This window comes from Anabrus simplex, chromosome 2 (genome assembly GCF_040414725.1).
Source record: "Anabrus simplex isolate iqAnaSimp1 chromosome 2, ASM4041472v1, whole genome shotgun sequence".
NCBI lineage: Eukaryota > Metazoa > Arthropoda > Insecta > Orthoptera > Tettigoniidae > Anabrus > Anabrus simplex.
The window spans coordinates 345,107,251-345,179,339 of NC_090266.1; the positions used below are offsets into that span (position 1 = coordinate 345,107,251).

The 72,089-nt window shown below is 39.5% G+C and overlaps 1 protein-coding gene across 2 annotated transcripts; it reads right to left on the reverse strand.

The window, feature by feature from the left end:
* Window positions 1-15,709: 15,709 nt before the first annotated feature.
* Window positions 15,710-53,050, reverse strand: LOC136864132 (COMM domain-containing protein 3). 2 transcript variants are annotated; one of them, XR_011017816.1, is made up of 4 exons: window positions 52,829-53,050; window positions 44,837-45,111; window positions 43,439-43,947; window positions 15,945-16,078 (listed from the first exon to the last, which is right to left on the reverse strand). XR_011017816.1 is itself a non-coding variant. In XM_068226176.1 (3 exons), exons 1-3 carry the CDS (start codon window positions 52,956-52,958, stop codon window positions 15,887-15,889), a joined length of 597 nt encoding a protein of 198 aa, XP_068082277.1. In that variant the 5' UTR covers window positions 52,959-53,050; the 3' UTR covers window positions 15,710-15,886. The 2 variants fall into 2 exon arrangements, 1 of the variants encoding a protein (XP_068082277.1); XM_068226176.1 differs by lacking the exon at window positions 43,439-43,947 and having other exon boundaries at window positions 15,710-16,078.
* Window positions 53,051-72,089: the final 19,039 nt, after the last annotated feature.

A 72,089-nucleotide genomic window follows, 5' to 3' on the forward strand; every position in this document is an offset into this window, starting at 1 on the left:
AGGAATGGGAAGGAAGCGGCTGTGGCCTTAATTAAGGTACAGCCCCAGTATTTGCCTGGTATGAAAATGGGAAACCACGGAAAACCATCTTCAGGGCTGCCGACAGTGGGAGTTCGAACCCAATATCTCCTGATTACTGGCCGCACTTAAGCGACTGCAGGTATCAAGCTTGGTGTTTAGATTACTCTCTGAGACTTTCCAAAAAAGAGAGAATGTTTATTCAAGTTTCTGTATGATGAGCTGAAGAATCTTGGCTACTATATCATTTGTAGGTTTGCAAGACTGGTGTATTATGGAGGCTGAATACAGCATGGATTAAGGAGGAGATATTTCAGTTATGCAACCTTCTTTAATACTAAGTAGTATTTGTTACTACTTTGTGAAAGACTTGCCAGAAAAAGAAGCCCTTTTTTCTTCTGAAATGTGTACAGGAACACTATATCACCAGTTGCAAACATTTTGTGGGAGAGAATCTACTTCTGCATATTTTCTAATACATACCTGTTTTTTACAACCTAAGGAGAAAAATTCACATCACTTCTGTGTAGATATGGTGAAGGTTGCAAAGGTTCTTCCCATTGATATTTCGACTTAGATTCTTCACAATAATAATATTTCCATTTCCATTTATTTAGGAACAACGTCCTGTATTTAAGCCTGCCACTAAGGACAAGGTAAAACATATCAAATTTCTGTACAGATCTATTAATTGAAGAAAACTCTAAATTATAAAGGAACAGTATAATTAGTGTGGCATTCCAGAGCCGTAGCTGTAGAGGTGGTGTCTCAGGATTTTGATGGAGCCTCTGAGGACGAGGGTCGTAATTTCAGGGATGAGCTTCATTGGAAGTTGGAAGCGCTTCCATGTGGCGACGAAATGACGAGGTACGGTACCGCGAACTCGACCATTGTTTCTATTTCCTGAAGGTGGTATTTAGATTTGTAGTAAGGGATAGTGGATTTGTATTTGTTAATCTTTTCAAGATTAACCTCCTCTGGCTGACCGCTATGGTGCTCGAATCTGACAGTTGGATCTAATATGAATCCTTGAGAGCTGCTGTCTTTAAAGGCTATGATGTCAATTCTCTGCGAACTACTGTTTATGGCCAGTCCGTGTATCTCCTCATGTAAATTGAATCCCTTCTTTCTTAGTTCTTCGGCAATGAGGGATCTGATCTGGTGGTGCCGCGTGTTTCTTAGGAGCTCCCCGCGTGTGCAGAATCCCAGGACATAACCAAGAGTTTCTTTCTCTCCGTGGCAATGCCGACAGAGGTTGTTGTCCAGGGATCTGCCTGGCACCGAGCGCACCGCAGAAACATTAGCAGTCATCTTTATAGCCTCTCTCCACTCGTTACAAGACAGTCCGGTATGATCTCGCAACCCAAGAGTTTGCTGGTGTGTACTCTTTGTACAGTTGTACTCAGAGTCCTTTTTGCGGCAGTGAACACCAGGAGGTGAATTCACGTTCTCGTAGCTCTTGCTGGATCTTCTTAGTATCGTACAAGCCGTTCTGGGCGCTTATTTTATGGATATCAGCGTTTGTTCGTTTTAGGCGTTCTACGCATTCCCGACTCTCCGCACGAGAATCCCTTGAAGCGACGCCGAGTGGGTGTTTAGTCTTAAGCAAGATGTTACAGGCGTTAATACGTTGAAGGTAAACTTCCCACGAGGTTTTAAAAAGAGCGAGTCCTTTGTATTTATTTTCGGTGTACAGCACGCCATCTGGAGTATCCGTCGGTAACTGCAATATCTCCTTTGTTGCACTTTTAATCATTTTATCAAAATCGGATAAGAATTTCTGTGCGATTTTCTTGTAACTGCATGTCAGGAAAGGGTACATCAGGGTGGGATAGATTGAGGAATTCAGTACTATGAGTTTTTGGTCTTCCTTAAGCAGTGGCGACGATGTTAGAAGTTGGAGCTTATTGTGAAGGTTTTTCATTACAGCAGTCTCGTTGAACACTAGAGTAGGCCTATCCCTTAATGTAGTTCCAAGATAACGAATTTGTTCGCCGTCTCCAATTAAGTCAATCCTACAGTCTTCCTCCATGGATAGTATTATCCTTCAAGATGAATGGAAGATATTTAAGTTTGAGAAAGTTAAGGCAAATTAAAAATCGGTAAGTTAAGAAAACCAGAAACCCCATATCAGTCTAAAACTTCCATGTGGGAAAGTGAAATATCCTGAAGTAGCAGTTACAATTAAGATATGTTTCACTCTATCCTGTAGGAGTGCAGATGGAGAGAGCTTTCTCTCAGATGAGATTTGACCAATGACAAAGCATCACCCATGTCACAGGAATATTAAATACAAGAATAAATATTCAGGATGCTTTTAAAAATTACTGCAGTAAAACCAACCACAATTGATCTGGTCACAACGAAGCAACTGACAATGACAATATCTGCTCACTCTTGCTACACTGCTCATCCAGAAAGGACAGAATGGGCACCAATGAACTTGATGGAGAGGAAGAAAAGTGAATCAAAATTGGAAAAGTAAATGAGAAATGCAACTTAAATACTGAAGAATTTGAAGATTTCAAGAAACTTAAGAAATAAAAGTGAAGAAATGGCAACTAGTGACAAGCTTTTTGAAGAAGTAAAATTGAAGTTAGCTGTGTAATAAATGGTCTTGGCAATATAAAGGTTGCTCAGGGAATGAATTTCATGGAATAATAACTTTAAAACAAGAGAAAGCTTGTATATAAAGAAGTAGAATGCATGCAGAAGAAAGATGGATGTCTTATCTATTAACAAACAATTTTTCAGAAAAAATAACCATTTAATGGTTCATAGTAAACCTTTTTAGTTATTGATCTAATATTCATATTATAGTACTTCTTTTTTATTGTATTTTGGTAGTATTCTGACAAAAATTAGAAATTAAGGGCAAATGACAGATTGCTGTAAGAGGTGATGTAAAGATTGTTTTGTGAAGAAGATATGCAATGTGTTTCTTTTTGTTTTATTTTCAGAAAAAAATAGTATATCAATATTGAGTGGCAGCCTTGAGTTTTGTACAGATTATTCACGCACTTCCAGACACAGGTCCGACAGTGAGCTGCTGATAAGTTTTTCCTTCCTCTGCCAAGTATGACTGCTGTTGTTTATTAAGTGACTTTAAGTGTTCTGTCGCCTGAATTTCCTCCATCATTTTCCTTGTATGATTCTTTCAACAAATGTAAACATCACTTATATTTTTCTTAACTAGCATACCTATTCTAAATTACTTAGGTATTCATAATAGGATATATTGCAGTTGATTTTGATGAGAAAGACTTTGGTAGAGGAAGGTGGTACAGTACTGTACTACAGCACCCTGAAGATAATCTCTTGCTCTAAACAGACAGTGGTACAGCCCACGAGTCTATTGTAAAAGGTCCAATCACATTACATTTTCAAATGTAATATCTTATGTATGCCCTCTCTTAAGTAGATCTCACAAAAAAGCTTCACCTCTTTTTCAACTCGCAACCTTCTGCCCTATGAAAGGTCAACTATAAAGCAAGTAAGTTAAAAATAATTATACCCACCAAGTTATGCACCACCTCCATCATAATGTCTAGTGATCCTTCAGAACAGTACTTCTGAGGATTTCAATTCAGGAAGAAATAAATAGTAGTTTGAATATGCCTAAATGTGTTTATTCATGATTAAATAAAGGACCTCAAATCTGTATCACATGTTCCTTTTTCTTCTTTCTTTTCTTTTTTTTTTGTGTGTGTGTGTGTGTGTAGTCCATATAGGATTAATTATCAATGTTACAAACAAAACTTCCTACTTTTTGCATTAAAATCCTGAAAACAGTGATTGGTTAATTCTGTGTATTATTTACCTACATACTGACTATATATTTCAAAACATTCTAAACCCTTTTCTTTACAACAGGCCACAAACACATATCTCATCTAACACTGATATCACAACATTTGGGGCTGATGACCTAGATGTTAGGGCCCTTTAAACAAGCATCATCATCATCATATCACAACATTCCAAACTACTCATTACTAACTCAAATAACAACTGCTTTTGATCTGAAACACTCAAAGCACAATGTTCATAGTCACTTTAAATCAAATGTTGCATGATACTATACACTCACTGACATAGCTACTAGGTGTGCAAGACCACCCCTATTTAATTCACAAAAATCTAAATATTGTTGCATTAACGTTCTCAGAAATTTATAAACATTAAATTTTCCTTTTTTTTTCCTTCCCATTTACTTTGGTCTGTCAACATGCCATGAGCAAAATAATCTCATGGTTGCAGGTCCCATGACTGCATTCCAAGCGTTGTAGAAGGCTTCTGCCAAATCGGACGTGAAGACCTTTGGGGATACACAACCAACCTCATTTTTATGTAGGTGAAAAATAGAGACAATATTTCCTGGTCACTTCTATTGGAAATCAGAAAAGCACAAAAGCCCTGTCTCAAGTCATCCAGAACTAAAAGCATTATTAACTCAAACCCGTAGCTATTAAGCCCATGTGTTCCATCAGTGCATATACAGTCACTACCATATTTCTTTAATATTTCACTCTGAGCACTGTTCATAATTAAAATTTAAGTCATCACTTCTGAGGTTTGGATGCTTTTCACTGGTGGTCCCCTGAGGTTTATAGAATAATACACAGGAACTGTCACCTGAATTAACTTCATTGACCCAGGCCTCAACACTTGTACCATCCTCCTGATGTCTGAAAGATTTAGAGCTCAAGTTAAAACTACGCTCAATATTATACAAATCCTGTTTTGTGATTAAATGGATTCTTTCAAGCTTTGAGTCTGTCACAGTTTCGCGAATTTTGTCCAGAATAGCTTGAAAGGGAATCTGGTTGGCAATATCTGTTGCTAATGTTTTCCTCTCTACATCTGTGAGGGCAAGATGGCTTAGATCATTTTGATGACCTCTGTGAGTGGGAACATATTTTACTTCACACATTCCATGTTCGTGTTCAATTAGTCGAATACTTGCTGGACAGATCTCATCAACTTTGTTGCTTCCCTGGAGCTTCAAGTGCCTGATGCCTTTACTTTCAGACACAGAAAAGCCTGATCGATGACACGCATAGTAATGTCTCTTCGTATTATCTGTTGCAGTGTAAGAACCCCTCTTCTTTACATACTATGCACATGTTTAGCTTTCAATGTGCTGTTTCCACTCTAGGAAGCTTGAGAAAGAAGGAAAATGTTTATCCTCTGTCTCCAGTCCTCCATTTAAGTTTGTGTGGCACTGACGCTCGTGCCGTTTTAAATTATAACTGTGCGTGAATTGTTTGTCGCAAAATTTAGACTGGTGCGGAAGAGATATCTTGTTCTTTAAACAATGCGCAATTTCATCTAATTTCTCTGGATGGGCTTTAGAAACATGTTGCCTAAGATTTTTATTATACTCATAGCTTTTATCACATTCAGGGGCTGCCTGGCCGAGGCGGTAAAGGCGTGCTCGGTTCGCCCGGAAGGACGTGGGTTCGAATCTCCGTCAGGAAGTCGTAAAATTTAAGAAACGAGATTTCCACTTCCGGAGGTGCATATGGCCCTGAGGTTCACTCAGCCTACACCAAAAATGAGTACCAGGTTAATTCCTGGGGGCAAAGGCGGCCGGGCGTAGAGCTAACCACTCTACCCCATTACGTGCCGAGGTTACAATGGTGGAAGTCTTTACCTTCCACTCCTCCAAGGGCCTTCATGGCCTGTACGGAGGTGACTTTGCTTTGCTTTTTATCACATTCAGAACACGGGTATTGCTTAACATTGCTCATTATAACGCTACGTAAGTAGGCCTACCTAAACTGAAGAAAAACTAAATAAACACGCGACACGTACCGTAACTAAATACACACTATAGCTGGGCACACCAAACGAAATACACTAATCGCACAGGTACAGTAACGAACACTATGCACAAGTAGATATTCGAAAATATACACACGTAATTTTCTTCTCAAACCACTCGTACAATAAATACAATTTCCTGCTGTCAATCGTCACTGCCCGGTTCTCTTCTTATGTATTCGTAGTGTACCTCATAAATACTACTATAGTTCGTTCGTTCGTTCAGCAGATCTCCTACAGTTCGTTCTTTTGCATTGTCAACTCAAAGCCAGTGCGCCGTTCGGAAATCTTCGGCGTGTTCCGTAAGGGTTCGGCCGTGGTATCCAGGTGGAGCCCGAGTACGTCCCGTCAGGGGCTAACGTCGAGTTACCCCATCATGTGCCGAGGTTAACAATGGTGGAAGCCTTTACCTTCCACTCCTCCAAGGGCCTTCATGGCCTGTATGGAGGTGACTTTGCTTGCTTTGCTATGTCTTATACATTGTTACCGTACTGCATATAATCAGATATATTCATGAATTTGGATTTTTGTTACTAAGTCCATATCAGCGCCGAATTTAGTGAACATCGGTATGTAAAGTCTGAGAATAAGGAACTACAGTCTACGATATAAAGAATTTTGTAGGACACCCTAATATCACAGAGTCGAAAGAAAACTAATGTGAAGGCCTGCAATATAGAAAGCTCATAAACTTTATCAACAATAACATTACATTGACCATTGTTTGTTGTGATGTGCTTTTTGTCTTCTGTTTCCTCTCATCCCCGATAGATAGGATTACTGCAGCGTACCGAGGTTTTTTAAATTTGTTTGACGTCGCACCGACACAGGTAGGTCTTATGGCGACGATGGGATAGGAAATGAATAGTGGTGTGAAGGAATTGGCCTTGGCTTTAAGGTACAGCCTGGTGTGACTGGTTTGAAAATGGGAAACCACGGAATACCATCTTCAGGGTTGCCGGCATTGGGGTTCGAATCCACTATCTCCCGGATGCAAGCTCACAGCTGCGCGCCCCTAACCACACGGGCAACTCGCCTGGTCGTACCGACTGTAACAGCCTGCCTGTATATTGGCAGGAAGTAGCTGGGGAGTAAAATAACTTTCTTCTTTAGCCTGCCATTCCTCTGGTTCATACATTTCCTGATATATCTGGTACATAATACACTGGTTCATCATAGTATTCGAACTATTCAATCCCAACACTGAGGCACTGATTGGAATGAGTAGTGTGCATATTTAACGGAATAATGCCAGAGGAGTGTTAACGGCAGTCTGCGACCTGGTTATTCCATCTCTGGAACTTTGGACTATTAGATCGGCACCGTAGTACAGTTTGTTGAAAGTGAGAAAGTGTGCGGTTTTTCATTTGATCGAGTATTTTATATAATAACATTGCTTTCAATCGCTACATTCCTACTGACGTTTTTGTAATGACCTATGTTGAATTCAGTTAGGAAAACCACCAAGTCAGTCTCTCTGAGAATCACGTAGCGAAGCACGGGTACATCAGCTAGTTATAAATAAATTTGAAATTACTGGCTCAGTGCTCAATAAAGAACATGCACACACACAAACAGTTTTAACAGAGGAAAAGCTAGATGACATAGTTGCGAATCTTGAACAGTCACCGAATAAATCACTCACAAAATTAGCATAGTAGGGGTTTTGGGTTTTTATGCACACAGAGCTACAAAGCTGTTACATATCAAACCATACAGGTTTACAAGTGGTCCATTGTTTAAAATCTGCTGATGCAGCCATGAGAGTGAGATATTGTGAGTGGTTAGTTTGCATCACTGAATGATCGTTTATGCAATCCAAAGCTTGTGTTCTTTTCGGAGGAGGCCTGGTTTCATCTTAATGGTTGTGTGAACAGTCATAACTCTCGCTATTGGTGTGCAGAAAATTCTAATGGTGTATATGAAGTCCCTAGTTATGAAGGATGACACTTCCAGTATCTTTTATAAGGTAAGATTTCATATAAGATTGTATACACGCTTGAAGCAGGGTGGCCGCGTGCAACATAAGTTGGACTGAGGCAGCTGTTGTAGCGCAGAGTACAAACACCATGCGCTCAGTCTGGGTTTATAAGAAAGACCCTGTATATGAAGAGTAAGCCCAGAAATGATTTGCCAGAATGTCGGAACACCATACATACCTACGGTACCAGGTCATTTTATCATCTCGATATGACATGGTGTTGATTAAAAAAATTCAAACATGTCATATGGTCTCAATATAATAAATTAGGTCAAGAATTCTATCTGCTCCCTTTGAACATTTTCAAATGATGTCTTTATAAATGGTTGTTGGTAAATCCAGGGTATTCCATTGCCGAGTACACTGAGCGGTACATTAACTTGGAGTGTTAATTCCTAGCTTTCTGTATCTTCAGAAGGGGTAACATCTTCCACTGTATTTGCTAAAATTATCTAGTTATTTAAATGCACTACTGGTATGTATAACTGGATTCATCGACAATACCTTTAACAATTTTTCTTGTTGTTGTTGTTATGGTTCTGATTTCATTTGAACGGCCACCATGCACTGAACTGAACTGGATAAGAGTCCTCCGCCACATGTTACCAGGATTCAAAGATGAGATGGACTGACTAAGAGCATGGATGGACAACAGCATCACAGCACTGCCAATGGACTTTTCTTTTACAATATTATAATTAATTTCTTGTTACTCGCCTATCTGCCAATTTACTTGAATACAACTGTGTATTTTTTACAGAGCATAAATTTATACTGATACAGAAGTGTATCCATTCGCATGCAAGGTATTTTGAGGTGTATACAGTTTTATTACTATAGTAAGCTCATTTAGTTTATATCAAGAGTCTCTATATGTATTAAGGTATTATGACAAAAGCTACTGCACTTGTTTAATGCCATGTAAATGATTAAATGATTCAAAAGTGTGCATTCGTATATCTTCTCATGGGCCAAGATTTCTCTATGCAAACTTCAATTTTGTTTTTTGTTTGCTGCTTTCATTCCTTCATTGTGTCTCGAACAGATCTCATTACTAGACTGATGATTTCCATAAAATGGAACGTTTGGTCTAAGGTTGGTGAATCATATACCACAGTTTATTTGTCTGCATTTTGTTGTTAAGTACTTTCTATAATAGGCCCTACCATTTCAACTTTGAAGTTATTTGAAGAAATTTCATTACCTTCATCCTTAAGGCCTACATAGGTATTATAGAACCAGTTGCTGTATAATCAATACTATATTTTTACAACAATACTGACATGACATGCCTTAGGAGCATACAATGTATACACCCACAGAGCTGCCCTCCGTGGACATGGCAGACTCTTACCCAGACATATTAGCATAACTGGTGATGGAGAATTTTACGATAGCGGAGCAATGTGGTGCATGAGTAGACAATTCTCCACTTGAAAATCATGAACATTAACGAGCGTTTGAATGGCCTCAACAGATTAACAAGCAGTTACACCGAAAACTACGTTATATACAATATGTAGATCAGTTTTATTTTTGTACCCAATCTCTGAAATTCATACACTCCATTCACTCATACAGGATGGGCAGAAGAATGATTAAAATGAGATATGGTGCAAAAGTGCCAGAATCAGAGTGTCACTGTTTTAGATTAAATCATTTTGTATGGCCTACCAGGAATGTTTTATGGTTGACAGTTGTATTATGAAATTGGCTTGAATAACTGTAATGCCAGCTATTATTACTGTGATTAGAATAGAGACCTACGAGACCTATTGGCACTACAATTATTGGAATCCTGAGAGAAAATTCCTATGATGAACTACAGCTGAAGAAGCATTTTACTGACACAAACGATCTCCACCTTACCAACATTTAAATCTCTAAAATATTTTGAAATTATTTTTTTATAGAACTTTCTTTATGTTGCACCAACATAGATAGGTTTTATGGCGACAATGGGTTAGGAAAGGCCTAGGAGTGGGAAGGAAGCGGCTGTGGCCTTAACTAAGGTACAGCCCCAGCATTTGCCTGGTGTGAAAATGAGAAACCACAGAAAACCATCTTCAAGGCTGCTGACAGTGGAGTTCGAACCCACTGTCTCCCAGATACAAGCTCACAGCTGCGCATCCCTAACCGCACAGCCAACTCACCCGGTAATATCTACAACAGGTATATCTGCTAGTAAATAAACAATGCCAGTACTTACTTCTAATGTATGCAAGAAACACTCATTTAATTAAGACAAATTACTATATTTTGTATATGACCGAGCAGAGTGGCCGCATACCTTTAACACCCTATGGCTATGGAGCCAAGCTCTGCATTTAGAAAAAGTTGTTTCCCACTTTCACTTCCATGCAAATACTGGGACAATTCTTATTCATAGGCCACAACCAATTTGTTACACCTCCTTACCCAATTTCAATCACTATCATTCACCTTCATTAGCTCCTCAACTGAAGCTGGCATCAGGAAGTGCATCTGGCCGTAAAAACATGCCATGTAATTTCATCTCATCTCATTTCTGACTCTGTATCAGGGAACAGAAATAAAGGGTAGACATACAGTACAAATATACAATATTTTGTATATGACCTTTTAAGCCATTCCAAATTCTGTACATAATGTCAGCATTGAAATAAGATTATAAATGGGCACAAATGATTTGATTTATTATGCTTCAAGATCACCAGCTACATACAAAAAAGTCCTCAATGCCTGTTTGCGAATCAATGAATGTTTGTAGTGTTTCTGATATGATAAATGCTTCAGAAGTAGATATTAGTTCTTCTGCTTTCATGCAAATATGCTAGAGTCCCGTTAATCCGAAGGTCCGGTTAATCTGTACTGAAATATTCAATTATTTAAAAATATTTCCTTATTGAAAGGAAAGAACATAAATTATAGAATGAAGAGATACTTGCATTTTTATCAGTCATATTTTATTACAATAACTTAATGTAAAAATAATTACACATCACGGCAAGTTCTAAGGCGACCGCGGCATATGAACGTGACACTAGTTGTTCAGTGTGGTCTTCTTCGTCGTCACTCTGTTCCTCATCAACTCCAGATTCTTTCTCCACCATAGCTACTTTGGTAATTGATGACAGTCAGCTTACATCCACTCGCTAATGTCATTTTCATTGTCGTTTTCTCCTCTATGGGTTCTTAACTACCCTACTGTAATTTTATACCGTATTTTACTAATGTAACTGGTAAAGAATGGACATTTCAAATTACAGTATGTACTTTACTGTATTGTAGAAACTATTTTCCTCAGACTGTTGCGGCGCTGGCCTTCTGACCCCAACTTGGCAGGTTCGATCCTGGCTCAGTCCGGTGGTATTTGAAGGTGCTCAAATACGTCAGCCTTGAATAAGTAGATTTACTGGCATGTAAAGAACTCCTGCAGGAGAAAATCCCGCCACCTAGGTGTCTCTGGAAACCGTAAAAGTAATTAGCGTGACGTAAGACAACAACATTCTTATTAGAAAACATTTTCCGGTTAATCCGAAAATTTCATAATCCTAACAGACTCCAGTCCCAATTAGTTTGGATTAACGAGACTCTACTGTAGTGTCTTCTGGAAGATAACATTTTTTCTCCATTTCTCTGAGAATAGCCACATCTCCCAGCATTCCACGCATGGCAACACTGCAGTTCAAACTGACTACTAATTCTCCTGATCTCCCAAGAACTGCAGACTGTTCAGTTGCAATATCCAGTTTGATTTCATGTGTGGTTTACCTTCCTAATAATATTATTTGGTTTTACAACACACCATCAGCCCCACGGTCTAGGGATAGCGTGCCTGCTTCTCACCCAGAGGCCTCAGGTTCGATTCCCAGCCAAGTCAGGGATTCTTATCTGGAGCTGAGGGTTGGTTCAAGGTCCACTCAGCATACACGATTACAATTGAGGAGTTATCTGATTATGAGATGGTGACCACGATCTAGACAACCAAGAATAACGGGTGAGAGGATCTGTCGCACTGACCATGTGTCACCTCAATCTGCAGGCCTTCAGGCTGAGTAGCAGTCGCTTGGTAGGCCAAGACCCGTCCAGGCTGTAGTCCATGAGGTGTGGTTTGGTTTTTTATGTCCCACCAATTACTTTTATGGTTTTTGGAGATATCGAGGTGCTGATATTTTGTCTCACAAGAGTGTAAATGCCAGTAAATCTACCAACACAAGGCCAAAACATTTCAGCACCTTCAAATACCACCAAACCGAGTCGGGATCATACCTGCTAACTATAGCTCAGAAGTTCAGATCGTAAATTGGCATCACTGCTGTTACCTGTTATTGTCCTTGCTTTTTATTTTCTTGTGTCCTTGATTTCAAGCTGTCTAACATGAGAAAGCTTCGCCGTAAATATAATAAGAAAGAAATTTAGTAATCAAGAATAAAGTATGTATCTGAATTCCTATTACACACTTTGAGGGCTTCTAGAGGGGACCAAGTATATACCATTTCGAATAAGACAATATGCCCAGAAACTTACCTGTTTTCCCAATAAAAGCAATGGAAAATTCTAAATTCCCATGGAGGGAATTAGATATTTTTCACCAATAGAGCATGTCAAAAAAGTCCAAAACATATCAGATGTAGGGCTTTTCAGGCGTTTGCTCTATTAACCAGCGTTTCGTCTTAGGTCTGACACTAGACTCATCAGAGTGGGATGTGTCAGATCCTACCCACTAATGCTGGGGTGTATGCAGGTGAACTTATCAGAAGCCCTTATAAGAGGCACAGTCTAATAGATTGTTAACATATTCTGTACAATTTGTAAGAAATTCAGGATTTTATCGATGTACTTTTTTTTTTTGCTAGTTGCTTTACGTCGCACCGACACGGATAGGTCTTATGGCAACGATGGGACAGGGAATAGCCAGGAGTTAGAAGGAAGCGGCCGTGGCCTTAAGGTACAGCCCCAGCATTTGCCTGGTGTGAAAATGGGAAACCACGGAAAACCATCTTCAGGGCTGCCGACAGTGGGGTTCGAACCTACTATCTCCCGAATACTGGATACTGGTCGCACTTAAGCGACTGCAGCTATCGAGCTCGGTGGAAGTACTCTTTCCACCTATTCTTTATCTCCTCTGGGTCTGTTATTACATTTCCATTCTCTTCCATCAATTGTTTTGTATAGATTTCTTCTTTTCTCTCATTTTATTATCAACCCATACAACATTCTTTTTCCAACATTGACATCCTTTTCCAACTCTTGTGTGAAACTCTCCCAATATTTTCTTCTTTTTTCTAACCACTTTCTTACGCTTTTAATTTCCTGATATTTAATCTCACTTTGTTCTTTCCTATCTCTATTCCATTCTTGCCATGCTTTCTCTTTTTAACCTCCTCCTTCACCTTTGCAGTCCATCAAATCGTCTCCTTTTCCTTCACTTTTGCTGAAATTCTGCCACAAATCATCTCTTTACAGCTTACAAATATGTTTTATTGGTCCATTCTTCTTCTACATTTTTCATTTCTGATATGTCCGGCTCTATGGCTAAATAGTGTGCTGGCCTTTGGTCACAGGCGTCCTGGGTTCAATTCCCAGCACGGCCGGGAATTTTAACCATAATTGGTTAATTCCCCTCCCACAGGGACTGGGTGTATGTGTTGTCTTCATCATTATTTCACCCTCATCCTCATCACGACGCGCAGGTCGCCTACGGGAGTCAAATCAAAAGACCTGCATCTGGCGAGCCTAAGTCCTCTGACACCTCCCAGCACTAAATGCCATACGCCATTTCATTTTATTTCTGATATACGTATATGCTGTTTTAATTCCTCCTAAAATTTCTCCCGAGTTCCTTCATCTTTTAATTTCCATACTTTTTTTTCCATCTGTCTTATTTATTTCTTTTACTCTCACAATTTTGCTACCACTACGCTGTGGTCTCCATTGAACGCCTCACCTGGTATTGCTGTTCAACTTATCTCCCTCGTTTCTTTTTCCATATCCAAAAGGAACAATCATTTCTTACCAAATACTGTCATTTCCAGCCTGTGCATTGAGGTCTTCCAAACTATCATTTCGGTATCGGTGAGTACTTCCTCGAGTGTCTCCAAGAATTCCTGTATATTTTCCTCACTGTTTCCAGTTTGGGGTGCTTAAACTTGGATAAGATCTTCCACTCCTTCCATCCTCAGTCATACTCTGATTATTCTGTCACTAACATAATCTACCTTATCCACATTTTCATCGAGGGTTTTGTTAACAATCATTCCTACTCCATTCCTTGCCTTACTTTATCCACTCCAGTATAGGCTGTATCCTCTACTCAACTTCTTCACTCCCTTTCCCTTCCATTTGACCACACAGTCTCATTATTGCAACATTCTCTTTCCCCATAAAGTCAATTAATTCTTCTGACTCTCCTGTCAAGGATTATAACATTGAATCTTTGAATTATTCTGATACATCCTTCAAAAATTAAAATTATCTTTTAATATTGATTTAAATAGGAATTTAGAAGATATTAAACTTTTGTTCAAATTATTCCATAATTTAACAATTACTGAATACTATTATAATTATTTCTTTAGGAAGATAGGCCAGACTGAAAATCTAATGCAGATGTGCCAACTTCCTACTGGTTAGATATATTGTGCCTAAATTCTGGAACATGGTCTAGGGAACACAGCAGCATAATAGTAAAGTCTAACACAGCACCTGACAATACAGTAATGAAAAATGTGTATTCAATGTCCCTTTAACTGGTAATAATCCCAAGAGACACAGCGATGGAATAATCTTGCTTTGAAACAGGTACTTCAGTGAGCCATAATATTTACTGACACAGATTCCTTGCACTTTAGCACCCTGTAATACGATTCAATTCACCACACTGATGATGCCTGTTGTTTAACACTCCAGTGGTCGCGCGAACAAAAGTCACGCCAGTGGTCGCGCGAACAAAAGTCACACCAGTGGTCGCGCGGAGTGATCCGTACTTCTTTTGGTATATAAGGCTATTCTGTGCTATTTATACAACTAATATGATTATGCATTGTGAAAAGAACTTTATTTTCTGTACAATATAATATAATTATACATTCATTTATAAGAAATACCTGAAAAATTACCGGACATTGTAATTTGTCTCACTTGCTCCCTCCATAACATTTTTGAGGTACCTCACTGTCTGGTTCATTCAGCCATCGATTTATATTCACATAGTCATCCATTCTGTACTTATATACCAAAAATTAATATAAACTAATAAAACGGAGTAGATATATGCACATGAACTGAGATTAGACACCGTAATAAGGAAAGAAAGTCAAAGGAAGTCACATCAGTGGTCGCACGGATCACAGTTGTGATCCACAAGAATAAATTGCTTTTTAACGCAACAACCATCAGTCAAGATTAGCAGGCTACTGCATTATCAGAGAGGAGATGGGGCGCGAGGAAGGTACACAGATGCTAAAGGTCAACAGTCATAACAAAAACCAGAGCGAAAAAAGCTAAACGGCTAGATCACTATTGTGATGCGTGCGACCACTGGAGTGTTAAAGGGGCCTAACATCAAAGGTCATTGGCCCCTCACCACAATGGGCATAGAAACACACACAATTGCCTGGGTTCCTAGCAGTTCCCACATCATCCATAAATTACCCACATTTCCATATTCAAAGAAGAAAATATAATTTAATATTTATCCCAGTAGGGAAGTAGGTAAAAAAACTTAATAGCATATTCCTCTTACAAGACCATATCAACCAGGCCAAACTTAGTATCTGCTCAAAGTAGAATAATAGACATTTTCTCCATTTCCTTCACCTAGGATGATACATGCACACAAATGAATATTCTTGGTCAGAACTGCACCCAAGTACTTTAAATCACGTGATTAAAATATTAAGGCAAGTCTTGCAAATAATTTTACTGATTTAAACACTAACTCATATAAGAAAATATACATTCCGATATTATTGTAGGCTTTACATTAGATGTGTAGATTAAAATCATTCCTGAAGTTTTTTGATCTAAGTTGGATTTCAACTGAAGGTAATGGGAAAACATCACTGCCTAGATCTTGAATTACACAGCAGCGACACGCTCCACATGCTTTACAGCATCCCTCAACTTGCCGACAATGTCCTGAAGCTCTTCTAAGGAACAAATAAATCTCACTATTTCACTTGTCTTCCCAAATTTAACAGTACTGTCACTCGATTCTACATGAAATTGGATCAAATACTGTACAACTCCAGCATGTTCCAAACTGCCAGTCTGTGAATAAATTAAAATATTAAAAATGAAATTTAAACAGCATTACACTATTATCCATCAAAATTGATGTTCAAAATACAAAATATATACAGTTGAACAATCAAAAATTGACACATAAAATATGTTAAAGTCTTGTATTGGGTATGAAAGTGATCCAACTCACTATTGCTTAACGTGTTTCTGTTGAAATGCAACTGTCTGTATATCAATATAACATAAAAGAATACAATGAAATGGATAAGAAACTGTCATAATGGTTAAATAAATATGAGAGGTGAGGGATAAGCCTGGCAAGTGGAGCTCTATGTGAAGCACTTCTCAGCGTGTCAGTGTTAATGTAAGGGAGATGAGATCCGGGATCAAATACTGGTATCGGCAATAAGCATTTTTTTTCTTACTGGAATCCGTTACTCCATTATGTAACTGCATTTCCCCTCAAATGCTTGCCATTAGCAAATAGTTTATCACCACAGGTCCCTTGAAGGACAGTTATAGATGTGCATACAAATATGAGATGTGTCATGCACAGTGGTGAATAGCCTTACAATATTACGTGTGTTCATACGAATGCCAGTTAGCTTCAAGAAAGTGTACCCGCCTGTCAAGGTGGAAACCAGGGTTCGCATCCTACTCTAATTGCATGTAATGAACTTCATTATTAAATAAATATGTGAAGTGAAGGAAACGCTTGGCAAGTGAAGCTTGATGTGAAGCACTTCACAGAGTGTCAGTGTTAGTGTAAGAGAAAGGTCCATGGTTATCAACCAGGAGATCTAAGGTTCAAATATCGGTATCAGCAAAATACATATACATTATTTTTTCTGGACTCCGTTACTCTACTGTGTAGTTCTTTTATATATTAAATTTCCACCTTGCTCACACTAGTTCAACGAAGTCTAAGTCAGGAGCTCGAGGGACCTAGTTGAACAGTTCAATGGAGTCCTGCTCAGAAAGCCAGCCCCGAACATGACCACTCGTATGGATTGGAGACTTCCTTATCTAACTCATTACTCTTTTTCACAACTTTCAGTTTTGTGCTAACCATATACATACGTACTTCTATTCACTGCAAAATCTAGCACTGTCCTTCTCATTATGTTTGTCCTGAAAAGGACTAATTTAGATATGATTTAATACTTAGTCTAGCATCAATCGTCTTCAACTGGTGATGATGATGATGACTGCTGTTTAAAGAGGCCTAACATCTAGGTCATCGGCCCCTAATGGTACGAATGTGTATTCATTCAGGAACAAACAAAATTGTTCACGCTGCTATTTGAACCTTAGCTCTTACGGTAGCACGAATTTTGTAGCCTACAGCTCACCTACTGCGCAACGTGGGAGAGTGCTATGTGCTTATACACTCATGTACATAAAAACCAGAACACCTTGAAAGACTAGACATAGGAAGTTCATATTTACAGGACATGTGCATTAGTATGTTCTGAAGAAATGATCAGCATTTGAACCATGTCGGCCCTCAGGTTCAAGGTCCACATTGATATTTCGGCGCACCACCAGCTGGTAAAATGTGCCTGCGGCTCTCATTGCCGCTACAAATCGAAGATAATGGATCAGTGTGACTTGAACAGACGTGCAGGATGCCTCGCATACGTATGCGAGAATCGTACCATCAAATGAGTGAGTTTCAGAGGGAGCATTATTGGCATGAGAGAACATGATGCATCCATCCAGAAAATTGCTGCTCGTGTGGTACGAAGTGTGTCGGCAGTGCAACGGGTGTGTACAGAATGGTTCACAGAAGGCCGTAGAACACTATGAGATGGGTCTGGTCGCACCACCCAGACCATCCCCCCGAGAAGATCAATACCTCATTCGAATGGCATTGCAGGACAGATCTGCGTCCTCCTCAGCTTTGGAGCAACAGTGAAACGGTGTAACACATCATACACTATCAGAAGTGACAGTCTGTCACCGTTTATTACGGTGTGGGTTGCCGGTGCATTGTTCACTTCTCCGCCTACCTTTGACTAATGTGGATAAACATGCTAGACTGCAATGGTGTATGGAACGTCACTTGGGACAGGAATGTCAGCAGATAGTGTTTTCGGACGAATCCAGGTTCTGATTGTTTAAAAATGACGGTCGCAATTTGGTTAGACACAGACGCGGGAAAGGCATCACGTTGAATGCATTCGCACAAGACATACAGTGCCAACTGAAGGCTTTATGGTGTGGTGTGCTATTATGTACAACCACAAATCACAGTTGGTGCATGTCCGGGGTACTGTGACCAGTTTGACTTACGTGAATGACATCCTGCGACCCGCAGCCGTACCCTTTCTGCAAGACACAGCAGGCACCATATTTCAGCAGGACAATGCACGACCACATGTTGCTGCACAAACACGTGCCTTCTTGTTGTCACAGGACTGTTGCCCTGGCCCACCAGATCACCGGACTTGTCGCCAATCGAAAATGTGTGGGATAGAGTGAAACGACGGGTGCGGCGCTGTGACCCAATGCCAACCACCAAAGATGAACTGTGGAACCAGGTGAATGCAGCATGGATGGCTATACCCCAGGACGCAATTCGCACCTTATATGCGTCGATGCCATCAAGCATGGAACAAGTTATCAGTGTCCATGGAAGACCCAGTGCCTACTAGGCAACAGGACACATGCTGAACCTAGGTGACTGAAATGCTAATCGTTTCTGCAGAACATACCAATGAACATGTCTTGTAAATATGAACTTCCTATCTCTAGTCTTTCAAGGTATTCAGCTTTTATGAACATGAGTGTCATTATTTCATAATGGTGTATGCAAGTGCATGTTACAAGGAGAAAAAGGGAGGAGTGAGAGCGACTAACACGAGTGAGAAATACGGGCTATGTTGCAAAACGCATCCAGCAGACTGTACAAAGCCAAACATAGCCGAATTGACTTTCTTATATTTCATGTCTCTAGGGATGCAACAAATTTTGATTGTTCATCCGTACATGAACCCAAATTTCTTGGACGACATAATTTAAAATTGGAGGGTGGAGTGCATTAAGTACCTTAAAGCAATTGTTTTCAAGTTTTTCTGCCCTCATGGTTTCACTGATCAACTACATTCTAGCCCTGCCTGCTAAATCATTTTTTAAAAATTTATTTATATATTTATTTGAGATCAGCAACAGCATAACACCGAATTACAAAGATCTGCAATATGTACAATACATATTAATCTAAAATGAAAAATATACAAACATTTACAAAGGACACAAATATAATAAAAACTGTACAATTCTATATTTTACATATTTACATAAACAATTATACACACAAAGGAAAATACACTTAAATACAAGAGAAAAGACAGGAAAGAACCAAAAGGAAATTTACTGAAATTTAAACACAATTTAAATTATTTTCTGACCATCGGTAATATAGGTTGTAGGAAACCCCTATACTGGCCGAACTACTTTTGATATCACTTGTTGGCACCAGGGTGCAGCACTCCCTGAGGAGCTCAGGAACTCTCTTACCTTCAGTCAGGTACATTGCTTGCTTTTGCTGGACAAGGTCAGTTGAGCAATATGTTGCTTAAGCTGTGGAGAGTCCTTGTCACCATGTTAGGAAAACCACGCTACCGGTTCACATCCTTGTCTCTTTGTTTCAGCTACCATGTTTATTCCGGCATAATGGCTACTGCTTTCATTCCGCGAACATCATACCTTCTTGGATGTGATCAGCAAGTGATACAGTAACTGCAAACACCGCATGTTACTTGCAGTGTTTTATTTAAGTGTTGATTACTCTCACTGAGCGTTGCTCATTATCATTGTGTGAGATGTAATAATTCTCTGTCCATGTAAATAAATACTGATACAGCTTGGAATATCTTTGTCTAGTGAGTAAAAATCTATCATTGCTGAATACCAATGTAATAATGGATGCCTCGGAAAATAGCCTAAATGAAAATGCAGTGTTGTATCGTGTAGCCACACGATTGCTACCATTCTGGCACCCTGTGCTATGGTTTGCATCTTGAACTATCCGGTGTGACAATCGAGAGGTAAAAGTTTAGTCATATCTTGGCACAATTCAATCACTGGTACACAGTGGAAATTGATGAAGTTACTATGTCACTGGGCGAGTAGTCCAGCCACATACTTTCAACTGAACTTATCCACCCCTGGTCAACATCAAAGGGCGATAACTTTGTTAGGTGCCAGCCCCGTCGTAACCCCTTTCGGTATTTCCTGGAAGGAACTGGTGAGTCAACTAGGAGCTCCCAGCCCGAAGACATGGCTGGCCTTTCTGCGTATTCTTCTCTTCATCTGGTTTCACCATGTGCTTTCTTGGAGGTGCAACAAGAATGTTCTGTCTAGCCACATCACGAATATTTTGGTACTCAGTACCCCAGCTATAAAATGGAGGCCAGCCGCAAACAGTGTTGGAGATTGGTAGCTGGACTGCAGCGACAGCAGTGTTGGCTATCATCAGCGTCCCATCGGAGCCTGAACGAGGAGTTGCTGTACAGTTGGAATGTCGAGTATGCGTTGGGTGTTCCACCAGTCCATTGGAGTACCGAATACTGTGTTTGTACTACTGTGGACTGTAGACAGACTTGGGAGTCTGTATGTGGAGCATTTGGTGAGAGTAGAGTTGTTCAGACTTTGTTGTGGGGAGTACTGTACTGCCGGTTAGCACTGTTGAGCTGTTGCTATTTAATTGACTGTGTTAAGTACAGTAGTTCACGGTGCTTGGCTGTGTGAATTGCTGGACTTACTAGAATTGCTGGAGTCGAACCAAGGAGTAGTCACTATGTGTTGTGGGATTCAGCAGCCCTATCCATCTGTACACAGCTGCTATATGGGGTGGCTGGACTTGCAAGACAAAGTGAATGTAAGGTGAGCCTGTCAATAAGCATCATAACAGTCTCAAGTAATACCAACAAGCAGGAATACCTGCTGTATGAAGAGGACAAAGACTTGTAAATAGCAGCAGCAACTACTGAGTGTGATCATTCATGGCTGAACAGAAATGAGTGTATATGTCTGCGTACATTTATCGGGACACAGCAATAGAACAAAGAGCGCTTTATTTGTAACAACTCCTTAACTAAGAGGAGACGGGAGACCACAAGTTATCGCCCAGTTCCTGTGGCACTTTCAGAGGCCGGCCCCGGACGTCCTGATAACTTTCTCAGCCCCATATGGTCTAGCAGCTTGCCAACCTACCTGGAGAAAATCCAAGCCAGTCGATTAACCTAGAGACTGTTTCTCTGCTAGCCAACTGGATTTATGTAGTAGTCCCGCAGTAGACCTCATGACCACCACCGCCCAGCCCATCACACCCAGATCTGATAAAGCATACCAGCCACAGTGAATTGAACTTTCACAAAGTGGCTGCCCTAAGTACTCATATGATGCCTGGCTGCCAGCAGTATTGATCACGGAGCCTAGAATCCCAGTGTCACCATTCTTCCAGCCACCATCTTTTCCTACAAACATTCATCTGTTGGTATCATCATTGCTTTGGTGATGCTGCACAGAGGTGTACTCAGCCATACAATTACCAGCCACGAGGAAACTCCAGAAGCAGCCATTAATGGTGGCACACAACTGCCTCAACAACAACTGGTAATCTCTTCCTGATCGATCAGACAACTAAATGTAAGTTTCTGATCGACAATGGGTCACTGTGTGTGCCCACGGCACCCACTCCTAGGATGCCGCGAGCGAGTTGATTACACTTTCAGTTGGGTATCCACCATTCTTAATTTACAACTTTGTTGAGATTTTATCTGACAGTTCATAGTCAGAATGTTCACCATACAAATTTATTTCCTGTCATTTTAAAACTTTCTAGTACAACATTGTTGTCACCATCTTCTTGATGGAACTGCTATCAACTTCAGGATAAACAATTAAGACATCCCAACTCAGCATCAAATCCATTTAATCCACTTGCGGAATTCCCAGATCTCCTCTGACCATGTGGAGCGCCTCGGAAGATACGACACAGTACTGTTCAACGCAACCAGGCCATCGGTTCCCTGCCGACCCTGTCATCTCTATCTCAAATGCCTGAAGATCACCAAGGCCATGCTGCAGGAAGGAACTGCAAGTTGCTCCGAGAGTCTGTGGTCTTCTACACTCCACCTTCTTCCCAAGAAGGATGGCTGGAGACTTTGTGGTGACTATCGTGTATTCAAAGCCAGAACAATCCAAGGCAGGTAACCTATATAACATATTCAGGACTATTCCCAAAAGCTTGTCAACTGTCCTATTTTCTTCACAAACGATCTTGTGAGAGTCTATCATTATATATCTATTAATCCAATGACATCTCCAAACAGCCTACACCTTCCAGCATTTCATGGATGAGGTGCTACGAGACTTTGTTACGACATCTTGGTTTACTCCAAGTTACCAGAGGAGCAGCTTAAAAACTGCTGCACACCCTTCACTGCTTTGTTTTCGTACGGAGTTATAATTAATCCCAACAAAGTGCGTCTTTAGTGCACTGAAAGTCAAGTTTCTTGCTTACTAAGTATCCGCCAAAGGATCTCGACCATTGATGGAAGGATCGCAGACCTAAACGGTTGTCCACCTCCCCAGAACATCAGATAGCTTCAACATTTCCTTGGCATGCTCAACTTCTACAGACGGTTACCTCCAAAAGCCGCTGGAGTTCAGACACCACTTTACACTCTCACATCAAGACCCAAGCTCAAAGGTTCTTGGCCCACTTCATAGTAACCAGAATTTTCCATGCATTTGAGGCAAGTCACCTTGACTCTACTGGCTCATCCCAACCCCTCTGCCACTCTTCAACTTGTCACAAATATCTCCATCACATTCAATGGCACAGTTCTACAGTAAGTAGAAATGTGATGGTGTGTGGCAACCTCTTGTATTCTTCTCTAAGAAACTGAGCCCTCTTCAGAACAAATACAGTGCTTATGATAGACTGGTAGCCATCAAGGAATCTATTGAACATTTTTGATAAAATCTAGAAGCTCAAGATTTCATCATATTTACCAACCACAAGTCTTTTGCATATGCTTTTCAGCAGATGTAATCACTCTTTTCCACATCAGTTCAAGCATAGTCCAACAGTCCAATTTACCATGGACATACATCCCATCCCAGGCTACGTCAATGTTATGACTGATGCCTTATCCAAAACAACTGTTGTTTCTGCCCCACTGGAATTTTCACAGCTAGGCCGATCGCAAGAAGTGGACTCTTGAGCTACCACAACTTCTCGCTGGAGATTCAGCACTTACCTCCAGAACGTACACATCCGAGGACCCAGTACTGAAAGCTACTCTGACACATTCATAGGATACCCTTGTCCCTACATATCTATGAATCTCCACTGCCAAGTATTTCTGTCCCTCCATGAACTGTCAACTTGGAACAAATATTTCCACCAAATTTGTAATCCGACGATTTGTATGACCTTCAGCAAGGAAAAACTGCTGCGCTTGGGTCAGTGAGGAAAAACTGCTGCCATTGGCTCTGGCTTTTCAGCCTGATATCCAAGTCTTCTATACCTGAGCCCGTCTATGGAGAACCTTCATGCATATTAGGAAGCTTTCTTGTAACTACTGCTGTCCCTGTGGTAACCTCTCACATAATTCAACGGTCGGCTGCAGGAACAGATGGCTCACTTCCAACCAGTTCCGATGCATCAGAAATCTAACTGCTCCACCTTAATCCATTGAGGATTTGCACATGCCAATCATATGCTCTTGTGGCAGGTTGCCATTCACTGCGGTCTTGACCCTAAGTTACAGTGGACCTCAAAGGTAATCAACTGCTCGGAAAAGACATTCACACTGTCAATCTACAAGTCTGTGTGTCCATTCAATCAATCAATCAATCAATCAATCAATCAATCAATCAATCAATCAATCAATCAATCAATCAATCAATCAATCAATCAATAAATAAATAAATAAATAAATAATGATCTGCACTTAGGGCAGTCGCCCAGGGGGGCAGTTTCCCAATCTGCTGTTTCCTAGTCTTTTCTTAAATGATTTCAAAGAAATTGGAAATTTATTGAACATCTCCCTTGGTAAGTTAATCCAATCCATAACTCCCCTTCCTATAAACAAATATTTGCCCCAATTTGTCCTCTTGAATTCCAACTTTATCTTCATATTGTGATCTTTCCTACATTTAAAGACACCACTCAAACTTATTTGTCTACTAACGTCATTAAACGCCATCTCTCTGCTGACAGCTCGGAACATACCACTTACAAGTGATTAATCTCATTATTTCAGCAGTACTGGATTTCAGTATATTAAAAGTTTTTACAATTGATTTATTAATATCAACCTTTTCAATACTTAACAATCCTTGTGACTAGGATATAATTCATGTCTGCGTTTTCCGTGCTTGTAGGCCATGGTCCAGGAGCTAGTGAATGTCCCAACGTGTCTTATCATGCCCGGCTACAGAGGGAAGCCATTGAAATCCTAAAGCACACCAACAGCTTCAACCGTAAGGAGGAATCTGAACGGGTAAACAAAGCCTGGTTTCCAGTCTTGAAAGCTCTAAATCCTGAAGGACACGACAGCCGCGGCAGATCAGAAGAAAGCAATGGGTGATCAGCTGCCTGTCTCCGCCAAGGCAGGTCAATGTACACCGGGCTCCCTAACGCTTCAACCATTGGCCGAAGAACAGCCAATCAGCGACCTCCCCCCACCGTGGCGGCCAATAGGCGAGCAGCGTACCGTATCCTGCACTATATAAATAGCGGGTATTACAACAGCACTTCATTCCACTGAGAGCTTCGCTGCTATTGAAGTCAGTCGGAACCCTTGACAATGCCGAACGCAGTCTTCGGTGAAATGTCGGGACATTCACTAGCTCCTGGACCACGGCCTACAAGCCCAGAAAATGCAGACATGAATTGTAACGCCGGCCGTGAAAGCCCCTAGGAAGCATCATCAGCCACTCAATTCCTAAAATTAGTTGGAGCTCTGAACCATTTTTTTTTGTTTTTGCTAGTTGCTTTACGTCGCACCAACACACATAAGTTTTATGGCGACGATGGGATAGGAAAGGGCTAGGAGTGGGAAAGAGGCAGCCGTGGCCTTAATTAAGGTACAGACTCTGCATTTCCCTGGTGTGAAAATATGAAACCACGGAAAACCATCTCAGGGCTGCCGACAGTGGGGTTCGAAACCACTATCTCCCAGATGTAAGCTCACAGCTGCGCACTCCTAACCGCATGGCCAAATCGCCTGGTGCTCTGAACCAGGTGTTAAGGGATAAACTTACTTATATAACATCTGGTTCAGAGCTCTGACTAATTTAGAGAATTGATTGGCTGCTGATGTTTGCTAGCATAAGCAAAACATGTACAACAACAACCTAAGTAGAATAATTATATCCTAGTCACAAGGATTTAAAGTACTGAAAAGGTGGATATCAATAAATCAACTGTAAAAACTTTTAATACATATCACGTAGTCGAGCAGCTTGTCTTCTTTCTCCCAGCCCAAACATTGCAACATTTCTGTAACGCTACTTTCTCTAGCCGTGTCAACCTTCTCAACCCTTTCGACAGGTCAGGTGTGTACAGATTTCACTGTAATGACTGTTCCAGCATTTACATTGGGCAAACAGGGAGATCCTTCAAAATCAGATACAACGAACACATTAATGCCATTAAATACAAAAGATTCTCAGCAGTAGGACGGCATACGCATGATTACAAACACAGCTTATACGGCATCAACAATGATTTAGATATCATCGAAGTGATGAATAAAGGGCTTCTTTTAGACCTAACAGAGCAGTGCTTCATTCTTTTGGACCAGTACTACAACCCTAATTTTAATCTTAATGAACTGTCCGAAAAACCTACTATCCTATTTGATATACTCATTTCAGTTATTAGCAAGCTTAAAATTCCAAAAGATCAACCAATATATAAAACAGTTGGCAACACTCTGGCGTATTACACCTACCGGAATTCACGCCCCCCCCACCCTTACTCGTCTGTTCCTGCGACCTCCCCTCCCCCTACCAGGCACGCCCCGATTCCCCGCTGATGCATGCGGCTTGTTGCCTGACACACCGCTCGGCAGTTTCGCTCGCCAGTTCCTCTTTAACTTCTCGTCGGTATCGTGGTGCTTGAGGTGAGTTTTCAAAATTGCCTGATACCTTTCTCAATCCGTTTACATCATACTTATATGGTTTTCAATTTCTTTTAGGTCCGTTTTGAATCAAGATCCTTCTAGAATTACATTTGACCACCTGAAAACATCGCTTCTCATGAACTCGCACCCATTAACCTACGGCCTCAGTCCATTCACATGTTTGAATATACTACTGAAATATAGGTTTAAAAACCATTTTATACCCTGATAGTCAAGCTATTTCAGTAAGATTTAAGCAAGATACAAGCCATGAAAGCCTTTTACTTGATTCTAAAAAATCTGACCAGTTTATGACGGCTTTCTGATTATAATCTATTGAGGAACTATCTGTAACAAACATCGGACAATAAATGCTCTTCTCTCTTATACTATATAGTAATACTCAGAAAAATTTAGCTAATAATGTATATATGCTGAAATCTCTCATGATAGAACGTTCAAAAAGATTTTATATATTGCTTCAAGGTCAATACTTTAATTTCAATCAGCTGTTTAGATAGTCTAGACAGAAGATTTTACAAAAACTTGTTGGCTACTGTAACTCTATACACAATCGTAGCATTTAACATCACCAGGTGATAGAAATGCACAGAGCTGTACATAGATCAATTTTACCTTTTGTTTAGAACTTTATTATGATGTATATATGAGAGTTTTATGCAGTCAAATGTTTTATATTGTTATGCAGTTATAAATTGCTAGACTTTTAGAAGGTTTATTTGTGTATATACATATGTAATTTATTCAATGTCCTTGTTTGCTAAACCTAGACTGATGATGGCTTAAAAAATGCCAAAACCGGTACCTAAAACAATTATTAATAAAATGTGACATTTTAATTTATATCACATTTTAAGTTGTATTGAACAGGTGGAGAATCCTACCCTTTATTTTTGAATGCTACTTTTTTTTGTCGGAAATCACCCTGAACAAACCGTGCTGCTTTTCTTTGGATTTTTTCCAGTTCATGAATCAAGTAATCCTGGGGCCTGTTCCACGAACGAACTTTGCAACTTTTCAACTTTGCACTTTTCACTTTTCAATTCTTGCAAAGTGCAAAGTCTTTCTGTTCCACCATGAACTAGGCTGTACTTTTCAATTTCTTCGCAAAGTGAAAAGTCTTTGCGAATGAGTGATCCGATCGAGTTTATTCTATGAGCAAACTGTATATGATTTTAATGCTTTACTTTTCGCGGCGAACTTGGCGGTACAATTGTCGTACCGTTTAAGTTTTTATCGTGGGAAAGAAAGGTTATTATAAGAAGCTGGCTGTGCTGGAAGTTGTCAAGGAGAAACGTGACATCCTTTTCTGACAACTTTAAAGATAACCTCTCAAATGATGACACACATCAATTAACGAGAGTACCGTCAACACATATACACACAGAAAGACATTCACCCTTCATTAGAAATCCGTCGCTATATTAAGTGGATTATCAGGCCAACGTACTGTTAGGAAATATTACATTTACTATAATATCTACGACTTTGGTAACAGTTCTGCAAATAATTGATTTTGATGTCCCATGCATTGCTGTTACACAGAACAGCTGGGCACCATTTACTAAAAAATGTAAACATAAGAATTTGTTCTTTTTTGGAAAGGAATTTACTTCTTTATCTTTCAATAAATGACCGATCATTTCAAGAATATAGTCAGCCTCTTGGGATAATACGAAATCACTCGCGATATTACGTCGAAGTGAGGTTATGAAAATTAATCCTGTCTTTGTACGTTCCATTATTGGATTCTTCATCACTGTCCTCACTTGATGCTAACAAAAGCTCACGTCGTGACGTGTTTATATCACTAAACCAAATTCTACGCCAAGAAACTAATGTACATACTTGTTAATTAACATATGAAAAGGGAATCATCTCTTTGCAAGATTTATGAAAACTTTTCACTTCATTTCTTTGCACTTTGCATTTCTGTACCAATAGAGGAACATAACAGGCTTGAAAAGTGAAAAGATTTCTAACTTTTCACTTTGCAAGCTAAATCTGAAAAGCGATGGTGGAACAAAATCTGAACTGAAAAGTGCAAAGTGCAAAGTGAAAAGTTGCAAAGTTCGTTCGTGGAATAGGCCCCTGGTGAGGGTCCCATACACTGGAACCATACTCTAGTTGGGGTCTTACCAGAGACTTATATAACCTCTCCTTTACATCCTTACTACAACCCCTAAACACCCTCATATCCATGCGTAGAAATCTGTACCCTTTATTTACAATCCCATTTATGTGATTACCCCAATGAATATCTTTCCTTATATTAACACCTAGATACTTACAATGATCCCCAAAAGGAACTTTCACCCCATCAACGCAGTAATTAAAACAGAGAGGATTCTTCCTATTTGTGAAACTCACAACCTGACTTTTAACCACGTTTATCATCATACCTGCTATCCATCTGACATTATCGAGGTCATTTTGCAGTTGCTCACAATCTTGTATCTTATTTATTACTCTATACAGAATAACATCATCCGCAAAAAGCCTTATCTCTGATTCCACTCCTTTACTCATACCATTTATACAAGGTGTCTGGGTTAAAGGAATAATAATATAAAATTTAATAACTTGAGAAATAATGAAGATATCGTATAATCTCATACCCGCACTGTTTTCTCGAAAATATCGCTTCCAAAATTGGGTCCTGTTTAAAATTTTGGGAAATTTATCTTTCTGAATGCGTGTAAATCGGGCATCACCGCCGGCACGGCTTGGCAACAATGATCCCTCCGCTCTCAGTATACGCTACTTCCGCGCTTGGCGTCAAGTCTCACGCACGTTCTCAGAGTATCAGCACGAATTCCACAAAGCAGTTGCGATCTTTTGCTGCAAGTGAGAAACTGAAAGTAGTTCAGAAAGCCAAAATTATTGGAGGGAAGAAATACGATATTGACGAGTTGTGTATTCGCGATTGGAGAAAGAAGAAAACTGTGCTATTAATATGGAGTGGTGATCGTATAGCTTTTCGAGGACTAAGTGTACAGTTTCCAGAAATTGAAAAAAATGTATAAATATGCGACAGAAAGGCGGGAATTGGGATATTGTGTGTCAACCGAAATGTGTCAGCTAAAGGCATTAGAGATCGCAAAGGAACTTTCATCGGAAGGATTTAAGGCAAGCCGAGGATGGGTTTGTAATTTTTATAAAAGAAATGGGCTGAGCGTACGAAGGCGTATCTCAATTTCACAGCATCTTCCTGGTGCCTACGATGAGAAGTTATTGTCGTTTCAGCGTCACATAATTCGGTTGCGGAAGGAAAATGCATATTTGCTTTCCCAAATTTGCAATGCTGTCAGACGCCAGTCTACTTTGAAATGTCAGTAGACAGGACTGTGAATGTTAAGGGTGCGAAAAGTGTTACCATTAGAACAGGTGGTAATGAAAAACAACGGTGTATGGTAATGTTGTGTATTCTTGTCGACGGAACCAAATTGCCACCGTACAATGTTCTCAAGCAAAAGACGCTTCCTAAAAATCTACCCGCAGGTGTTATCGTCAGATCTCAGAACTCTGGCTGGAAGGACAGTTCACTTGTGGAAGACTGGGTAAAGTGTATCTGGCAACGTTGCCCTGGTACATTATTGGAACAAAAGAGCTTGCTTGTTCTCGACAGTTTCCGCGGCCATACAACACACACTGAGAAGAAACAGATCAAGGATGGGAAAACCTACCTAGCAGTCATTCCGGGCGGGATGACGTCTATGCTACAGCCGCTGGATGTCTGCATGAACCGTCCATTTAAAGCAGCATTAAAACAGCTCTATACAGAATGGATGGTGGCTGATAATCACAGACTGACGCCAACTGGTCGCATTCAGCGCCCGAAGTTCAGCTGCCGTGTTCGTAGATTTTGACGGCATGGAATCGTATCCCTGGAGACCTCATACGGAAGAGCTTCAGGAAATGTAGCATTTCTAATGCTATGGATGGCAGCGATGACATTTTGTGGGTGATGAAAGTTTCGAAGTTGGTACTGATGATGATTATGAATGAACTCATTGGATATCATTCTGGAAATGTTTGTTTACTTTTATTTGTATTTTCTAATCATTTGATGTGTATTAGTAAAGATTGTAAATAATTTTGACTTCACTTTTTTTAAAAATGTTGTTCTTTCAAAATAAGGGTGCAGGTCTTATTCAGCGGCGGGTGGTATTCAAGATTATACGGTATTTATTGGCGGTTTGTTTCTAGAACTAGGGTAACAAAATGTTTTCTGTGTTCGCTTGCGGCGACCGTGGTAACACATGCGCATATCTGCATCGTTCACGAGAAGTGCGGCAGTAACCATGTGGACTCCACAGCAGAAGGTGTTCTGTGTGCTTTCGCTCGCATAGATACAACCCGTTACACTAGCACAACGTAGATTTCGGCATGAGTATGGAATGTTACCAACTGATGATGTTCCCTCTTACGTAACAATCATGAAATGGGACAGGCGCCTTCGAGAATTTCGGGCCTTCGTAATTTATGAGCTTCATATCCGTACTGATGATTCACACAAAATGCAAAGAGGAGAAAAATTCCACCTAATCAATACTTGTTTATTATTGTAATTATTGCAAAGAGGAGAAGAATTTAATAACAATAATAAACAAGTATTGATTAGGTGGAATTCTTCTCCTCTTTGCATTAATCTGGGACCTTACCGTCGATGTCGGGCCGCCACGCCAAACATGCAGTTTCAGAGGCTACTGTTGATTTAATCCGGAGTCCTTCAAGCGGAGCCCTCGTAAGTCATCTCGACAAGCAAGTAGGCAGTTACAGTTGCCTCGTTCGACAGTACACGATTTCGTACACAAAAGGTTGCGCCTACGGGCGTACTAACTGCAGCTTCATCAGAAAATCAAACCACAGGACAGGCCGCTACGGAAGGCATTCACAGAGACAATTCTGGCAAAAATTGATGGAAACGAGGCATTTCTCTATTTGGTCTGTTTCTTGGACGAGGCTACATTCCATATTTCCAGCACGGTAAACAAGCACAATTGCCGCATATGGGGATCTGAAAACCCCCCAACATAGTGATAGAGTTGGAACGGGACTCTCAAAAGTGAATGTGTAATGTGGATTGTTGAAGGACAGGGTTATTGGCCCATTCCTCTTCGCAGAGCCTACAGTTAATGGAACACGTTACCTTACATGTTGGAGCAGTATGTTGTGCCATAACTTCCTCGTGACATGATCTTTCGGCATGATGGTGCACCATGCCATTATGCAGAAGTTGAGGGATTTCTTGAATCGTGAGTTCCCAGATCGCTAGATTGGGAGAGGTAGTCCATCAATTGCTTGGCCCCCTAAAAGCCCCGACATTACGCCACTTGATTTTTTCTTGTGGGGGTTTGTCAAGAATCAAGTGTACCAGACACCAGTTCGTGATCTACCAGATCTGCGTCACTGCATTTGTGCAGCTATCGCAAATGTTACATCTACAATGCTGCAGAACACTTGGAGAGAAGTGGAATACCGATTAGATGCCTGTCGCGTCACTAATGGTGCGCATATCGAGGTTTATTAGGTATGCAAGCAAACATTTTGAGTTACCCTACTTGTAGAAACAAACTGCAAGTAAATATCTCCACTACTTCTCAAGATATTAAATTTTATATTATTATACCTTTAACCCAGACACCTTGTATATACACAAGAAAACAAAGGTCCAAAAATACTGCCTTGAGGAATCCCCTCTTAATTATTACAGGGTCAGATAAAGCCTTGCCTACTCTAATTCTCCGAGATCTATTTTCTAGAAATATAGCAACCCATTCAGTCACTATTTTGTCTAGTCCAACTGCACTCATTTTTGCCAGTAGTTTCCCATCATCCACCCTATCAAATGCTTTAGATAGATCAATCGTGATACAATCCATTTGAAATCCTGAATCCAAGATATCTGCTATATCTTTTTGGAATCCTACAAGTTGAGCTTCACTGGAATAAATGCAGAATCAGCAGTGATCGATTGAACCTTTCCTAAACGCGAACTGCCTTCTATCAAACCAGTTATTAACTTTGCAAACATGCCTATTAATCAGAAAGAATGCCTTCCCAAAGCTTATACGCAATGCATGTCAAACTTACTGGCCTGTAATTTTCAGCTTTATGTCAATCACCCTTTCCTTTATACCTACTATAACAATTCTCCATTCATTTGGTATAGCTCCTTCATGCAAACAATAATCAAATAAGTACTTCGGATATGGTACAATATCCCAACCCATTGTCTTTAGTATATCCCCAGGAATCATATCAATTTCAGTCAATTTCCTACCTTTCAACTTTTGTACCTTATTGTAAATGTCATTGGGTTTTTTCTTTTTCTTCACGTCGCACCGACACAGATAGGTCTCATGGTGACGATGGGACAGGGAAGGGTTAGGAGTGGGAAGGAAGCGGCCGTGGCCTTAATTAAGGTACAGCCCCAGCATTTGCCTGGTGTGAAAATGGGAAACCACGGAAAACCATTTTCAGGGCTGCCGACAGTGGGGTTCGAACCTACTATCTCCCGAATACTGGCCGCACTTAAGAGACTGCAGCTATCGAGCTCGGTAAATGTCATTGTTATCATATGTAAATGTTAATACTCCTTTAGCATTAGTCTCCTCCTCTATCGGGACATTATCCTTGTAACCAACAATCTTTACATACTGCTGACTGAATACTTCTGCCTTTTGAAGATCCTCACATACACACTCCCCTTGTTCATTAATTATTCCTGAAAATGTTCTTCTTGAAACCAGTTTCTGCCTTAAAGTACCTATACATAACCTTCCATTTTTCACTATAATTTGTGACTGCCAATTATGCTTGCCATCATGCTATCCTTCGCTGACTTCTTTGCTAGATTCAATTTCCTAGTAACTTCCTCCAGTTTCTCCTTACTTCCACAGCCATTTCTAACTCTATTTCTTTCCAATCTGCACCTCCCTCTTAGTCTCTCTATATCTCTCTTATAATAAGGTGGGTCTTTACCATTCCTTACCACCTTTAAAGGTACAAACATATTTTCACATTCTTCAACAACTGCTTTAAACCTATCCCAGAGTCTGTTTACATTTTGATTTACTGTTTTCCACTGATCATAGTTACTTTTTTTAAACTACCTCATGCCTGTTATATCAGCCATATGGTACTGTCAAATAGCCCTACTTTTATGAACTTCCTTTCTATCTCACTTTTAAACTACAACAAAAACAGCTTCATGATCACTAATACCATATATTACTTCGGTTTCTCTATAGAGCTCATCTGGTTTTATCAGCACCACATCCAGGATATCTTTCCCTCTAGTTGGTTCCATCACTTTCTGAATCAGCTGCCCTTCTCATATTAGCTTATTTGCCATTTGTTGGTCATACCTCCTGTCATTCGCATTACCTTCCCAATTGACATTTGGTAAATTCAGATCTCCTGCTACAATCACATTCCTTTCCATGCAGTTTTCAACATACCTGATAAGCTTATCAATAATTTTGAATCGGCATCAGCACTACCCTTCACCGCTCTGTACACTCCAAAGACATCAAGATGCCTATTATCTTTAGAAATGAGCTTTACACATAGAATTTCATGTTTGTCCTCTTTAACTTTAACATAGCTTATAAATTCTTCTTTCACCAGAGTGAATACTCCCCTCCCACCAGTCCTACCCTATCTCTAAGACACACAAGCCAATTCAACAGCAATAAAAGTGTTTTAATTTTATCCACCTATTCAGTACTTTTATTTTCACTTATAGTGGCTACAGAAATAGACTACCAGTTAAATGGGACATGTTTTGCCCTCAATTAAGGGCATCTTCAGCCTAAAAACAATCATCAAGAGTACAACTAATATTCAATGTGGAAGCTAAAAATTTAGCCAGTTACTAAATTCAGGACATAAAAATGTGAAAAATGATACACTATATAAAGATGCTAATGGAAACACTGTCAATGATTAAACTAAAATCTTGTCGGAGACTAAAACTTCTTCCATTAAAATTCTAATTAAAACAGTTTATTTAAAATGTTAGTGGAATACCAAAGTGGTAATAATATACAGCCAACAACATGAGGGCGTGAACACAAGCATAAACATGATTGTCAAAAATACAATATGTCCAAGGCCTCTGATGAAATTCGTGAGCATTAAGTGAAACAGAAGCATCAGTTGAAAAATTGTAGAAGTGGCCCTTAGCACCGGTAGGCAATACTATTGGCTGAAACCTTGTCAGGAAATGTCAATAGATACTGAAATAATGTTTTCTCTAAGAGAAGGAAAAGGTGAATTAAGAAGTTGAACGTAAGGAGAGAATTCGGATTACATAATTTGAAACAGATGAGGACTTACATGTTAGTTGAAAGTTGTTATTTGTTATCTACTGTTGTGTTGGTTGCTGCCCTTCTGTTAGCTCTGAATCTCGTGTCGTGACTGTGCTGCAGAGGCGGCAGTGAACTCTGAGGGGAAGGAATAGGGGAGTATGAAAGGGAGGAGGGGATGGGTGGAGTCAATTGTGACGAGGCTGACAAAGGGGCGGAGCAAACCGTATTGCTGGAAGTAGCCCTAATATCTGTAGGTATGGGAGAAGTATTAGATTATGAAGAATTAAATATATTAGGTATCCTAAATTTATTCAAACTAACTGACACTTTAATAATTTCGGCATTAATTCATGTAACATACTTTTACTGTCCGTGGTTTCATTAAGATTCTGTTCCTTATTGTATGTCTGATCTAAATAGATATATGAACTTTCTAATTCGTTCAACATTCACCCTTTTTCTATGTTTCTAATTATCGCTAGGTCTTTCTCTATGGATTCAAATCTGTGACCAGCCTCCCTCATATGCAAACTCATCGCTGAGTATTTCCTATGTTTTTCCACGTTAACATATTCCACGTATCTTGTCATAAAACTTCTCCCAGTTTGTCCAACATATGAAAAATTACAGAGTACATTTGAGTCTGTATACTCCTGATCCCAAATAACGATTTTTGTCATAATTAACTTTTTTATGATTAAAGAATATGGACTGGTTAGTATTACTAGTTCTAAAAGCTATATTAAAATTATGTTTCTTGAATACGTTAGTAATCTGGTGTATAGCTGGCTTGGACGCACGCCAAATTTAAGCAAAATGTCACACAAGTCAATGGAATGTTCTTAGGTTGTAACGTAATAAGCAGTCCAAGCCATAATATAACCCAATGGCAAGGTAAATGAATTATGGCTTAAAAATGAAATCAAGACATATTACAGGAAGAAATCCAAATTGAATTTGCAATTATATAACGTTCACTTAGCGGTGACACAGGATTTAGCACCAGTAGAACGGCAGTCATTTTATCAACACATGGAACACAAATTAACATATGCACTTAGTAAGAAACAGGATACATTGAATAAGAAATTGAATAATTTGATAGACTCACAAATACGTCACAGTAAACAAACGAAACAAGAACAAATTAAAGGCCCATCGGACACTGTTACTCCCATGGTAGTTAACTTGACCAAGGTACATTTTACGGAAGGAGAGAATGACCTACTTAAAAAGGGTCGAAAATACAATTGGCCTAATAAAGATAGAGAAATAGACATCATTAACACAGTTGCAGAAGCGGAGGCAAACATATCAAAACTCCCACGCGATGTACAAGACGAAGTAAGATTGGAGGTAAAGAAGAGATTACCCAGATTAGCTAAAGAGATTTATACCAATTTTGATCCTAAACAGAAAACAATAAAAAACATGAAATTGAAAATTGAAGATAATATTATAGTAACCAAGGCTGACAAGGGGGCTGCGATTGTTTTGATGGATAAAGATACATATATTAAGAAAACTGAAGATTTTTTTGATAATAACAAATACACATTAGTGACTAAATATCCGTTAGCTAAAGTTCAACGCAACTTAAAGGCCTTACTTAAAAGATCCACATCTCCTTTTAGCGAACAAGAACAATTAAAACTTGTCACTATGAATCCTAGGCTCCCAGAAACTAGAGTTTTGCCCAAAATACATAAAAAAGATGTTCCAATTTGTCCGATAATCAATTGCTGAAATTCTCCCACGTATAAGGTCTCCAAATACATTCATAATTTTTTGAAAAGACTTTTAATAATTAACAACCAATAAGAAATTCTATTGACTTGTGTGACATTTTGCTTAAATTTGGCGTGCGTCCAAAACAGATGATGTGTTCATATGACGTAGTGAATATGTTCCTGAATATTCCGACAGATAAAACTGTTAATATCATTCATGATAATATTTTTAAATACAGTAATCTTAGTAAAATGGAAGTAGAAGAATTCACTTGTCCAACCCTTGTCCCGTTTCCCTACGGGGTCGGGTATGAGGTGAGATGAATTTGTCGTGGCGGTTTTTTATGACCGGATGCCCTTCCTGACGTCAACCTCATCAGAGGAGTTAATGAGAGATGAAATGAATGACGTGATATATGATAGTAGGGAGAGGGTGAAACCCGGTGCCGGCACATAGCCTACTCCTGTCGAATAGCACCAAGGGGTCTGCTCAAGGCTTAACGTCCCCATCCGACGGACGAATCACCATCAACAGCGTCATATGCCCTCACTCCATATGAGCACTGCGGAGAGGTGTGGAATTTAATCCAGGCTTTTGGCACGCAATCTAGTGATTAAAAATTGTATACCACCACCTCCCCTACCCTGCCGGCCAACATTCTGATGGTGAAAATTTTTTCGACCAACGGGACTCGAACCGGCTAACCTCGGTGTTAGACCGTTTTAGACTTCAGCGCCTTAACGATCATGGCCACCAGGCGGGCTGAAGTAGAAGAATTCACTAGGTTGTTAAATTTCGTATTAGACAATAATTACTTCTCATTTAACAAAAAAATTTATAAACAGAATGGATTAGCAATGTGTGACCCAATATCGGGCATCCTTGCCGACATATTTATGGATTCAATCTAATACAATGAAATAATAGCAAAAATTAAAGAAATTGATTTATGGATGACATATGTAGACAATACGTTTGTAATCATAAACAAAGATGTCACTAATGGTCAAGAAATCTTAAATAAGTTAAATGAAATCGAACCTAATTTGAAATTCACGAAAGAGGACGAAATCGATAACTCATTGAATTTTCTAGATGTAACGGTTATGCGTAAGGTTAACACTCTTGATTTCCAAATATTTAGAAAACCAATACAATCATCTACAACTATAAACAATTTTTCTTTACACCTGAATTCACATAAACAAGCAACTTTTCACAGTCTGATTTATAGAGCACTTAGAATCCCTCTATCTCCCAAGAATTTGAAGAAAGAATGAAATTATATTAGGTACCTCGCTAAACAAAATGGTTTCAAAATAGAAATGATCAACAAATTAATCAATAAAATTAAGAACAAGTTATCCACGAATCTGATACAAAAAAAAAAAAAAACCTGAGTACGCTACATTCACTTTTAATAATCCAGCTATACACCAGATTACTAACGTATTCAAGAAACATAATTTTAATATAGCTTTTAGAACTACTAATACTAACCAGTCCATATTCTTTAATCATAAAAAAGTTAATTATGACAAAAATCGTTATTTGGGATCAGGAGTATACAGACTCAAATGTACTCTGTAATTTTTCATATGTTGGACAAACTGGGAGAAGTTTAATGACAAGATACGTGGAACATGTTAACACAGAAAAACATAGGAAATACTCAGCGATGAGTTTGCATGTGAGGGAGACTGGTCACAGATTTGAATCCATAGAGAAAGACCTAGCGATAATTAGAAACATAGAAAAAGGGTGAATGTTGAACGAATTAGAAAGTTTATATATCTATTTAGATCAGACATACAATAAGGAACAGAATCTTAATGAAACCACGGACAGTAAAAGTATGTTACATGAATTAATGCCGAAATTATTAAAGTGTCAGTTAGTTTGAATAAATTTAGGATACCTAATATATTTAATTCTTCATAATCTAATACTTCTCCCATACCTACAGATATTAGGCCTACTTCCAGCAATACGGTTGACTCCGCCCCTTTGTCAGCCTCGTCACAATTGATTCCACCCATCCTCCCCTCCCTTCCACACTCCCCTATTCCTTCCCCTCCGAGTTCACTGCCGCCTCTGCAGCACAGTTACAACACGAGACTCAGAGCCAACAGAAGGGCAGCAACCAACACAACAGTAGATAACAAATAACTTTCAACAAACATGTAAGTCCTCATCTGTTTCAAATTATGTAATCCGAATTCTCTCCTTACATTCAACTTCTTAATTCATCTTTTCCTTCTCTTAGAGAAAACATTATTTCAGTATCTACTGACATTTCCTGACAAGGTTTCAGCCAATAGTATTACCTGCCAGTGCTAAGGGCCACTTCTACAATTTTTCAACTGATGCTTCTGTCTCACTTTATGCTCACAAATTTCATCAGCGGCCTTGGACATATTGTATTTATGACAATCATGTTTATGCTTGTGTTCACGCCCTCATGTTGTTGGCTTTATATTATTACCACTTTGGTATTCCACTAACATTTTAAATAAACTGTTTTAATTAGAATTTTAATGGAAGAAGTTTTAGTCTCCGACAAGATTATAGTTTAATCATTGACAGTGTTTCCATTAGCATCTTTATATATTGTATCATTTTTCACATTTTTGTGTCCTGAATTTTAATAACTGGCTAAACTTTTAGCTTCCACATTTAATATTAGTTGTACTCTTGATGATTGTTTTTAGGCTGAAGATGCCCTTAACTGAGGGCGAAACATGTCCTATTTAACAGATAGTCTATTTATGTAACCACTATAAGTGAAAATAAAAGTACTGAATAGGTGGATTAAATTAAAACACCTTTATTGTTGTTGAACTGTAAATTTTCAATACAGACCAAAAATGAGATTTATAACATGTAACACACTCCAATTCCGTGAGAATACTTCTGCATCCATTATATCATTTCTCAGCCATGATTCAACTCCTTTTACAATATCTGGTAAGGATATATCTAGTAAATTACTTAATTCTATTCCTTTCATTACAATACTTCTACACTTCAACACTAACATTTTTATGTCATCCCTAACCAACTTCCAGATCCCTGTAACCTTATCACCATTCCCTAGACCACCCCGTTTCCCTGAATGCACCTCCCTATTACCCTTCCAAACATTTTTCCTAACTGATACGTACCACTGCGGTTCAAGTGAAAGCCATCTGAGCACAGATCCCCATTTCCTACCCACCCATTAGGATCTAGAAATCTTGACTCCCAGCTTCCCCCACTCCACAGTCTCATTTAAATCCCCAATTACCCTCCAGTCAGTATCCCTCCTACACAGTATTCCACTGATAACAATCTCCACTTCCTTAAACTTCACCCGTGCTCCATTTACCAGATCCCATACATCCCCAACTATGTTGGTACTTATACCAGCCTGCCTTATGTTGTTGGTACCAACGTGAAACACCACCACCTTCTCCTTCCCCTCCGCCTTCCCTTCTACTTTCCTCAACATTTGCCTCAACCTAATTCTTGGATAACACTCTACCCCAGTTCCCTTTACTCTACACACTTTCCCCACATGTCTAACAATGGAATCCCCCATGACCAGAGCCTCAACCCTACCCATCATATTTGATCCCCTCCCATCTTTGTCAGCCCTATCTTTCCTGACAGCTGCACAAGCTACTTCCTCCTCCCTTTTCTCACTCCCATGACCCTGTTTCACTTGTCTTTTCCTATCCTCTACTCTAAATTTTCACTTTCTCCTACTTCCACACATCTCAAAAACAGTTCCCTGTTCCTCTACATGCAGTGACTCGTACAGATTTCTCACAGACACCTGTCCTGAATTCTGATCCTGAATAGAGCCCTTAGCCTGCAATCTCCTTCCTCTTAGAACATTAGACAACCTGGCTTCTACAATTCCCCCCTTTCCTGATCCCTGTAACCTTATCAACACTCCCTAGACCATCCCATTTCCCTGAATGTACCTCCTTATTACCCTTCCAAACAAATTTCCTAACCTACTGTATCCTGTATATTGTTTGAGGGAAGCCTACCTTCCTTCCTGTGTTCTGAGAGAATCCTAATTATCTCCCTCAAACTCTCCAACTCCTCAATGATCACCACACCTGCACTTCCTACACTTGCAGTCCTTAGCCATTCTTTACAGAAAAATGAAAAGAAAAGGAAAAAATAATATAACTTATTATATGCAAAAAATAAAAGGAAAGAAGTATAGTCTAGGATAGTAGACAAAGATCACACGACAATAAGGTAATTAATATACCACTACACTACTATACTACTTAGTCGACTCTATTTTTATCCTACACCACCACAAGAGGATAAAAACTGCCGTTAATTACTGAATACCGAAAGGAATACACAAGAATTATACAATTCTAAACTGCAGTTAAGCCTTTCCTAATTACAACTACAGAATTCTAGAAAGAGAATTTCTACGGATACCTCTACTATACTACACAAATATTTTACAATAATACAATAAGCATGCTAATTTCTAATACGATATTACTCGTATACTACTGTACAGTACACTACAATAATTTTAAACTACATTCAGGTGTATCCTAATTACAATAACATATTTTACTACTAAGCACAAACAGAAATGAAAATTGCAAGTTTGAAATTTGCAAGAACTACTCAAAGATAGCAACAAAGCTAAATGCTTAGACAGATTTCATGATCGGAGCTCGAGGCACAATCCCTAAATTTCTTGTACAGCTATGGGATTCTCTCGGTCTCAGCCGGACACGACTTCACGACAACGCTATCACCGCAATACGAGGTTCAGTGACCATACTCGGCAATCATCTATATAACATCTGAAGAACCGTATTTCAAATTTATTCCTGAGCCTTGTGGTGATTTTTCTACCTGGCACACTAGCAAAGTCAACAATAACTCAGAAGACAAAATACTGTGTAGTCGACATACTTTGTCCTTGTGGCACCCTCCGCATGGGGGAAGTTGTAGTAATAATAATAATAATAATAATAATTAGTACTATGCCCAAATAGATACACACGAGTATAGCAGGCAAGATACTGTACTATTTAAATATACCGTATCTACACTACAATTCTGAACTGAAATGATGATTTTGACCACTGGTGGATTATTATTATTATTATTATTATTATTTTCCCTACTATGCAGGACAGAGAATAAAAGTGTCCTTAAATGCTGAAAAATAAGAGGTTGTCTACAATAATTTCTGTCAAAACTATGCCAGGGGCTTGAACTGCCATATTATTGGAATATAGGAATTTGATTATTAAATTTTCCTCGATTAATAAAGTAAGGTACAAAGTACAAAGTAAGCCCGGAACAGACTACAAATTATCGGAATAAAGTAATCAGCTGATTTTTGTATTTGTTTACACAACTACCATGTGCATGTACTCTTTGATCTCGTCGAAATGCAGAAACAATCGTCAACAATCCAAAGACTGTTGAGTACCGTAATTATCCAGTGAAATACCATGTATTCTCTTTAACTTCTTTTTAAATGTAAGTTTACTGGCATATCGTGTTATTTAATTTAATAAATTATTACCTTTGTGATAGTTTGAACAGATATCTATACAAAATACCGGTACCGGAAAAGTTGTGGAAGTTACAATTTCTTATGATAATCTGCCTTTGTAAGTATTATTACAACGAACCTACAGATATTTAAAAATATTTATTTTTAAACTTAATTTCCTCGTCCTGGAGATTTTCTACCCTTATTCGTTTTCAGACAGATTTCACTTTCCCTATCCTAGGCCTAGAGATAGTTCACTACAGATCAGACAGTGGTCTGTATCATCGAAAAATCCAGGAAAACCCACACATTCCTAACAGATTTCCTGAATTCCAAGTCTGTTAAGATATAGTCTATTATGGATCTGGTACCCCTACCCTCCCATGTGTAGCGGTGAATAGCCTTATGCTTGAAGAATGTATTCATAACGTCTAAACCCATACTAGCATAGAAGTCCAGCAAACGCTTCCCATTCCCATTAGCTTTCATATCTTCCCTACATTTACCGATCACCCTTTCATATCCTTCAGTTCTATTTCCAACTCCCACATTGAAATCGCCCATTAGCACTATCCTATCCTTCCTGTTGACCCTGACTATGATGTCATTCAATGTTTCATTAAATATGTCAACTTCATCCTCATCTGCACCCTCACATGGTGAATACACTGAGACAATTCTCGTCCTAATTCCTCCAACTGCTTAATCTACTATCATTCGCTCATTTACATGTCTAACAGAAACTATGTTGCGTGCAATAGTATTCCTGATGAACAGTCCTACCCCACACTCTGCCCTTCCCTTTTTAACACCCGCCAAGTACACTGTATAATCTCCCTATCTCTTCCTTGTTATCTCCCCTTACCCGAATATCACTTACTCCTAGCGCATCCAGATGCATCCTCTTTGCTGACTCAGCCAGTTCTACTTTCTTTCTCCCATAAGCCCCAATAATACTGATAGCTCCCCATCAAATTCCATTCCATTCACCAAGTTGTTTCCAAGGAGTCCCTCGCCTGTCGAATGGGAATGGGACTCCGTTAATCCCACAGGTCCGAGGCTTGCTTAAAATGTTCTGAGGTCGGTAAATTTGTGAAGCAGGATGCTACCCTACTTACACATAGTCTAAGTGAGGATCTCTGCTCGAAGGGGTTAGGGACCACTGGTAGATTGTATAGTCCTAACCGCCGTAATAATTCTTTCCCCTGAAGTAAATAACAACATATATTTTATTTTTAAGAAAAATGCATTGTTTTTATAAAGATATATGTTTATTTTGTATAAAACTGTGAATTTTCCATATTTTTTGCATAAATTGTATAATTTCGAATTTTGAACTAATTTCGTAGTTTGTCGCTAATCTGAAATCGCTAAAACCACTCGTACGGTTTATATAAGATGAAGGCACATAAAATGACAAAGCTTCAACCTATTTTGCATTTATCGCAAATGCTAAAAATCACAAACTCTATTCATAAACTTTAAAGTTTGTTTTTTCGAACATAAATTTCAAGAACAGACACAGCAACATTTAAGGAATTATATATTGAAAATATCGTTATTAAAAAGAATGTATTTTAGAGCTAAGTTCTTAAATTTCTAACATCACATGTATGCCAATTGTAACTTTCGTTACCTTAATTAAGGACACAGCTACTTCCTTCCCACTCCTAGCCCTTTCCTGTCCCATCATTGCCATAGGACCTGTGTATGGTGGTGCGTCGTAAATCCAGTTGTAAAAAAAAAAAAAACTTTTGTCTTGGGTGCTAGAAAGTAAGAATGTTTTGTAGATTTCTTTGACATCGCTAATGAACAGAATGGTATAAATTTCTCAAAACATGTATGGTTAATGAATAGTGTAAATTAACTCATTTTAGTGAAAACAGTAAACACTGACAGGGTGGACCCATTAATAACCCGTTGTGTTATTTGATTCCTCCCAGAAACTCTTTTTGCTGAGGCACTGTCCACGTGACCTTCCTTCTATCTTCCTTGTGTCCTTCCTTCTGTTCATCGTCACTCCTGCACATTGTGTCAGAGAAGCACCAGGAATTTTCCCCAAGGAGTACACGAATCATTGTTGCGTCTGTGAATTGTGCCGCCAACTCTGCTCTGAGGTACTGTCCATTTGTCGCCTTTCTTTGTCTGCAAATAAAATGTAAACCAAAAGCAAGCAGTGTGTTACATTTATGCTGGAGTGCCTGGGAGGTTGGCACCCGATATGAAATCTTTAAGCACGCTTAGCACCAAAACTAATCACTGCAGGCCTGTGGCTCCTATGTTCAAAATACTTATATTTGTACCATCCAACACTCCTTTAATTTATGAAACAAAGTTTTCTGCACCCTGTATGATTTGATACATTGTTGAATTAGGTGAATTGAGTCTCAGTTGTACAATGATATGGTACATGCTCCCATTAGTGTCTAGTGTTACATACAGTATATGGTAAACCATGTTACGTCTAAACGAAGTGTGGGAGAAATTTTTAAATACTACTGTCATTTCATTTCCAACCATAAATACAAACATCCAGCATTAAAAGCAAAGAAAGCAATAACAATTTAATTCATGCACTAATCCATTAATAACCCACTGGTCCAAAATATAAGGCTTCAACTAACATTTTAGAAAGAGTGTGATCTAAATAATATGTTGTTACTTTCATGAACCCAGTGCAAATGTTTCCATATTTCTTGTCTGGTAATATTCGCACCTTTTCATACTCTCCTCTCATCTTTAGAAAATGCAGATACAGCTCTCACTGTACCCACAACAGGAAATGCACTTGTGTCAAAAAAAACATTTTTTAAGAGTTTTCATATCCCTGTTGGATACTTTTTATATGTATTCAATAGTATGTTTTCTTGTTTAACACACTGTCTTTCCTTGTACCCAGCAAAAGGTCTTAAAAGGTTTTACTGTAATTATTTTTGTATGTCTTATACTAAATAAAATTTCCTTATAATTATATCATGACCTGTATGATACAAAATACAATAACTATTTATACTATTAAATATAAAAATATCACCTTAATACAGTAATCCAAAGTCCAACTTGCATCCACAATATGTGGAGGGTGAGATCCAATGCAGCTCAAAGCTGCCTCCAGTTTACTTCTGTTCTGGAAATAATATTTCACTAGTTTCTCACTTCTTGCTGATGTAAAATTGAAGTCTTGACTTAATACAGAAGAAAGCATCTCAGCGTCAACATTGTGCCTGGTAGCTTCAACCAACAATGAGAGCAGAGCAGCACAAGCTCCCTTCATCACATCAACCTTAGAGTTCGAAAAATGTGATACACCTGAAAATTAATGATAGTATTTCTAAAAATATAAATAATATATACTGTACGTTGGTTATGTTATAAGAGTTCAATTCAAACCTCTGATAAATGAACAATATTTGGTTTGGGGAGAATACCTGAAATTATTCATATACATACAGAAAGAGAAAGAACAGAGGAAAAATATAACAACATCCCTTATTGGCCCATGAGTAAATGGTAAGAGTCATGACTTGGAAGCTAAATACTGGTATATCAGTAGTTTGAAGTTTGAAGCTAAAGCTAAATGTTCTTCCAACAGTTCAATGTGAAGTGAAGTGCTGACAATGTCCTATGCTGAACATGGCTTTCCCACACTCTATCCAAATAATTATCTTTTAATTTGCTTTTTGTTGCACCGACACAGATAGGTCTCGTGGCGACGAGGGGATAGGAAAGGGCTAGAAGTGGGAAGGAAGTTACCATGGTATTAATTAAGGTACAGTCTCAGAATTTGCCTTGTGTGAAAATGGGAATCCACAGAAAACCGTCTTCAGGTCTACTAACAGTGGGGTTTGAATCCATTATCTCGCGAATGCAAGCTCAAGCTCATAGCTGTGCAACCCTAACCGCATGGCTAACTAGGTCTATATATATTATACACATAGTACCATATTATTAGTCCAGAAGTACCTCTCCAATTCTGGCCCTTCCAGAACAAACTCACATATATGTGCAGACACTACAATAATGCATCATACAAGACTCATCAAGTACAGGCCTACAGAATGATTATACTGCAATTCAGCAACTTGGGCATGCACGAAATGCAACAATAACTAAACAAATAAACGTACAGTTCTTATGCGGCTGCTGATATTGTGATAATAGCCATGGGTCCTTCAGTTTTACGTGGAATCCAAACCGCAAGGATGTGACTTTTCATTTTAGAAATCCCACATTCAATGGCCACGATCTGAACCGCGACCATCTTGGTGAGAAGCCAGTGACTACACATTTCGGCTATCATGCCTCGCAATCACAACTAAACAAAGTAAAGTTTAAAGCTTTTGTATCAGTTAACAGCCCACAATGACCTTGCATAAGTGCAGCAATATTGAGTAAAACTTTGGACACCATATTTATATCTTTTTTGAAATGTTCTGAGCATTTTCAATACGTGAAGGTTTGAGGATATCTAATAATCAGTTGCAAAATGATATTTCACTGCATCTCTCAGTAAACATATATTATTTTCCATCTTTTAAGTCTCACTAGCTCTGACAGGTCTTACAGTGATGAAGGGATAGATCAGGGCTAGGAATGGGAAGGAAGCGACCATGGCCTTAGTTAATGTACAACCCCAGCATTTCCCTAGTAAGAAAATTGGAAACCATGGAAAACCATCTTCAGGGCTGCCAACAGTGGAGTTCGAACCAACTATCTCCTGAAAACATGGTCCGACTCAGTAAACTTCAGTCGCACTCAACAGAGGATTTATGACTTTAAGTTTCAGGTATGGACTTTAAAAAGTTGTATTTTGGCTTGTGATACTATAATTTCTTCAGTTTGTGCAGCGGTGCCAACTGGAAATATTAGTGTGTAAGTAAGCCTGTAACAGCCACCTGTCCCCTGCCGCTACTCCTGATAAGGCTGCATGCTCATTCTTGCTGCACATTTGGAAATCAAATGCAGATGTACACATTATCAGCAACACCAACAAGAACTAGCATTACCGGCAGCTTACCTATTCAAGCAAGATACTGGAAATGTACACCATTTGAATGAAGATGGTCTGTGTAATGTATACACACATTTGAATTAACCTGTTGCAACAATGCATATGAGAACCTGCCTACTTTCTTTCTTTCTCCTTCTTCAATTTATTTTCTTGAAGATAATTTAATGTTCCAGTATGAAATATTTAAAATTTATCTTTTAAAATACCAGTTCTCTATAAATAAAATTCTTACAGTATTAACTGAGGAGATCAAGCAGGCCACAACTCCTCACTAATTAGTCTGTCACCAAACATGTTCATAATTGAGCGTAATAAAACTTAGGTTTATGGGATTATTTCCCCTCATCATAGAACAGACAATCAATCTGATATTCTTCTTAGTTAATTAAGGAAAAAAGAACTGTTCTAAAATCAAGTCAATGTTAGGACAGTAGGGCCTATTTAATCTGTAACGAGAAAACGAAGATACGGCCTAATATTCAACTAACACTTTGCACATAGCGAGCATCTACATTACGATGTTTCATAAAATATTCTTGGATTTTTTTGTTGTTGACCAGTACCAACTACTCTGAGAGTAGGTCAAACCTCACCTTGTCTTCAAAAAGTACCAATTGTGGGTCTAAAAACAACCACATGTACAGCCTGAAGAAACTACTTGCCACAATTTATTCTTCTCTATAGAGGTCTCTCAGACCTAAATTTTATATTTTTATAATCTTAAATTAAAATATGATGATATAAATCCTTTTCAAATTATTAAGGCCACTTAATTCTAGTCCAAGTCATATAAAGATAGAGACATTAATAGGATATACACAATGACTGGCCATTATAGGAAGAAGTACGACTGAAAGAGAAGACAAGGACAAAATATATGAGAAACAAAAGAGCAAGGACAACCTCCACATTTTTATACACTGATATCTTCACACAGATGGAGTCTCTCCTCATCTATCCCACTTCAATCCACTTCTCAATCCTTGACAAGTTTCATTTCTGCTTTCCAGTTTTATCAAGACGGGCTTCAAGGTACACAATGGGGCCATTGACAGATCTTCAGTCTTGGTGCAGGAGTAGGATAAGATTTAAGAAAAAAAAACAGGAAAAAGAAAGAGACAGAAAGATAAACATGAATAAAGGTGGTGAAGGACCAAGAGCACAGGACAAAGAGAGAAGAAAAAACGGAAGCTAATGGGGTCAATGTAGGTAATGGGAAGAAACAAAGAAGTGACGAGTTAATTCGTATAAAGAAAGGCTAGAACATAAAAGGAACACACAATAGGACAAACACGACGACATGTCAGTATACAGGGTGTATCTTAATTATACTGACAGAAAATCAGGGATGCTCTTCATGTTATGTAAAGAATGATGGCATAATTGGATTGGCAGAGAAAATTTACTTTACTTTGTTACTTTGTTTGGGTGTGCAATTAAAATTGTCAAACTGGCTGTATTTGCTCTGCCAAAGTGCAAATCGCTGCCCGTTGCTGCACTTCAGAGGGGGGAAGGGGAGCGAAGGGAAGGGACGGGAAGTAGGATGCATCATAGACAGAGACAATGCTCCATGTGAATGCACAAGTTTCTTATTCATTTAGTGCAGTCATTTCTCAAGCCCAGTAGACAGTATGCAGTTTTCTTGTCCATATTAGCTACTAGGTTTGCAGTATAAATTGGAGAGAATGGCTCCGTTCAGTAAACCAACGAAGAAATGGCTGATTTACACCTAGCCTGTGGCACAACAAATGGCAACAGAGAGAAGCCGCACTGATTTATGGCATTCGGCACCCTAATTGCCGTCAATCTCATCATTCAACCTTCGTGACCATTGGCAGGCGACTCCATGAAGGAGGGCGGAAGAAATCCCTCATGTGACAGTAGTGCGCACCTTTCAGTATTGGTTTAGTGTCAATATTTGGGCTGGCATTGTTGGTGACTATTCACTTGGACCGTATGTCCTTCCTCCTCCCCTGAATGGTGAGGAATGCTACCATTTCTCAGTAAAATCACTGCCTGGATTATTGGAAGATGTTCCTCTAGGTATTCAGTAGTGAATGTGGCTCAATAACAATAAAGGTGTTTTAATTTAATCCACCTATTCAATACTTTTATTTTCACGTATAGTAGTTACATAAATAGACTATCAGTTAAATGGGACATGTTTCGCCCTTACATGGCAACAGAGAGAAGCCGCACTGATTTATGGCATTCGGCACCCTAATTGAGGGCGAAACACGTCCCATTTAACTGATAGTCTATTTATGTAACTACTATACGTGAAAATAAAAGTATTGAATAGGTGGATTAAATTAAAACACTTTTATTGTTGTTGAACTGTAAATTTTCAATACGGACCAAAAATGAGATTTATAACATGTAAAGTGAATGTGGCTGTCATAATGGCCCTCTACTGCATTTCACTCGCCGTGTCATGCAGCACTTAAATGATCATTATCTAGAGAGATGGGTAGGCCGTTAAGTGACCCCCGTAGATATAACTCACATGGCCTTTCCTTATTACGTGAAGATCGACGTACCGGGCGAGTTGGCCATGCGGTTATGGGCGCGCAGCTGTGAGCTTGCATCCGGGAGATAGTGGGTTCGAACCCCACTGTCGGCAGCCCTGAATATGGTTTTCCGTGGTTTCGCATTTTCACACCAGGCAAATGCTGGGGCTGTACCTTAATTAAGGACACGGCCACTTCCTTCCCACTCCTAGGCCTTTCCTCTCCTATAGTCGCCCCTGTGTAGGTGCGACGTAAAACAAATTGTAAAAAAAAAAAAAAAAAAAAAGATTGAAGTAGAAGGGGGGAATATTGAAGAATTACTGTAACCAAACCATTGGTCGTATTGTTTCTTTGTTCAATATTTCATTTCTTTTACAATGTTGAGAGTAAAGGAATGCACGATCATGTGGCAGCAGCAATGCATCTTCACGCATGTTAACTAATAAAGAACATTACTGAGACAAACAGATGAGGGGAGAAACGATTGGGTGCATTCCTTGACTGACTGACTAGACTGTCTTAATTACCATGTGGTTTTGTACTGGGTTTGCAATTACGGCTGCTTAATAAACAAACTGTGGATATTGCCTGTAACAGACAAGGACAATATTCTGCGTCAGTCGGACAACGAAACTTGTGCATTCGCACAGAGCATTATCTCCATTTCCGTACATCACGCACGCCACTTTTCCACCCTTCCCTGAAGCACAGCAGCGGGCAAAGATTTGCGCTCTGGCACAGCATATAAGGCAAGTTTGTCAATTTTAATCGCACGCCCGGAAGTAACAAAGTAACCTAATTTTCTAAAAAATAAAAATGTTCTCCTGCAATCACATTGCGCCATCGTTCTTTGTATAACATGAAGAGCATCCCTGATATTTTTGTTGGTGTAATTAAGATACACCCTGTATACTAATGTTCCTCATTCACTCTCTTTTTTTGATGCCCCCTGCTTGTACATCCCACATTGCCCTAGGTATTCATGATCTCATCTTTCTAGAAATGACTAGACTTGTCACATGTTTATTACCTTCAAAATTCTACTTCAGTGAACTAAAACACATTTCATAAGCAGCTCTAAAAATTTAAGAGCTGCAGTGGTTTCAGGGATGCAGGTACATAAATTGAGCATAATATTGACAACCGGACAAGCCAACTTCTTTTAAATAGTAGACATAAGAATGTGTTATCTACACTGTCAGGAAAAAAAAAACCTGCAACAACATGAATAAAACACGATTCAACCTAGAGGTAACATAGCTTGATGAGATTTCACAGTCAACAAGACAGACCAAACCAAGCAACAGACACCAAGTACTGAGGATAGTTATAGTACCATATCAATACACAGTGTACCCCATTTTAATGTTTCAAGATGACACGTTTAGTCTCACTTAGTAATGAAATGGTGTATGGCTTTTAGTGCCGGGAGTGTCCGAGGACATGTTTGGCTCGCCAGGTGCAGGTCTTTTGATTTGACACCCGTGTAGGCGACCTGCGCATCATGATGAGGATGAAATTATGATGAAGACGACACATACACCCAGCCCCCGTGCCAGCGAAATTAACCAATGGTGGTTAAAATTCCCAACCCTGCCAGGAATTGAACCCGGGACCCCTGTGACCAATGGCTAGCGGCTAGCCATTTAGTCATGGAGCCGGACTCAATTAGTAAGGATATTCACTTAATGCCTCTACCCTACAGGTGATAAATATTACTGGAATATAGTGTTCCAAACCTCTTGAACATGTCGCAACTGTGCAATGTTAGCTGGCTGACCAGACTGGACCAGATTCTGTCCCACCATGCTCAGTGGGAGAGAGGTCTGGGGATCATACTGGCCAGGGCAGTTGAGCATATGGTGCAGAAGCAGCAATATGTGGATGAGCATTATCGAGCTGAAAGAGTACCATCACTTTCCTGTTCCAGGAATGGCAGCAGGATAGGTCAACAACATCCTGCAACAGGCGCAATTCAACAAACCCTCCAGAAACACCAAGGGTAAACGGAAACTGTAGCTTATTGCGCCTCCCACACCATGTCAGAAATACGGTCCATATGTCAGCGGAGAATATACTCTGGAAGATGACACTCACCAGGTCAATATTGCACATGTAAATGGCAGCCACTTGCATAATGGCAAAACCTGATTTCGCTGCTAACACAACAAGCGCTATTCCATTCTTCAGATGATCTTTGCCTGATACCACAGGAGATGTGCACAACTGTATTGCCACCGAAGAGGAAGCCGAGACTAAGGCACGTTTTTTTCTTTACATTTTGCTTTATGTTGCACTGACACAGATAGGTCTTATGGTGATGACGGGACAGGAAAAGGCTAGGAGTGGCAAGGAAGTGACCATGGCCATAATTTAGGTACATCCCCACCATTTGCCTGGTGTGAAAATGGGAAACCATGGAAAACCATTTTCAGGGCAGTCAACTGTGGGGTTCAAATCCACTATCTCCCGCATGCAAGCTGACAGCCACGTAAACGCACACGTGGTCGTACTCCTGCTGCAAGGAGATGGATCCCATGGCTATAATTGCACAACAGGGTCATGTAACCACCTTTGAAGTATGGCTATAGCTTGAATGCTATATATGTAAACATTTGACTTTCAGATTCACACGATATTGTCAGATGTCTGGCTGGACACAAAGCACAACAAAGTGAATAGTACCAAGCCGCCTGTTGACCGATGTCCTATTGTTTAATGTTCCAAGATGATACTTTTAATGTCACTTGGTAATGATAGCCACTTAATGCACAAGATAAAGTAACATCCATTTCACCGGGCGAGTTGGCCGTGCGCGTAGAGGCGCGCGGCTGTGAGCTTGCATCCGGGAGATAGTAGGTTCGAATCCCACTATCGGCAGCCCTGAAGATGGTTTTCCGTGGTTTCCCATTTTCACACCAGGCAAATGCTGGGGCTGTACCTTAATTAAGGCCACGGCCGCTTCCTTCCAACTCCTAGGCCTTTCCTATCCCATCGTCGCCATAAGACCTATCTGTGTCGGTGCGACGTAAAGCCCCTAGCAAAAAAAAAAAAAAAAAAAAAAAAACATCCATTTCCTTGCAAACTGTGGTATCATTCCATTCCCATTTTATGTATTTGCTGGAATGTGTTCTTGCAACCTGTCATATACTGAATATTTTAGCACACATTTGAAATTTTTTAACGCGAAAAACACAAGTAAACTAGTACAAGGAGAATTAAATTGCTCACTTAAGCAAACTATATCCAATAAAATCAGTTACAAAGTTTGAATGGAACACAACAAATGAAAAATATCTACGTGGGGAAACTGTTATCAAATAATTTCTCTTATCATAAACTGAGCCACTTAACCTGGCTATATTTCTGAAGTACCGTACACTGGTGTTTACCCACTTCATAGATAAATATTTATATTGTGAGTTTTGGTTACTTTGAGAAATATGGAATTTCTTCACGAGTAGGCCTACAAATGTCTTTACTTCAAACAGCTTTAAAGACTCACCCCTTGTTTCTTCATTATTTACAATAATGTCCACACACATTTCTAACAACTTAATAAAATTCTCGTCAGAGACCGTACAAGAATTACCAAGAAACCTCAGTCCGTCAACAGATTCTTTACAAATAATCATCGTTATTTCGATGTGCAATGGCAATCGCAATGATCGGTCAACCTCATACCGCCACCGCAAACATCCACCTCCACTCCTCCAGTCCGCCACAAGTAGAGTTGGATCGTTCATGAACTACCTAGTTCATTTGAACGGCTCTTCTATTTGAACTGGTACAAGTTCGTTAAATATTTTGAACGGGTCGTTCACGTGAGAATACCACTGCCTGCTGGATCTGCATCCGATGGCTGCTTATACTGCCTGCTCATTCCATGTTCAAACGTGTAACACGACTTACAATTGATCTGCCGCTAGATGGTAGCACCAACCGTACCCAATTATCGCCTGAATACAACTAGATAAGCATACAAGCGTACAACAGTAACAGAAAAATTAAAGAATTTTCCTTATAAAGTGCTGCTCTAGAGAGTTATAGCTTTAAGACATTTCGAGAAAGAGGTTTTGACGAACAAGAAAACCTTGAAACTTTTTCTGTATGGTACTTCCCTACATTACTAAGTAGAGGTTTCACGAATTTAGCAAACATAGCTTCCGGCACACGTTCCTGGTGCTTATTGTGACTAAAACACTTTAAAATGTTACACTGGCACAAAGAAGGTAGAACATAGTTTTTATAGTCTGGAGCAGACTTGCAGATTTCTTGCAGTACGGTAGAGCCGCCTCAACAAATTTCTGCAGCCCAATAATTAGGCCAATAAATCTTTGCTGGGGATAGCGCAGGCCTCCTCTATCCGACTGTCTGATTAAGGGCATCAATGGGGAAGCGTTAACTGAGGTGGAAACGTTATTCAAGCACGTACTGCATTCTGTTTTTTCTTCGATTATCCGCACTAAATAACCACACACCAATGCCTGGGATGCAGTTTCCAAAGTGACACACACTGACTCAGGGGGCTCACGAATATCTTCTAGTAAATCAAGTACATACTCAGGGAGCAACACTGGTTTCTTTTTGCTAGGGGCTTTACGTCGCACCGACACAGATAGGTCTTATGGCGAAGATGGGATAGGAAAGGCCTAGGATTTGGAAGGAACCGTCCGTGGCCTTAATTAAGGTACAGCCCCAGCATTTGCCTGGTGTGAAAATGGGAAACCACGGTAAACCATCTTCATGGCTGCCGATGGTGGGATTCAAACCTACTATCTCCCGGATGCAAGCTCACAGCCGCGCGCCACTACGCGCACGGCCAACTCGCCCGGTATTTTATACTACTAACAAAGGACTTGTAATGGAATATATGACAGCATATTATTCTGTTTTGTGCCTTCATATTAACAGTGCAATTGTCCCCAGATTTTTTTTTGTTTTTTTTTTTTGCTAGTTGCTTTACGTCGCACTGACACAGATAGGTCTTATGGCGACGATGGGATAGGATAGGCCTAGGATTTGGAAGGAACCGGCCGTGGCCTTAAATAAGGTACAGCCCCAGCATTTGCCTGGTGTGAAAATGGGAAACCACGGAAAACCAACTTCACGGCTGCCGATAGTGGGATTCGAACCTACTATCTCCCGGATGCAAGCTCACAGCCGCGCGCCACTACGCGCACGGCCAACTCGCCCGGTATTTTATACTACTAACAAATGACTTGTAATGGAATATATGACAGCATATTATTCTGTTTTGTACCTTCATATTAACAGTGCAATTGTCCCCAGATTTTTTTTTTGTTTTTTTGCTAGTTGCTTTACGTCGCACTGACACAGATAGGTCTTATGACGACGATGGGACAAGAGAGGGCTAGGAGTGGGAAGGAAGCGGCCGTGGCCTTAATTAAGGTACAGCCCCAGCATTTGCCTGGTGTGAAAATGGGAAACCACAGAAAACCATTTTCAGTGTGGTTCGAACCTACTATCTCCCGAATACTGGATACTGGCCATTTACTTCCTTTGCTGTTTCCTTCCCTGGATATAATACTTAACCACTTTCGACGCAATTACGTACTTGAAGGTATTTATGAAATACCACGGCATTCTGGTTTCCCTTTCTTTGATTTGCAGAAAGGCACGCAGCAGTAAACCATTTTCACTGAAAACAAGTACAGTACTACCCTATTTCCCGCTATTTCATTCCGACAGGTCTGGAGCCGGTTGGTGCTGCCACCTGCTGTGGGTATTAATAAACGGAGTGTTTCATTTAGTGCCATGTTAAAATGTTGTAATGAGCAGGCAGTATAAGCAGCCATCGGATGCAGATCGAGCGGGCAGTGGAGAATACATAATAATAATAATAGAAACAGGGGGCAAAGAATACATTACTCCCTGAATAGAAATTACCGCAGCCAACGGCCAAGAAATAAATACAATATCGTACATTGCTCATTCACTACAAAATGAGGTCAACGACGTTGTTCTTTCCGTACACTCTCGAAGATGGTACCGATGGCATTGTTTCTTGTACAATTTGCAAATACAGTCATTAGTAGGGTCGTGATGTCTTGTCTTGTCGCATATTTTGTGAAGGAATCCATGCACAGCGAATCGCGTCATGATATGTCGCAGGTCGTAACTTGGACGTTGCCAATCTCGAGTCATCATAGCATCCGTGGTGTACAACGTGCTCCATATTTCTTTCTTCTTGTCGTGTAGTTCTTTTAACGCACTCTAACACACAGGTGTAGAATGTAATAATATCCATTCTCGAAGATCCTCTATAAAGAACCTTTCTCTCACCAGCTCATATACCAACCGTGAGGCGGTGAATTTACATACGGTAAGCCGAGTACTCTTTTTAGATAAATTGCCTTGATCAGTGGCGTATTCTGGAATCCGCACTGAGGCATGCAACTAGTAACACACGTATTAAGTAAATTTCAATTCTACTCACCCTAATTACATGTAGGTGACCTCGACCCTGCGATTTTTTTGCGAAATTCCTCGGCGACGTCACTGTATAATTCCTCACGTGTTTTCATCTTAACAAGAAGATCTTTCTCTACAGACATCATTCCTAATGCAGAGAGACGACTTTGACTTTGAGATTTGCGGACGAAAAATTTTATTCGCTTTAGGGCCGAGAAAGAGCGTTCTACAGATGATGATGTAGCGGGAATAGTAGTAATCAATGTGCACAACTTATAAAGCTCGGGAAGACCACTGAGGAGACCACTGGTCAATATTTCTGGATTTGAGCCACAGTCTTATCTTTGAAGTGTTCAGAAGCGAGCATTGCCCTCAATTCGCATTTTAGTCGTGTTGTTGTTGTTGGAGTCATCAGTCCATAGACTGGTTTGATGCAGCTCTCCATGCCACCCTACCCTGTGCTAACCTTTTCATTTCTACGTAACTATTGCATCCTACATCTGCTCTAATCTGTTTGTCATATTCATACCTTGGTCTACCCCTACCGTTCTTGCCACCTACACTTCCTTCAAAACCAACTGAACAAGTCCTCGGTGTCTTAAGATGTGTCCTATCATTCTATCTCTTCTTCTCGTCAAATTTAGCCAAATCGATCTCCTCTCACCAATTCGATTCAGTATCTCTTCACTTGTGATTCGATCTATCCATCTCACCTTCAGCATTCTTCTGTAACACCACATTTCAAAAGCTTCTATTCTCTTTCTTTCTGAGCTAGTTATTGTCCATGTTTCACTTCCATACAATGCCACGCTCCACACAAAAGTCTTCAAAAATATCTTTCTAATTCCGATATCAATGTTTGAAGTGAGCAAATTTCTTTTCTTAAGAAAGCTCTTCCTTGCTTGTGCTAGTCTGCATTTTATGTCCTCCTTACTTCTGCCATCGTTGGTTATTTTACTACCCAAGTAACAATATTCATCTACTTCCTTTAAGACTTCGTTTCCTAATCTAATATTTCCTACATCACCTGCCTTCGTTCGACTGCACTCCATTACTTTTGTTTTGGACTTATTTATTTTCATCTTGTACTCCTTACCTAAGACTTCATCCATACCATTCAGCAACTTCTCGAGATCTTCTGCAGTCTCAGATAAAATAACAATATCATCCGCAAATCTCAAGGTTTTGATTTCCTCTCCTTGGACTGTGATTCCATTTCCAAATTTCTCTTTGATTTCCTTTACTGCCTGTTCTATGTAAACATTGAAAAGGAGAGGGGACAAACTGCAGCCTTGCCTCACTCCTTTCTGGATTGCTGCTTCTTTTTCAAAGCCCTCGATTCTTATCACTGCAGACTGATTTTTATACAGACTGTAGATAATTCTTCGTTCCCGGTATCTGATCCCTATCATCTTCAGAATCATAAATAGCCTGGTCCAATCAACATTATCGAATGCCTTTTCTAGATCTACGAATGCCATGTACGTGGGCTTGTCCTTCTTGATTCGATCCTCTAAGATCAGACGTAAAGTCAGGATTGCTTCACGTGTTCCTACATTTCTTTTGAAGCCAAATTGATCTTCCCCCAACTCAGCTTCAACTTGTTTTTCCATTCTTCTGTAAATAATACGTGTTAAAATTTTGCAGGCATGAGATACTAAACTAATAGTGCGGTAGTTTTCACACCTGTCAGCACCGGCTTTCTTGGGAATAGGTATAACAACATTCTGCCGAAAATCGGATGGGACTTCTCCTGTCTCATACATCTTGCACACTAAATGAAATAACCTTACCATGCTGGCTTCTCCTAAGGCAGTCAGTAATTCAGAGGGAATATCATCAATTCCAGGTGCCTTGTTCCTATTTAGGTCACTCACAGCTCTGTCAAACTCTGACCTCAAAATTGGGTCTCCCATTTCATCAGCATCAACAGCCCCTTCATGTTCCAGAACGAAATTATCTACATCGTTACCTTGATACAACTGTTGGATATGCTCCTGCCATCTTTCTGCTTTGTCTTCTTTCCCTAGAAGTGGCTTTCCATCTGAGCTCTTAATATTCATACACCTAGATTTCCTTTCTCCAAAGTTTTCCTTGATTTTCCTGTATGCAGCATCTACCTTTCCCAGGACCATACAGCCTTCGACATCCTTGCACTTCTCCTTCAGCCATTCTTCCTTAGCTACCTTGCACTTTCTATCCACTTCATTCTTTAATCGCCTGTATTCTTTTCTGCCCTCTTCATTTCTAGCATTCTTGTATTTTCGTCGTTCAACAATCAGGTCTAGTATCTCCTGAGTTATCCACTGATTCTTAGTTGATCTTTTCTTCCTTCCTAACATTTCTTCAGCAGCCCTACTGACTTCATTTTTCATGACTCTCCACTCTTCCTCTACTGTGTTTCCTTCGGCCTTTTCATTTAGTCCTTGTGCAACATGTTCCTTGAAACAATCCATCACACTCTTTTCTTTCAACTTGTCTAGATCCCATCTTTTTGCATTCTTTCCTTTCTTCAATTTCTTCAACTTCAGATGGCATTTCATGACCAACAAGTTGTGGTCAGAGTCCACGTCTGCTCCTGGGAAAGTTTTGCAATCCAACACCTGGTTTCTGAATGTCTGCCTAATCATAATGAAGTCTATTTGATACCTTCCAGTGTCTCCAGGTCTCGTCCACGTATACAGCCGTCGTTTGTGGTGTTTGTACCACGTATTGGCGAGGACTAAATTATGGTCAGTGCAGAATTCAACCAGCCGACTTCCTCTTTCGTTCCTTTGTCCCAATCCAAATTCTCCTACTGTGCTACCTTCTCTTCCTTGGCCTACGACTGCGTTCCAGTCTCCCATCACAATTAGATTCTCGTCACCTTTGACATATTGTATTAAATCTTCTATCTCCTCATATATTCTTTCAATTTCTTCATCATTCGCTGAACTAGTAGGCATATAGACCTGCACTATTGTGGTGGGCATTGGTTTGGTGTCTATCTTGGCGATAATAATTCTTTCACTATGCTGATCGTAGTAGCTTATCCGCTGCCCTATTTTCTTATTCATTATTAAACCAACTCCCGCATTACCCCTGTTTGATTTCGTGTTGATAATTCGGTAGTCGCCTGACCAAAAATCCTGTTCTTCCTGCCAACGTACTTCACTTATACCAACTACATCTAACTTTAGCCTATCCATCTCCCTTTTCAGATTCTCTAACCTACCACAACGATTCAAACTTCTAACATTCCACGCTCCGACTCGCAGAATGTCAGTATCCATCTTCCTGATGATCGCCCCCTCTCGTGTAGTCCCCACCCGGAGATCCGAATGGGGGACTAGTTTACCTCCGGAATATTTTACCCGGGAGGAAGCCATCATCAGTACATCATTCATACAGAGAGAGCTGCATGTCCTCGGGAGGTGGTTACGGCTGTAGTTTCCCGTTGCTTTCAGCCGTGTAGCAGTATCAACACAGCTAAGCCATGTTCAGTATTATTACAAGGCCGTATCAGTCAATCATCTAGACTGCCGCCCTTGCAACTACCGAAAGGCTGCTACCCCCCTTTCGATGAACCATTCGTTAGTCTGGTCTCTCAACAGATACCCATCCGATATGGTTGCACCTGCGGCTCGGCTATCTGCATCATTGGGACACGCAAGCCTCCCCACCGCGGCAAGGTCACATGGTTCGTAGAGGAGGCATTTTAGTCGTATTATATCAAAACATTTTCCATAAACTTCAATCAATTTACTGAATTGCTCTTCAGGAAAATAACCAGAAAAAAGAAAATTTCGTACAATCAAGCATTTCAATGAAGGACAGATCTCCTAATGAACAGAATCGATACTTTAACTGTGCTAGAATAATATCATGTATTTCCAGGTAAACCCTCATATACTCATCTTTAACCGAAAATGAAGTTTCATCTTTTATTCTCTTCCTTAGTGGATCAAATTTCTCTTCTGTTCTATCCCAGATGTTATCTAATCTACTGTTTCGCATCATAGATACTTTAGTTTCTAAAGAATTCACTTCTCTGGTGCAATATGCAATGTCTAGGATCTTAGATTGAAGGATGATATATGTAACATCAGTCAATGAAAATATTTCATTAAAAACGTTCAGAAGAAAATTGAACTGGAATTCTATTAACTTCGCGAGAAACCCGCTTGCCTCATTAATTGTATTGTTATCCCAGTTCCCAGGTTCCTCCAAAATACTTTCGAAAAGCTCTTGGAGAGGAGCACGATATTCCGCGATGGTCTGTACTAAACGGCTGGAATAGTTCCACCTTGGCAAGTTTAGGAAACCTTTTCTTGAGGATACTGTCCAGCAGGTTAGTCCTCTCAGAAGAATTGCTAAAAAATGTCGCAAAGCCACTCGCCGTTGCGAAGAATATGCGACATTCTTTTGTCATGAAACGGCTTGAGAGAAGACTGAATTAAGTTTGTGAGCGTAGCAGTGGGTGAATACAGCCTCAGGAACTTTTTTTAATTTAGCTTGCATAGCATTCAGCTGACCTACAAGCACCACCGCTCCATCGAAAGTCTGAGCAACTAATTTTTCGCGGCAGTCAAAGTTATCCAGACACTCAATCGCAAGTCTCACCAATGCATTCGCTGCCCTATCAGAACTCACATTATAGAAACCAAATCTTTCAACATCACCATTATGAACGTATCTGAGGACAATAGATAACTGTGAGAAGTTCGAAACACCAGAAGTCTCATCGATCATAATTCCTACGAATTTAGCTTCCCCAAAACCTGAATCATTATTTCAGTGGTCATTACGATGCAGATGCTTTGAATTAAATCGTTCTGAAATGAAACGGCGTATGTCTTTTAGTGCCGGGAATGTCCGAGGACAAGTTCGGCTCGCCAGGTGCAGGTCTTTTGAATTGACACCCGTAGGCGACCTGCGCATCGTGATGAGAATGAAATACACTCAGCCATCGTGCCAGCGAAGTTAACCAATTATGGTTAAAATTTCCGACCCTGCCGGGAATCGAACCCGGGACCCCTGTGGCCAAAGGCCAGCACGCTAACCATTTAGCCATGGAGAGTGGACGCAGTCCTGTAAATGCAATCGCTTTTGTGAGGTGACTCTAATTTTTCATCAAACTGGGCTAACAATTTAATTAGATTTATGTAATTCCCTCTGTTGTTGGATGCACTAGCCTCATTGTGCCCACGGAATGGTAACTGTTGCTTCCCCAAAAAGCATGTCACCGCAATCAGCCGTTTCAGAATTTTCCTGTTTTTCTTAACGGCTTTGTTGTGCCTTAGAACATTTTCCTGCTTCTGTTTATCCAACTGCAAATCTATCCTAGTTTACTAAAGGTACCTAAGGATATCATGCGTGGATATGACAATCGTTTCTTGCTGTTCCAAGGGGAAATTTCAGTAACAAACAATAAGCAAGGCCAACAGAATAATTTCTTTAGTGACTCAGAGACAGAGAGCCAAACAGTTTTACTGTAGGTTTCTGGATTGAATGTGCGAACACAATTCTTGTTTTCTTTTTTAATTTTTTATTTAAATTTATTTAAATTTGCGAGGGAAGAGAGAGGTCTCCCGGCTTTAAGTATTTGAATCTTTTCATCAAACGAACGGCCGGTAAATGGCTTTTCAAACAGATTTACAATTATATTCGTTTTAGACTCATCCATCATTAATGCCACACAATCAGAGAATGTAAATAAACAACGAATAACGCACGGACAGCACACATAGAATGAACTCACTATAGTCAGCCACAACTCAAGCACTGGAGGTAAGTCACCCCAGTGGCATTTGTCAGTTTCGTCAGGTTGGGTTCTCGTTAGGGGGTAATCCGTGGGTCCCGTTCGCAGTAAACTTGGACATGCCGACTTTCTCCAAATTTCTAACAGATGGCAGAGAGTAGCACGTGTATGCGGTGACAAAGTGTGACCAAGTTTAAATTGCAGCGACATCATTCGGAGGATTTCAGAACTATGCCTGCCACCGAATGCAATTTTAAGATTGAATGCCTTACATCCTTAACTCCTCCATTTGCTGTCTCTTTCTTTCAAGAGTGGAATAGATGGTGAGACTACACCAGCGCCACACGTAGTCAAGCAACGGAACTAGTACAGTTGCGCGGAAATTTTGAACTTCTGAGAGATGAAATCGTTAATATTTGACTTGAAACTACCTAAAATCATACTTCAGACTGTTCTTTGCGTTATCGTAACGCATGCAATGAATGCCTTGCATTCAAGGAGAATACGACCCTGATATTTCCCAATTCCAGAAGATTGCTCTTAAAAAGATGGTCCCATATTAGATGTAATCCATAACTCACAATAGGCGAGATCTTCACTCTGAATAGCTTTATCGCTGGATCCACTGAGAGGTTCCTTACGTGTAAGATGTCGTGCACTGTTATTATCGCAGTTGCGACTTCGTCCTTGATGTGGAGTGTGAATGTGGTTCCTGTAGACTGTAGCGTCATTCCGAGGTATTTAAAGGATGCGACCGTCGTTAATATTTCGTTCTTATAATAAATTGTGTCATCACGTGAGCATACAGCATGTTAGAGGGCGAAGACCTAAGCAAGCGCCATCTATTTTAAAATGTACGTACTAGCTCGCGTCTCGTTCATTTGAACGACAAAATAAGCTCGCACATAAATGGCCAATGGCGTGCAGTGTTAATGATCACATGACACTATGACAGCACATCTCCTCCCACACTTCTCAACTGGCGGTGGCGCTGTGCATTGAGAACTTGTTTTCTGTTCGTGCTAGGAGCTCCGAAAGACGACAATCAAATTCCAAGTTCAGTTCGTCAGTACCTTCGGTGCGGTACACATCGTTTCTTAGCTGACGTGTGCTTTAGTGTAGTTTTGTTAGTGGGGAGTGAAGTGTGAAACATGGCGACAGCAGTTGGAGGCGGTGGCACTAACCGTCCCCCGAATCTGGACATGGATTTGGAGGTCGATCATGAAGCAGAAATTCCCGCAAAGAATGAACAGGTAGCAGTGAACTCTACTGATGAACGGCCTCTTACCGACAAAAATCTCTCCACAAGTAACAATAGCTCAACACTTCTCGAATTGTATCCACGTACTCATAGGGGACCTTTTTTGATTAATGTTGAACCTGTTAGTACTAATAATACCGGCAATTTACATCATATGGCCTTGGGTCGCCTTTTTTATGACAATAAGATCAGTGGCATAAAAACTGTCAGTCGTAAAGGTGCTCGCCGGATTCAACTTGCCTTTAAGTCTGGTCAACACGCCAATAGTTTTTTGCAACATCCCCTCTTACCAGAAAAGAAACTTAAAGCCTACATTCCATCTTCCAGCCTTTATCGTGTTGGAATAATTCGTGGTGTGGATAAAGATTTATCCAACGAAGACATCATGCAATTTATTGACTCTCCTGAACCCATTAAACAAGTGCAGCGTATGAACGGAAAGATTAGTGTTGGTGATAAAATAGATTACGCGCCTACTGGTTCTGTAAAAGTAATCTTCAAATCTCAACACCTACCGGAACATGTTTCTATTTTTAATGTGCTCTTAGAGGTTGAAGTATTTATTTATAATCCTATTATCTGTCAAAATTGTCAGCGATATGGTCACAGTGCAAAAAATTGTAGGGCCAGCAGTTCCCGTTGTGGGAGATGTTCTCTATCTCATTCCACACGGGACTGTCAGCAAACAATGCTAAAATGTATTCACTGTAATCTTAAACATTCAGTGGGATCACATTTATGCGAAGTACATCACAAACAGGTTACTATTAAAAAATTATGTGCATTCAAAATATATCTTTCGAAGAGGCACACAATCAAGTGCAGCCAAAGGTATATAACCCCCTTTCCGTTACGCAGCAGTTTCCCCCATTACACTCCTCTGAATCCAACCCAACTGTTGAGCTTCCTAGAAAAAGAAAATTTACGAAAGTTATCTCTCGTGAACCTCGGGTCCCTCCTCCACCTGGTTATGATAAGGACGGTTATCTTCAATTAATTGGAACTCCCAGAACTGAACATCGTTCATATCACATCACTCCTACTACACACGCCCCGAGTGGTTCCGGGATTCGGTCTACAGTTTCATCCTCTAATAATGAACCTGGAAGTAGTTTCCAGAAGGATAATTCATTATCCTTTAACCCGAGTAAACTACAATCGGCCCTACGTGCTGAGTTTGTACTACTCATGGAATTATTAGGGGGTAACCCCCAATGGAGTCACTTAGTTAAGAGTATCAATGATAAAGTCAATAGTCTTTTTGAACATGGCAATTTCGATTCTCCAGTGGAATTGTAAAAGTATACTAGGTAAGAGACATGAGTTAGTTAACCTTATTACTGAATATCATCCCCATATCATTTTAATTCAAGAATCTTGGTTGAAACCCATGTATACTTTTCGATTTGCTGGTTATAAAGCGGAACGTATGGATGGTGGTGGATATGGTGGCGTGCTAACCCTTATTGCCACTGGAATAACATATCAACAGTTGGAGGTTGCTCAGTGTATAACAGGCACTTTTTTTGTAGTAGTGAAAATTAATGAATTAGTCATTGTGAATCTTTATTGTCCCCCGCGTATACAGGGTACAGCCACACAATGGTATAATTTTTTCTATCAGTTTACTTCTTATTCTCACTTTATAATTGCCGGCGATATGAATGCCCATCACACTGCATGGGGATCTCCACACATTTCTACCAAGGGTAAGAAAATTCTTAATGTAACACAAACCCTAGAACTCCTTATCTTAAATGATGGCTTCCCTACACGACTCACAGCACCGGGGCAAGCTAAAAGCGCTGTCGATCTTTCTATTTGTAGTCTCTCATTGGTCACCGAAGTTTTTGGCAAACCATTAAAGATACCCATCTCAGTGACCATTTCCCCATATTCCTGTCACTTAGTGGGAATATTGGATCTCTACATTTTGATTCCTCTACAACTAACTCACACCAGCTTGACAGGTCCCTCCATGATTTTGATTTCGATATGTTTAATAGCTATTTGAATGCCCAGCTCAAAGTCAGTTCTTCCCCTATCATGCAATATTCATCCCTTCTTACCGCAATTACCGAATATCTAAATATGTATCATCCTATACACCCCATAACATTCAAGTCCAAGCCTGAACAAATTGTAATTAGATGGTGGGATAAACAATGTGAGGCAATGGTCAAACGCCGCAAAATTCTCTTTCGAAAACTTCGAACTAACTTCACCTATTCTAACTATCTCCTTTATCAGAAGTATACTGCACTTATGAAACGCACCTTTAATCAAAAACGAAAGGAATCCTGGAACAAATTCATCTCTACTATTCATAGAAATACTAATCCTCAACTTATTTGGTCTGCTATTCGATCCATAGGTCGTATACCCCGACGACACAATACTGTTACCATTCATCATGATAATCTCCAAACATTTTATATATAATGAACTAACTCCAGATTTTGTAATACCCCAATTTCCGTTGTCTACGTCCGTCCATAATGTTCAATTTTACACACTTTTGCAACCTATTGAACTAATAGAATTCCTCACCGCTGTTGAAGGTAAGACTTCCACTTCCCCAGGTCCGGATTGCATTACCTATAAAATGATACATCATCTTCCTCACAAAGCTCAAAAAATTCTAGTCATGTACTTCAATTCAGTTTTAACATCCGCCACAATTCCAAGGGACTGGAATCAATTTCTCCTAGTGCCATTAGAGAAAACCCCCACTGAAGGACAAGTATATCCACGGTACCGAGGCATAACCTTGGGATCCTGTATTAGGAAAGCTTTTCTACGAATAATGCTCAGTCGCTTATTATGGTGTTTAGAATATCATAATTTATTGCCCAAATACCAATTTGCTTTTATCAAAGGACGAAGTACTTTTGATGCTATCAACATATTCTTAACTGATCTTACTTTAGCTAGATTTCGCAAACATGATACTATTGCCCTTTTCATATATATCCAACAGGCATATGTTAATATTCATGTATTACTACAAAAACTAACGGCTATGAAATTACCTCCCAACTTTATAACTATCATAGGGCAACTTTTATACCATCGATGCCTACACGTTAAATCATCATGGCAGCCTACTAACATTCGTTATAGTTCCAAGAGCTTACCTCAAGGTGATGTCCTAAGTGGTCTTTTATTCGCATTATACCTAAAAGATCTAGAAACACTCATTACTCGTGATGCTCGTATAATTACGTATGCTGATGATGTCCTATTACATGTTACTAAAAGTACCGTTTTGGAAGCTCGACAAACCATCTCGCATGTACTAGACAATGCACATCAGTGGTTCAATGAACATGGATTTGAAGTTTCACAGAATAAGTGTGCTGCTATGGTATTCACCAATAAACGACATTATGATCAGTCACCAATACAAAGTAGTACTTTAAGCATTCCAATTCGTACAACCTATAAATATTTAGGTATATATTTAGATAATAAGTCAACATGGAAATATCATTTTGAATCCCTATCTTATAAAACAAACCTTTTTTTAAATATACTCAAAGCTATCGTCAGGCGGAACTGGGGGGCGGACCCAGTCATGGCGTTGACAGTATATAGGAATACCATACGATCCAGGTTAGATTACGGTTGCTTCTTTTTTAACATGGCAGCTGCCACCCTTGTTCATAAATTAGACGCCATTCAATACAAAGCGATACGGCTATGTATTGGGGCATTGCAATCAACCCCCACTAACGCGTTGCTGGTTGAAACTGGAGAAATGCCGTTGTTCTTACGTAGAAAGTTTCTAGCACACAAGTTCTTACTAAGAAAAATTTCGCTTACCTCCTATTTGTTATTTCCTAAATTACAACTTCTTTCGGAATATTTTCAAAAATACCCTAATACTAAATTAAAACCACCTTCTCTCTTAACAGCCTTTGAAAACATCCGGGATTATAACACTCACGTCATTAAATGTCCCTCTTTACCTCATTATTCTTTCCCATACTCTATATCATTGTACAAACCACAACTTATTATCTCCCATTTGGGATTCAATACCCACCAACGTATACAGTCGTCTCATAATATTTCTTTTCCCTTCCCAGTATGCCTATCTTCTCACCAGGATACCTTAAGCATTTATACGGATGGTTCTCGAAATGACCAAGGTGTTGGAGCAGCCTACTATATACCTTCATCTAATATACCCGGTAAATTCTCACTCCCCAAACATGCTTCTATCTTCACTGCTGAAGCATTCGCTATTCGGCAGGCCCTATTATATGTCAAACTACATGCTATACCCAAAACCATCATATTTTCTGATTCACTGAGTGTTCTGAAATGCATACATTCAACTCAAAATCACAGTTCGTGGTATGTTCTCAATATTAAAAAACTATTATTTAACCTAGATCAAAACCATCAGGATATAACGTTGGTCTGGATTCCAGGACATTCTAATATTCATGGTAATCTTAAAGCTGATTTTCTTGCCAAAGACGCTGCTTTAGGAAATGGTTTAAACTGTAACATCGCTCTTCCCGCTACTGATATTCAACCTCTCATCAAACAGGCACTTTGTCAGGAATGGCAGGACGATTGGAAAGGATCTGCGACTTTTAAGGGTGATTTTTATTTTAGTATGCAACCTTCCATCTGTTTAAGGCCATGGTTTGATAAAGGGAACTATACACGTCGGCATGTTACCACTATCATTCGCCTTCGTTTCAACCATGTACTAACACCAGCTTATAAATTTCAATTACAATTAACTGACTCACCGCTATGTAATTGTGGTAACGCGATTGGGGATGCTAATCACATTATTCTTCAATGTAATCATTTAACTCACAACAAAATATTCTCTTTCGTAGATTATTAGAACAAAAGGTTGCCTTTCCTACATGTGCCTCTTGCCTGGTATTCAATCCCACACCGGAAATTGTACTAGCCATCACGGACTACTTAAACCAATGTAATATTTGTCTTTGAATCCTCCCACACACTTGAAATTCCTCAATGTGATGTATCTAGCTCTACGTAATTTCAACATTCATTTTCTTGTTACTAATAATCAATTGTTCTAATCGTATAAATGTACTTTTCATATAATAATAAACATAAAAACTAAAGTGTTCAAACGAGTGTACAATTGGTGACTGGGTAAATTGCGTGTGTGCAGCGCCCAACAACACAAAGAAAGAAGAAGAAGAAGAAATTTCAAGTTCGCAGAATGCCGTACTTGCCTGCTAGCTATAACTGAGCTCATGTTTGCTCAAGTCCAGTCTTATGTAATATACGGTCCACAATACACACAATGGGGTGATAATGTCGCTGGTCTTAAAACATTACGAAAGGAATAAAAACGTGTTTACAGTCTGGCGTTCTATAGCACACGACAGTTGTGGGAATTATACATGGGCACTGGTAAATAAATACTTTGTCTACACACAAAATAATCAGGCCTGGTTTCTCCAACTCCGTGTTAAATTTAACTTAGCAAATGTTAAGTAACAACTGTTATTAATTTAACACTTCGGTTAAAAGTGCCCTGTTTCACGATCACATTTCCAACATTCGTTAAGAAACAATTGAATGAAAAATGAAAACCTACAACCTGTTTTCAAGTCATTGACCGGGTCAGGGATGTCATGAATGAATCATATATAGGCTATTAGTACGATGGGGTCGCCACTCCCAAAGTGATTTAGTAATGACTGATAAACGCTATGAAATGATAATGGAGAGTGTTACTGGAATGAAAGATGACAGGGAAAACCGGAGTACCCGGAGAAAAACCTGTATCGCCTCCGCTTTGTCCAGCACAAATCTCACATGGAGTGACCGGAATTTGAACCACGGCATCCAGCGGTGAGAGGCCGAGCGCTACCGTCTGAGCCACGGAGGCTTAAGAAACAATGGTTAAAGACAAATGAACACATTTCCGTGAGATTTCTGAACGCGTTTCGCAGTGAGCGTCTTTCGTTTCATTACGTAAAGCGCCCCTAGCGGTATGTTGGAATAGTATTTTGTCACGCATGGTTGGCATTTCATTATTATAGGTAGGGATGGGTCAAGACCAACTCCAATACTCAGACCTCAATGCAAATATAACATGGCTGCCGTACCAAGTCAAAGCTGACATGGCGACGAATAACATAATAATAGTCGTAAGAAATTTGTAGTAGGAATATGTTTATCCATGGTTATCAAATACGCAATATTTGAAACATAAAATAGCAGTGGTAATTTAAATTGCGCTTTATCTATGAGAGTATGTCACATAGAGCGGACTTGAAAGCTTTACAACAAACGATAAGTTATAAGTACGACTTCATTTAAATGTAAACACATATTCAAGAAAATTACAGACTAGGCTAAGTAACATAACACCAACAAAAAAAATCAGTTTTCCTTATCTTAACACTAGCACAAAATACCTATTAGATCATTATTCATCCTTCACCAAAATATTGCAGTCGAACAAAACTAGTTGTGCACACATCCAACAAACAAATTACAACTAAACAGCATAACACCAAGCACAGAAAAAAATATGTTTTCCTCCTAACTTATGAACACTAACACAACATACCCATTTGCTCGTTATTCACCCTTCACCAAAATATTGCAGTCGAACAAAACTAGTAGTGCACACATCCAGCAAACAAATTACAGACTAAACAGCATAACACCAAGTGCAGAGAAAAATCAGTTTTCCTCCTAACTTCCTAACTTAATAACACTAACACAACATACCCATTAGCTCACTATTCACCCTTCACCAAAATATTGCAGTCGAACAAAAGTAAAACTGTGCACATCCAACAAACAATTTTAAAGAAAGTTTCTACACCAACAAATGAACATTATTTAATGACTCAAAATGAATTAATTTATTACCTTAAAGTTACTTGCCACTGAGTTTCAATTCTTTCCTAATGTGCTGTTTCTGCCTGAGAGTTGTTTCATCAGTCTTTCTCTTGGCGCCTGGCTTTTCAAGTTTCTTAGCAATTTCCTGGGAGATTTTCTTTTCATTTAAGACCTTTGTGTAATAATTAATAAAATATTGGCCAGAATTTTCACACACTTCTTCATAATTCTGGTCAAAGGAACACCAGTCTTGCATACATCACTCGCATTATCAATAATAATTTCAAAGGCTTCAACTCCTAAAGCAACTATTGCATCCCTTTGGTTTTCTAATTTTGAAAATTCTGCTTCATAAGCACTACTTATGAGGACCTCAAAGAGCATAAATATTTTACAACACATAGAAACCATGATCGGTGATGGGCACTTCAAGCCACCTCTGTTTAACTGCCTAAAATATGAGAGCATTTGGTCAACATCACAGTGTATCACCATTTCTTCTTCGGACTGTAGTATCTCAACACAATCAGCACAGTTGTTATACCTCTTTTAGCTTCTCAATAGGCGTCATACTAGTATCGTTGGCAATACAAATGAGAATCCTCTGTGAGTGGGGTGGGATTGTTACCCACTCTGTCACCTAATGCTAGCTCTATCTTGTCTAAATTCTGAACTTGTTTCTTCTGGACAGTGTGTAGTTCAGTTGAAAAATCATCAAGTGTGAATTCACCAAGTTTACAAGATTGAATTTTTAGTACGCTCAGCACTTTCAATTTTCTCTCCGACTCAAGAATCTGTTCAACTGAAACATTATAAGCACACCCACTTAACCTTCTATAGGCTCCAAACCTTCCTTCCAAACTATCAGTCTGTAACTTTGCTGTAAGTACATATGATCAGATACAATGACTAAAAATGTAGCTACACAACTGAACTATTGCTGTCAAAGTATGGGTCAAAGCAAGGTAAGTTTCATTACTCAGTTTCCCTGCAGAATGCGACATGTGCCAAACATCAATGTAAAATTTCTAGGAAAGTAAGTTTAGGATCATCAGGACCAGTAATGGGATTGGAGTAATCTTTTTGGTATATTTTCCCTTAATTGGATGCTGAACATTGGATATTTCACACCACCTACCAATCAACTTCAAGAACTGAATTGTGCCAATAGAAACATCAACACCTTCACTCTTCAACGCTTCTAGAGCTGTAATATTCTTTACATCAAAAATATTTACTGCCAAGGAAACATTCTGTCGTTCCACTGGAGTAGGAGAAAGAGCCTTTCTTGATAAATTCGGTGCCAGCTTCAAAAGCATGTTTCTTTCTGAGTGGAATACATCTTTCAAGTCTAAAAACCTAGCTTCAACTGTAGAATATTGACAGGTAGCAGTACCATCAGGAATAGTGAGCATGTTATTAATTATTGGAAAAGTCTCTTCAACATTTGGAATAGTGAGTTTGATTAGACCTATTGAGTCAGTTATTTCTGATACACTTGAGTATATGAACACTATCAAAAAGAAGATAAATGACACTAAATCAATTAAATGGGTTTGGAATACAAGGTTTTAGAGAACCATCACACAACAATTTAAACATTCTTCTGCTTGTACTATGATTGTCAGAAATCATGCACACAACTTCAAACTCTAATTCATTCATAAGTTTTAAAACCTCCATTGTGAGTTTCCAAAGTGTTTCTGCATTTAGTTTTGTTACCGGGAAGAGACCAATAACATCTTTGTGGTCAGAAAGTATTGAAGACGACATAGAAACCTGAATGGTGGAAGCTGGATCCAGCTCAGAACTATTTTCTGCCACTCCTAAAATCTTTCCAGCTCCATACGTCAGTTTAGAACTGACAAAGACTTCATCCAACATCAATGTCACAACTTTATCATTGTGTTGGAGAAGTTTAGCCTTCTCCTTCAAAAATGATTTTTGAAAAGGCCCAGTACCAGTGCTATTTGGACCTATTTTTTCAGAAAGTGTCCTAAATAGACAGGATGAGGTAAAGTCATCACATGTGTATTCCTCAACATGTGATAAGCCCCAGGAAAAGAATAGTAAAACGTTGCTGACCATATTAGCAACGCAGAAGTGTATCTCACTTGCTTCAGTAAACTAAGTTCCAACTTAATTTTATTGTGTTTCAGTTTTTCTTGTTCACAATCTAAAACAAGGGCTTTTTTCAGAAAATTCACAAAAATAAGTACTCTATCACTCAGTTCAATACTACTTTCTTCATAATTACCAAGATAACTTACCAGAGTTTCAAATTTGCTCCATCTGTCACACTTAAGGCCATCCTGTCCTTCACATCCTAATATAAACCTTAATTTTTCTGCACGTAAAGGAATGTTTTTAAAATACGCTTTCACTTCTAGGTCACTCATCACTTTAAAACTCACCACTATTGATGGAATATCTTGGTCTTGAAGTTTTAAGAATAGAACACTATCATCT

Coding starts and splice junctions, on each gene's coding strand:
- LOC136864132 (XM_068226176.1), bottom strand. CDS start 52,958: ATGATTATTTGTAAAGAATCTGTTGACGGACTGAGGTTTCTTGGTAAT. Junction 45,112..52,828: donor AAATAATGAAGAAACAAGGG/GTGAGTCTTTAA, acceptor ATTAATTTTCAG/GTGTATCACATTTTTCGAAC. Junction 16,079..44,836: donor CTTTGGATTACTGTATTAAG/GTGATATTTTTA, acceptor ATTTATTCACAG/ACTGGCAGTTTGGAACATGC.